The sequence below is a fragment of the Pectinophora gossypiella genome, chromosome 8 (genome assembly GCF_024362695.1).
Source record: "Pectinophora gossypiella chromosome 8, ilPecGoss1.1, whole genome shotgun sequence".
NCBI classification, from domain to species: Eukaryota; Metazoa; Arthropoda; class Insecta; order Lepidoptera; family Gelechiidae; genus Pectinophora; species Pectinophora gossypiella.
The window spans coordinates 16,647,068-16,719,156 of record NC_065411.1 but is presented as its reverse complement, the minus strand read 5'-3'; the positions used below and the strand labels follow the sequence as shown (position 1 = coordinate 16,719,156).

At 38.5% G+C, this 72,089-nt stretch overlaps 1 long non-coding RNA gene across 1 annotated transcript; it reads right to left on the bottom strand.

Annotated features, from left to right (window-relative positions):
* Positions 1–45,529: 45,529 nt before the first annotated feature.
* Positions 45,530–70,741, bottom strand: LOC126369303 (uncharacterized). Its single transcript, XR_007566682.1, has 2 exons — positions 70,684–70,741; positions 45,530–50,154 (listed from the first exon to the last, which is right to left on the bottom strand). It is a non-coding gene; the product is annotated as an uncharacterized LOC126369303 (long non-coding RNA).
* Positions 70,742–72,089: the final 1,348 nt, after the last annotated feature.

The window sequence follows — 72,089 nt, the reverse complement described above, 5'->3', positions numbered from 1 at the left end:
GATGTAACTTTTGACGGCATACTTATTTGATCGGTCAAATGGATACTATAAGTGATAGTTTTTTCTCCTCAGCCATAACACGTTCCGATAAAAGTAGTTGATTATAGTAGGAAAGAACTAAAATTATAATAATAAATAAATTTATTTCCAAAAAAAAATAACTGTTACAATGAAAATAAAAGGCTTTCACACCCCGCCGGCGTGGTCGACGATTTCCCTCATTCCGCGCTTATTGCAATCGGCCCACTAGGGTCGATTAATTCCAAATATACTCCTCACAGACGACGCTCTGAAGTGAGGTTCGCGTCCAAGTAAGCACCCTCAGGCCTATTGTCACAATTTTTTGTGCCGTCAGCGCTATCCATTTGTCCAGCCAAGTAATACTATCTGAGGCAAAACTTCAATAAGTACTTAAAGAAAAAAAACCTTCGACAGTAATGTTTTTAAGTAATAATTAGATTTGATTTGATCAATAGAATAGACAGATAGTAATAGATTCATCAACCTATGTTCGGCTGGTTTTCCCTTCGGATTAGAAAGTCAGACAGACAGTCGGTTTATAAAACAAAACTGGCCCTGTCGAATTTTTAGGTAAGCGAACTCTGTGAAAAACGGGACATAGCTACGGAGATGATGATTAAGTAATATTTGATCAAATGAAAAACGGAATGTTCTGTGGTAGATTATAATGGTTCCAACGTGAATAATAAATAATAAAACTTGCAGATTAATGTTGGTGTGTTTGCGAAGTCGGAATTGATTGCTAGATTGCAATGTAAACTTTAGACATTGTATCAGATTGCATACGTATTATTAAGTTACAGACTGCTTCGCCCACCAATTGCATCACAAATATCTAATTTTTTTTGAATTTAGAATTTTATTATAATGTGACGGACCCAACTAGTTGGCCAGCTAGTTCCGCCCACATGCAACAGATGGCGCCACCATTCAATAATGCAGTCCTGAAACGCGTTATTGAAGTTTACACAGCGCGACGCATATATATAACCAACATGACGCTTGCGGATCGTCGATCCCTAGTCATTCTTTCTAACAGAAACGTCGGTGAGGTGTGGGTAGTTAGTTCATTTTGCGATGGTTGTAACTCTGACTACCCCAATTGGGACATAGTCGTGAGCTTATGTTACATGAAAATAACAATAGATTCTATAGTATATATCCAAACAATCATCTCCTTAAGGCGAAGAAATAAGAATAGGACCATTATATCGCCAACTGTTATGTAGTTATGGGCTGTTCCTCTTGCCAACCTTACACCAAACATCTCTTCTAACGAGCATACCGCAAAACTTTACGTACATTTCTCGCTTTGTTCCCTTACGCAACTTAAAAGCCTCTCACCAAACAGCAATGTAGTACAAATTAAGAAATAGGAAAGTCATGATGAATGTAGTTTGGTTTGCGGTTATAGGCTCGTATTCGAGATAAGGCTCAATGAGTTGTGACAGAATTGCTCGTGTTTATAGAAGGTCAGATATAAACCTTTCGCCGGCCATTGTGGACAACTATCGGGTATGGGTCCTGGCTGAATCAAGATATTACTTGCGATTTTTTTTTTCGAAAAAAATACTAATTAATGACGAAGATGAGTTTGATCCTCGTAAGCCAGTTGAAGAACGCTTGGCTCTCACTTTAAAGTCGCAGGTTCAAATCCCACCAAAGGCTTGAACCAACGATTCTGGAACTTGTTTTTGAATTCATTTTTGGATCATAAATGATTATCACGTACTAAGCGGTGAAGGAAACATCGTGAAGAAACCCACATACCCCAGAAGTACGTTTCGGAGGTATGTAACCTAACCTTCATTGGGCTGGTTTTCCTTGCGGATTGAAAGGTCAGACAGGCAGTCTCTTTTGTAAAAACAAATGCGACTGCCGCTTCTCTGTTTCTGGGCGTGATCCATCTTAGGCCTCGTCCATGCCTTCGGGCAAGTCTGGGGGCAAGAGCAAACCCATCAAAGGTAAAAAATAACCGGACCTGTCAAATCTTCAGTTTAGGCAAGCAGACCCTGTGAAAACGGGATAACGCTAGAAAGATGAACAAACAATTTCATTAGAAAGCGCACGTTAAGCTGTTGATCCCGGTTACTATTTACTGATGTAAGTGAGTAATCGTTACGTGAGCCATGTCAGGGGCCTTTGGCGGCTCAATTACAACCCTGACATCAGGGTTGATGAGGTTGGTATCCTACCTCACAACCCACACGATAAGAAGATTAGAAAGCGCATAAAGAACAAAGGCGTACAGCGAAATATTGTTTCATTGTTCCAATATCACTAGAGCTTTCAAAAAACCAATAGTACTTTTAATACACTGAAGTGACAGTTATTCCAAGCTACCCACAAACAGGCGGTACCAATTTATTTAGGGAAAATAAACAAAAACCTACATTTTTCAGATAAATTGGAAATTGCACGTGTAAGCGAAATGTACGTTATGTTTTAAATCGTAAAGCCGGAATTCAGTTTAATTGAATTCTGTCGATACAGACTGCTCTATTAAGTAATGTGTATATATAGTGTCTCGTAGAACTCACGGATAACTATTTAAGCCTTATTACACGACTAATCCATCGGAAAATCGGGGCCGATGCATCGGGTTTAGGGCAGCATTGGCGAAATATTGGCGAAACCAACCCGTGCGTCTTCATTGCCCGATAGTGTAATGAGGTAGTGATGAGGCCTTTTACCAGCTCAAAGCCCACATAATAAACTACCAAATAAAAGATTGAGACCCTAGAAATAGGATTATAGGTCATATAAGTACTTTTTGAAATTTGTATTATCTATTAATTAACATATCTCTCTGATTATACTGTTTTACACAAGTTCCGGTTTACCTGATCGGAAGATTTGACAACCTTCTTTGACAAAAAGAGAGACTTGGATCTATCTAATCTTCTAAAGTCTTCTGAAGACATTCACTATAACAGTTCTCTTTACTAAAAATATTTCTAGTTTTTCAGTTTACAAAGGAAAACTCCAGGCAGGATTTAATTACAAAGGCAATACTCTCTAAAGACTATTATCTGGTTCTAGAAAAACGAGTGTCTGTGGCAGGCAAACACCAATTTCCTAGAGGAGGGCGAGAGTGCCGCGCTCCTCTCGACTTTCTTGCCACGGTAAAGGCAAGTTCAGTATCACAACTGTTAAAAAAAATCGATCGTCCCAATCACGATTGATATATCATTATGCTAACATTACAACATTGGCTTCTGTACACCAGATCTAATAATAAATAATAAAAAACACTATAAATTAAAAAAAAAAACCGTCCAAAAAGTACTCAATTATTATGACAAAAGGTTAATAATGCTAAATCCTATAAAAACCAAAAAAATAACTTGTCCCACATATGCTTGTAAGCAAACTGAGCGTGTAACAAACGACCTGATGACCTTGAAGACGTGAACCGATTTCCACCAAATATAGCTAAGAACACTCTCGACTGATATACCTTTCAAACAAAAAAAACGCATTAAAATCGGATCATCCGTTTGGTAGCTACGATGCCACAGACAGGCACATACACATTTACACAGACACGTCAAACTTAAAACACCCCGTCATTTTTGCGTCGGGGGTTATAATAATAATTATTATCTAATAATTTATTTATTTACAATACTTATATTAATAAGTAAATAAAAAAAAAATTTGTACCACGCATTGAAGCTATTGTACAATATTATCTAAGTATATTGAAGTATAAACACTAATTGTACTTAACTAATCGTTCTGTTTAACAACATAAAGGATCCTCCCGTGTGACGTTTGGCCAGCCTCAGAAGATCTTTAAAAGTGATCTTCTTCTATCGTGTGGGTTGTTAGGTGGATTACAAACCCCATCAACCCATCAGGGTTACTATTGAGCCGCCAAGGCCCCTGACATGGCTCATGTAACGACTACTAACACATCACATCAGTAATCAGTAACCGGGACCAACGCCCTAACGTGTCTTTCGAAACACGGATCATTTTACTTTCGGACAATCAGGTGATCAGCCTGTAATATCCTAACCAAAATAGGGATCACAAAATCTCGTGGTCATTTTGTATTTAGTGACCACACTGTAAGTCGCTATGCTGTGTCCTCTATACGATCCACTCGGTCAGTTTGTTTAGTAAATAACACCTCTAGGATTTACGGCGACTCCTACTTTATGCTTAGAATAGAGACCACAGAGGAGTAGAAATTTAATTCTATTGAAAAACTAATACATACATAATCTCACGCCTATTTCCAACCGGGGTAAGCAGAGACTATGGAATGCCATTTGTTTCGATCCTGACATACTTCTCTTGCTTAATCCACATTCATAGACGCACGCCATTTCAAAGTAGAACGTACTGTAACTTTTCTAAAGATAAAAAAAACACTACTAAAAACAAAAAATAATACTACTTGTAAAAGGTTTAATAATAAAAAAACTTATTATAATGTATGTGACAACACTGAATGTTGAAAAGAAATATATTTTTTAAATAGTTTATAAAAGTCGACAAAGAGTTAATAAGAAATCTGCATACGGCATCTGTTGTTGATTGTTGTTGTTGATAATTGTTTTTGTTGATTGTTCCAACGCTCATGGGTTTACAGATACCCGCATTGCTGTTGTTGAGGCTAAAGACTCTCCTATCAGATGCGCGGCATATTTGCCACGACGATCGCACACAATACGAGCCTGAATAATTTTCACCTTCCATCTTATGATTTCCATAAACTAATGTTGTTTTCCAATGGCTTGTGATTCTACCCACCTTGATAGACAGACACGAATTATATCAATCTGTTCATGTGGTAATTATAAATTTAATATTTTAATGCACCTTGCAATTCATAAACAGCTGAAACTAATCCCTGTTTGGGAATCACACTGCATTATTAACTAACTGTGCGTTATTATTATTCATTAAGTACTTAGTGATTTGTGTACCCATTAGTGAAATATCCAAATATATTTATTAAAGCTAATATCCAAACGAACATCCACTAACACCTAATTAGTTATTTATTACGTTTTCGACCGACCGACTACTGGGATTTTCGATTTGAAAATAGAATCTACAATCTTGTTTTAATAAATTCTAGTGAAATAAATGAAGTTCAATAAACGGCAAAAAATATATGACGATTAAAACAAACTTTTTGGTACTTAAATAATATGAATATAAACTCTTTCTTTCGCCTTTGAATTTGTTTTCGAATTCGATTTTCGAATGTAAATATTAATATCACATAAAGGATACCCAGAGGATAAAATCGGAGTATTTTTTTTGCCGAGACTTATTGTACATTTTCTGCAGACGGCATTCACTCACTACATATTTGATTGGAATTCAACCAACCTTGAAGTAAGTATTCTTTAGGTTGGGTGTTTAAGGAGAAGGTAGCACTAAAATATCATCCAATAGTTTGTTACCATCTATGAAAAGAATAAAAAGTAACAAACATTCACAAATTAATTTTTTTATGTGTAGAAGAGGACAATAATAAGTGTTGATTTTATATTTTTTGTGACTAACACTTCTGTAAGTCACTTATGTGGCTTAAATGACTAAGAGCCACGGTCTTGTCGGTGTAGCATCTTTTATGCTACTTTTTAGGGAAAAATAGAGCAGTGGTTTCCCTCTTGCCTTCCGCCCCGCAGTACTCTATCTGACGCGAGTGGGATGGCGCCCAAAGTAATCTATTCCACAGTTGTCTAATGTTAATAAGTAGATAGAAATTAAAGGTGCAAGGAACTCAACTTTCGTCACAAATAACGTGTACAAAACGTTCACACCAACACAAAAAGATGCTAACAATATTAACACTTAGGAACAGACCCCATTTGCTCGGAAAAATGTTTCTAAAAAAGTTAGATACGCGAACTCAGCGACACCCAACTGAATACAAAAACACCTTGTTTTGCCTGACGCCCCTGACACAGCAGGCCTCAATTGTTGTAACGAGGTCCACAATTTGTAAAAGAACAGGTGGCCTCCGGCCCTTTCAGACGCCCCTTACTCCCACGACAGGCATATTAATTTCCATATAAAAAATGTGAAGGCGCCCTTTTATATTATTATAGTTTAGTCACTTTCAAGTCGTGAATTTAGTCCCGAGAAATAGCGTAGATACAGGGACGAATTAGGTTTGTGGCCCTTGACCTAGTTCCTAGTAACTTATTTTTATATATATCATCATCATCATCTCATCATAAGCAGCAGATAATCATTACGTTATTGCGTTTTTTATAGAAGCATCATGACTGTAACGAGTTTGGCCTTTACCAGATGGCACGAGATAATGCGAAGAAAGTGTTTTCTTTTCTTTGGTTAGGTTTTTAAATTGGTATGGGATAAAAATGCTCAGGGACTTCGGCCTAGACTCCACCATAATTTAATAATGTAGAATAGTACAAGTAGTAGAATTTTGCTGAACTATGTGAAAATATAACTAAAAAAATTTCGTTACTGACACATTACATCCTCCTGCCCTGATCCCACTCTAGGTCTGGTCAGCACAACATGTATTCCTCATTCATTGTTTTCTGCCAGTCGTCATCTCAGAACTCACACCTTTCACACACATATTCTTTTTTACACAATCCAATCACACATTCATACTCATAATTTACCTCATTATATGCGTTTCATCCCTCCTCATCACATGCCCATACCATGCTAACCTGTTGCTCCTCAATTTCTCAGTGACCGGCGCTACTTTCAGACTTTCCTACATTCATTCCTAATCTTGTCCATTCTGGTCACACCGCATCCATCTTAACATTTGCATCTCTGCCACATGTGATCTTCTTTCATCCGTCTCTTTTGTTGCCCAACATTCGGATCCATGCAGCACGACAGATCTTATGACCATTTAATAAATATTACCTTTAAGCACACAATAAGGAATAATACTAAGTATATAATGGCAACTTTCCGCTCCCCACCAGCGGCTGAGCTAGGTTTATCTCACCCTCCCTCAAACATAGTTAAGTCTTCAATCGTATGGCGTCACACGTCACACACACAGATGCGCGTGTACGAGAACGTCAATGTGTAGTGTCTATGTAAAACGAGGTGTTTTGTATGAAGTGATGTTAGCTTTAGGGACATTCTTTGAGGGGTTAACAACAGCTGAGAACCTCGGCTCAGTGCAGTCGTCAGAGAGGACTATATTTAAACGAATCAATTGACTCCAGTGTACCGATAGCGATAACCGCCGTATGAAGGAACACAGCTTAGAATTGGTGCTCTCTCTCTTGCCCTAAACCACACTCCGGACACTTCATACAAAAAACCTCGTATTACACAGGCACTACACTGTGTGTGTGACGTCTGACGCTTATACGGTTAAAAACTAAAGTAAGACCGAGGGGGAGGAAGGGGGAGGAAGAGGGGTAAGCCTAGCTCAGACGCTGGTGGGGAGCAGAGAGTTGTCTTCCTACACGTAGTATAAACATACATACATAAACAGCCTATATACGTCCCACTGCTGGGCACAGGCCATACGTCCGGACATACGTCCCCTCAATCAACCGGAGGGGGTATGGAGCATACTCCACCACGCAGCTCCAATGCGGGTTGGTGGAGGAGTTTTTACGGCTAATAGCCGGGACCAACGGCTTAACGTGCCGAAGCACGGAATCATCTTATTTTTTCGGACAATCAGGTGGTTCAAACCTGAAAAGTCCTTACCAAACAAAGGATAGTCTCACAAAGTGATTTCGACAATGTCTCCATCGGGAATCGAACCCAAACCTCCAGATCGTGAGCCTAACTCTCTAACCACTAGACCACGGAGGCTGTCATTCCTTATTTTATACCTAAACTCAATGGCCCAAGTTTTGCCGCCCACGGCCCCAGACCCCCTGACTGCGCCTCTGCTTCCAAGACTTTCCTTGTCGTGGCGCGAAGTGTAATATCATTCTTTTGTGTAGCTGCTGGGTGAATATTATGACGGATTTTTATTATAAATTATAGATTAGCGCTCAAGACCGACACGTGTAAGGCAGACCTCCTTCCCTTGACAAGGGTATTGTCACAACACTAATAACATTTCGAATAGGTAACAATAAGTTTATTTTCGTTTCAACATCGCCAATCTTTTTTTCTTCTGAGAAAACTGTGTGTCAAGTCATATATTTATTCCGGCTTTAAAACAGTGAATTTGAGTTTGAGTTTGAATTCATGTTTGGATCTTAGATAATTGTTATCACGTGGTTTCCAGGATTTGTGACTTAATGGGTGTAGTTTACACCTCTGCCTTCACGTTCTGGGATACACAAGGGATGCTATGTGTATGTAAGTATGTATACTCACACCTTTCACACGCATATCCTTCTTTACACAATCCATCCACACTTCCTTGGGTCGTCCCCTATACCTATCATCATCATCATCAATTTAAGAACCACGCTCTTGACGGTGCAGTATTTTCCATGCTACTTTTTTAGGGAAAAATAGGGCAGTGGTTTTCCTCTTGCCTTCCACCCCGCAGTACTCTGTCTGACGCAAGTGGGATGGCGCCCAGAGTAGTCTATTACAAAGCCGTACTAGGACTCCTGTCCTCTGCCTCTGAATAGTACTGACAGTTACTGCTGCCCTCTGTCATGTTCCAAGTTACAGTCCCTGTGACTTGCCCCTTCCGTCCTGCATTGCCGTCCGATGGCTCCCATCTTCGCCTATACCTACTATATCCATCCACATTCATACTCATAACTTTCCTAGTTATATGCCTTTCATCCCTCCTCATCACATGTCCATACCATACTAACCAACCAAGTATGTACATGTAAGTGTGAATTGGAATAAAAATAAACTTGCTTTACAAGTCAGTCGGTTAAGTACATAAGATTACTAAATCTTTTAAGGGGCAATGTATACGTTTTTACAATAAGATTCCCATTGACATTCAGAATTTGCCTTTCAACTGATTTAAGACAGTAGTTAAACAAAAACTTTACAAAAAAGGTTATTATAAAGTTAGTGATTATTTAGAAGATATGAATGCATGGGATTAACTGTCTGAGAACTGATATTAGGCAGCTAAATTACTCAATTGTATATCAATATTTTATGTTTATTTTTATTTTTTTAAAGAACGTCTAGGGCCCTGTGCCGAGGTTTTTCTTGCAGCTTCTTTTCCCCGGCTATACTATATAGGTTGTGAGAAGCTGCAGTAGTTTTAGGCGGATGAGACGTTCGTTATGTAAAAATTGACGATTCAAAGTGTAACTATGTTACCTACTGAATAAAGATATTTTTGAATTTGAATTTAAATTATTTTTTTAAATCACTTTAAACTACATCTACTTAGTATTCCCGAGAGATGCGTTTCAGAGGTATGTGACCTAACCTGTAATGGGTTTTCCCCACGCAGGTTGGAAGGTCAGACAAGCAGTCGCTTCTGTAAAAAGCTGGATCTCTCAAATCTTCCGGTTTGGTAAGCGAATGTTGTGAAAAACGGAATAACGCTACAGAGATGACTTTAAATAAGGTCGACTTCGATCTCATAAGACATCATCCCCCTAGCATTATTTCGTTTTTCACAGGGTCCGGTTTTTTTATAGAAGCGACTGCCTGACTGACCTTCCAACCCGCGAAGTAAAAGCCAGCCCAATACTAGGTCACTAGGTCTCTGAAAATGCATTTCTCGGGAATGTGGATTTCCTTACTATGTTTTCCTTCACCGTTAAGCACGTGATAATCATTTATGATCCAAACATGAATTCAAAAAAAACAAACTCGACATACATTGGTTTAGACCTGTGCTGGATTCGAACCTGCGACCTCAAAGTGAGAGACAAGCGTTCTACCAACTGAGCTACCACGGCGTTTATGTCTCAAAAGACATTAATTCGAAATAAATTGACAAGTATAACAAGGGTCAACTTTAGCAAATTTTGCAACTAACTTACACCCACTCAGGGACAAGTCGTATTAAACTAATATTTTTGTATACATTCACGCCCGTAATCACTTTTGAGGTGGACAGAGCGATTAGTCCTCTAAACACGACTTGCAGGCTAACTTAGTTTTGATAAAAAAATATAATACCTAATTAATAACGGCCCCCATGGTCCAGTGATTGAGCGTTGGGCTCACGATCCGGAGGCGCCGGGTTCGAATCCCGATGGGGACTTATCACAAAAATCACTTTGTGATCCGTAGTCTGGTTAGGACATTACAGGCCGATCACCTGATTGTCCAAAAATAAGATAATTCGTGCTTCGGAAAGCACGTTAAGCCCGGTCCTGACGTGGCTCATGTAACGACTACTTACTTACATCAGGAAGTAGGCCCTGTGCCGAGATTTTTCTTGCAGCTACTTTTCCTCGTCTGTAGAAAAACTGCAGTAAAACTACTTACGGCGGTCGAAACGTTCGTTATATAAATATTGAAGATTCAACTATGTGCATAGTTTCAGTTTCAGTCTGGCGGTGGCGAAATTAGGTAATCGCGGGTAATCGCCAGTTAAATATAAATCAATACCGATACAATTTAGAACTGGTTTGTATTGGACCGTTTTGTGGCCATCAATGCTGTTTTTACGGGTGTTTGTATGTGGATCACGTCTTATTTAGCGAAGGGACGAGTTGTGGGTCCCGGTGGGGTATTAGTTGCGAGGTTTGGAAGTGCTAGAGAACTCGTTTCGGCCTACTTGAGCCTCTATGCTGGACTGGAGCGAATAAAAACGCGGAAAGCGATCAGCTTCTTTTCTCTCTAGTCATGTTGTAAGCCTGTGCCCGTGGTTCACCGGCTTCTTCTCAAACAGGGAGCGTAGGTTCGTAAGTTCACGGTTATATCCCAATTGGGGTAGTCAGAGGTACATCCATCGCAAGATAAACTAAGTACCTGCGCCTCACCGATCTGTTCTCCGTGTTCGCCGTCACAATGGAAACTGCACTTAAGATAACATAAACATAATGATGCAAGTTCGATACCAGAGTTCGAACCGACAGGATCCCAGTGAATCCCCGTTTGTAAATCAATAAACGTATATCGTGTTGGTTGTGAGATGGATTACCAACCTCAGCAACCCTGGTGTCAGGGTTATTATTGACCCGCCAAAGGCCCCTGACATGGCTCATGTAACGATTACTTACTTATATCAACAAGGAGTCACCGGGACCAACGGCTTAACGTGCCTTCCGAAGCATGGATCATCTTACTTTCGGACAATCAGGTGATCAACCTGTCATGTCCTAACCAAACTAGGGATCAAAAAGTGATTTTTGTGATATGTCCCCACCGGGTTTCGAACCCGGGACCTCCGGATCGTGAGCCCAACGCTAAACCACTGGACCACAGAGGCCGTCGATAAATTACTACTTTTATAAATAAAAATAATGGTAATTAACTATAGCAAAATTATACATAGAGTTCGCCACCACACCACACTGAACCGCAACGCTGAAAGTTGGAGTACATAATGCATACATTGTGGTTGATAGAGATTCCACTCAATAGTACGTCTATTAGTTACAATTTTTTTTTTCAATTACTAATTACAATACAAGAAATAAAAATAAAATTGCTTTTCAAAATTCTAGATTAAATAAATTCAATTCATATTTTTTGGGGTTATGTATACGTGTTTACAATAAAATACCAGATAATATTTTAAATTTGTCAGAAAATAAATTTAAAGCTCATGTGAAGCTTACTTTATGTAAAAAAGCTTATTATAAGATTAGTGACTACCTAAATGATAAAAATGTCTGGTATTGAATGTGTTCTTCTAGTTATTAAATAACTTGTAATGTATACCCTCATTAGTTTTTAAAAGATGTGTTGCTGTTGCAGTTTCTTGTCATTTCTTCTCCTCAGCCTTAACACCTTGCGAAATGACGTAAATTAAAAAATGTTACATTGACCTTCAACAAGTTTATCCATGATAATTACGTTGAAAAAAAAATCTGTTTCATTATGAACTGGGAGTGAACAGAAAAAGTGACACCCTGTATTGGCCATAAACATAACATGCAGGGTGTCAATGACATCGTAACGAAAAAAAAAACGTCCACTTGACGATGTCCACTACTAAAAACGATGATTGGTGTTTTTCTTCTCTGAAATGTGATTTTGAGTTTTTGATGCGCCGCAACGTAAATCGAATATTTGTATATGTTACGGCTAATACCCGAAGTGCGGCTACACCTAGTTATAGCCGGTTATAACTAGGTGTTGCCACTTACTCTTGGTTAAACCTAGTACGAGCCGATTGTTTTCGGGTAAAACTAGGTCCAGCCTTCATCATGCCGGCTACAACTAGGTTCAGCCATTCCCTGTCGAAACCGGCTAAAACTAGGTGTAGCCCCATTTCGGATATAAGCCGTAACATATATACTACAAATGTATACATGTCCATCCAAGTAGTTAATGTCATACGCGACAAATCTACGACGTAAACGCAGCATTTGCAGCTCTTACGAAAAATTCTAAATAATTTGCAGCTTGGATAACCCCCCTGGTCCGGTCCGTTTTTTTTTTCTAATATACTAAATTCGACTTTGTAACTTTGAATTCATGTTTGGACCATAGATAATTGATATCACGTGGTTTTCAGGATTTATGTCCGGTTAATGGCATTAGGCTCGCCCCTGTGTGAGTTTAAAAGTATACTATGCACCTCTTGCTTACCCCGTCGGCGATGCAAGCACGATGCTATGTTATGTTTCGATTATGTTTTTTTTTTTAAACTAGTTGTGTGTCAAAAGGAACACATTAAAACATGTAAGTCGTAAACCTTGACCTAAGAAAAATGTCACCGTTTCCTCACGCACCCCATAAAAGGTATCCGAGAGTCAAACAGGGTCCCTCATACTTTATTAACAACAACATTAAAGTTAAGAGCAATATAAGGAACCGTGTAGCTTTCAATATTAAAACCACCGACAAGGCAAGTATCCTTCGGCTAACTTATGAATTAGTAAGCGAGGTTTCTTTGTAAGTACGTTTTTTGTAACGACCTTTTAAATTAGCGGTGTTTTTTTTTTCTTTTTATTTGAATACATACTTCTTTGTTGAATTCGAATTTATGAGTTTGAATTCATTTTTTGATCATAGATAAGTAATATTAATGTTCCAAATTTAAAATTCAATTAACCTCGTAATTCATCGACCAAAAGTTTGGAAGTGCTTCGTTTTTTTTTTCTAAACCACTGAATTCTACTTTGTGAGTTTGAATTCTTTGGACCATAGACCTGGCATTAATAACAAGTCGTATGCTGAAACTATTACAACAACTATTCCAAAATATACAGCTTTTTAAAGCTGCAACAGGCGTTTATCATAGAGCACAAAAAATCACCAAAACGAGCGGTTAATTTCGGTGAAGTGTGGATACTTAGTTCATCTTGCAATAGATATACCTCTGACTACCACAATATATTCGTGAGTTTAGGTTATGTAATATTGATTTTAGCTTAAAACTCTTTGACTTATTTTTTTTTTTTTTTTATTTCAAAGTAAAAAAATTGTACAAAAATTTACTTAAAGCTAAATATGTCGCCAAACTGCAGTGCAGTTTGTTGGCGACGTATGCACTCAATTGTGACATTACGCAATTTAACATAGATGGCGCAGACCACGGAGTCCCACTTACTACAATCCTAGCACACCACATTCACTTCCGCCACTTCCCAGCAAGAATGATTTTAATTTTTTTAGAAGTGCGGTGCTACATAATTTGACATCCTCCCTTAACCAGTCTATTTCATTAAAGATAATAAATTTATCAAACGCAGAGTCCGAGCACGAGCAAAATGTAGCTCCAATCGACGGACTTCATCTGAAGCTTACGCGAGCATTCTCACGGCGCGATGCGAGTTATGTGGAAACAACTGGTGATTTTAGTTTAGGTGGTTAAGGGTAGATGACAACCTACATAATACTTTTTATATTCATTTTTTTTTGTAACACTGACCTGCGTCATAGAATAACCAATAAAACTGCGTATAGAAGGGACACTATACGAGCTTGGAACGAGCTTGATTTTCACTTAGTTAAGATAACTTTTAAGAAATATGCAAGTGAAAGGATTCAATGTTTTCTACTTTATTTCCATAACATAGCATCACACCTATACCCTCGAAGGTAGAGGCTAAAGTGTGTAGTATAATATATTATACACCCGTGGCCAGCTATAGTTAAGTCCCTTCTAATATGCGCACAAATCCTGGGAATCACGTGACATAAATTATCAAGTTCAAATTCAAAAATATCTTTATCCAGTAGCTAACATAGTTGCACTTCCAATCGTCATTTTTCACATAACGAATGTCTCATCCGCCTAAAACTACTGCAGCTTCTCTCAACCTGTATAGCCGGGGAAAAGTAGCAATTCAAACCTCGGCACGGGGCCCAAGAGGTTCTTTTTACAAAATAAATATTAAATATTGTTTTAAAATTTAGTAATTTGGCTGCCTAATATCAGTTTCCAGACAGTTAATCCCATGCATTCATTTCTTCTAAATAATCACTAATCTTATAATAAACTTTTTTACAAAGTTTCTGTTTAATTACTGTCTAATTAGAGATACCGCACAAAACAACCCAAATGCTAAGACTAGAGGGTGATATCCAATCGCGCTGTGCGGAAGGTCCCTATAAAGTCACGTAAAGCAAAAGCAACATTAGAAAAGCCTTTGAAATCGTGACACCTGGACCCTTACCGATCCTGAAACGGCTGAAACGCCTGTAAAGACTGTCAGTTTCAAAAACGCTGGCTTTTTACAAAACCTACGTGAAATTGAACGTTACTGGCGAGTCAAGAGCAGCCCGAATCTAGGAACATGTTTTGGGGATCAGGATTGAGCTCCGCCAGTGATTTATATAGGGGTTGCCAAAACTGCACATCTTCAAAGACAAGTTGCAGGTTGCAGCAGAAGATACATATAATTTTTTTTTTTTTTAGAATAGAAAAATATTTATTTCAAAAAAAGAGATTTACAAAAGTAATCTGTTACAAAAAACTGGTTTTATGAGGTAGTTTCAGAAAATCTACATATAGACAGATAACACAGCGGACCCTGCACTAAGCATAAGCCTGTATCGCAGGGGCCCGAAAAATTTAACATTGTTTGGTTTTGTTCGGACTTATCCAGAAGCAACAGATGAAACATTTTAAACGTACAAAAGAAACTGGTATGTGAAAAAATATAATATGTATATAATATATAGTATTTATAAGTTAGAAGGAGTGTGTGTGTGTGTGTGTGTGTGTGTGTGTGTGTGTGTGTGTGTGTGTGTGTGTGTGTGTGTGTGTGTGTGTGTGTGTGTGTGTGTGTGTGTGTGTATGTGTGTGTGTGTGTGTTTGTGTGTGAGTGTGTGAGTGTGTATTTCTGTGTGATCCCGTAATTATGAATTTGGCATCAATTCCTCCGTTTTGTCATAGTTCTGACTCAGCTATGTCTCAACTTCCTTGGATTGGAGTTATAGTCCGTAAATGGGAAACGACGAAGAGGTTTAAAGACTGCTTGTAATAATGTCAACCTTATTGATTGACATCCTTCATCGAAATTAGCGTCCTGGCACCTCACAATTCACATATACACACACACACACACACACACACATACACACACACACACACAGTTCATTCCTAATTCAAATCAAAATAATAAATTATTAGAAGTTCTCTCGTTTTACAGTTTTTAAATTTGCATTTAAGATGTCTTATCATAAACTAAGAAACATGTTCCCTGGATCCGGCCCTGGTTGCTACTTCTATGCGAGGAAATGTCTGCGAGCGAGTTTTAGAGGCAGAAGAGTAACGAGTTTAACACGTTCATTGATAGTTTCTGCGTACAACGTTATGTGTCTACTGTAACCTGGAAAGTGCTAGATGCTTATTTTTAATTTAAAATGTTCACAGCTCATCGTATTATTTACATTTTTAGACATGGTAGACAGGAAAAAGTATATACATACATACATAAACTCACGCCCGTAATCCCAAATGGGGTGGGCAGAGCCACAAGTAATCAAAGACAACTTGCAGCCACTGTTGATACGAAGTCCTAAGATGGATATGATGAACCTTATGGTGATAAGGGATCAGCCTATCGCCCATAACATTAGTCCATCATGTTTAGAGGACGCAATCTCTCTGTCGGTTAAAAAAAAGAAAAAAAAAACGGGAAAAAAGTAAAAAAGTAAGTAGTGGGTAGTAAGTAGTGTCGGGGAAAAAGTATATATAATATCTAATATCTCCTATTACACCCAACTGTTCCCTGGAAGAGATTGCTAGTTATAATCATAATCATCTATCTATCTATCTACTCAGCCTGTATCCACCTACTGCTGGGTATAGGCCTCCTCTCTTTCACGCCATCCTTTTCGGTCCTGTGCAAGTCTCATCCATTGCTTTCCGGTATGCCTCACAATGTCATCCGACCACTGGGCTAGTGGTTTGCCTCATAATCATAATCATTTATTTATTGTTTTAAGTTTAAGTACGCGGTTATTATCATAATTAAAACACATAATAACGGGTTCTTACCGCGTTTAAATGGGGATATGAGACTCGGTAAGAATCCGTTATTATGTGTTTTAATAATCATTTATTTGTCATTGAGCAGGGTACATTACATTGTTGGTCGTCATTAAAATTAGTTCATGTAAATATTTATAGCTATATATTATAGCTATTGTACATGAAATATTTAAAATGTACACATATTAATCTTTTAAAAAATAAAATTCAAAATATCAAATATAACCAACAGCTTAACGTGTCCTCCGAAGCACGGAATCATACAATACAATACAAAAACTCTTTATTGCACTTGAATCACATTAAAAATACATTAGTATTATTATTATAAGTATTATCATCTTACTTCTTCTTCTCTTGCAATTTAAAATTTCCTGTGTGTCCAATAAAGTATTTGTTATTTTATGCGAAGGATATAAAATTTAAGTTAAACGGTTGTTATGTAATTCTTAAAATAGGTTTCACGTTTCTTAAGTCAGACACCATTGCAGGGTCTTGCAATGCGTCTCCATGGGGGTTAAAATGGCCACATCAAAGCAATTCATCTAAGAAAGCAATATTGCTATTTGACGTTTGTATGCATTGCGCACATACTTTTATATGCGCAAATGTCAAATTGCAATATTGCTTTCTTAGATGAATTGCTTCGATGTGGCCATTTTAACCCCCCATGTCTAACATTAAGTACACTAAATGACACTTTACTCAAAATGGAAAATGGTCATGCATTCCTACATTTTTAACCCCAAGTATCATGCTCGAATAATATTTCTGTGTCACCTAAAAATACTTTCAACCATCTCTTACTGAGATGACAGAATTATTCTGTTTCGTAACTATACAAAAAAATTAGCATAACGAGCTACAAGACAGACTCATCAGAGTTCCATTGCAAACGTTTACATCCCCCCTACCCTCCCCCATCTCCCGCCAATAGGATTTGTAAACGGAGTAAACTCATTAGACCCCGGCTTTGCTTGCAAGCCGAGCGAGAAATAATATCGGAATGAAATAAAGGTTTTTGCACACAAATGTCAGGAACAAACTTGCATTTAGGTTATGACGTAGCATTATATTACAAATCGTAGCTATTTGCTACGGCGTAGCATTTTGCTCTGTTGTAGCGTTCCCTTTTAACCGGAAAAAAATGTCTTATTGGAAAAATAAAACCGTACACTTTACAATTTATACACTTTATAAGTATTATAAAGTAGCAGACTGCTACGGCTCGTAGCCATGTGTTACTTAGCGTGGCCATATGCTACGATGCAGCGGCCCGCGTAGCAAACTTGTGATCTAATTAGTGAAAGCTATCGTGAAAGTAATTTTACTCATATTATGAGTTACTGTAAAACTAGAAAAATTTATTACCTTAAGTTAGTGTTTTTAAGAGAGAATTAACTTTGACAGGTAATTTTTTCATCTACTTATATGTTTTTTTAATGTAATGTCGTTCTTTTTTTATCACACTTTATATCTGTTAAAATTATTCCTGTGCCTAAAGGTTGCCTGGAAGAAATTGCTGCTTCAGGAACAAGGCCACATGTTCCTGTATTGATTTTTGTTTGTTAGTATGTATCCTGTGTACTTAATAAAGTGTAATTATTATTATTATTATACAGAAAGCTCGGTGAGGCGTGGGTTCCGAGTTCATGTTTCTATGGATGTACCTCTGACTACCCCAATTGGGATATAGTCGTGAGCTTATGTTATGTAATTATTATTATTATTTTATTCGCAAACTTTAGCAAAGCTAACTTGTTATACAACACTGAAATACATCCGTAATTCCAAAAAGTCTGAATATTGATTCCAAAGATCAAAACCCGCATGTCTTATATACAGGGTGTTGGTGACATCGTAATGAAAACTTTGGAACATAATTCAGGCTATGATTCTACGTTGATATCAGGTATTTCCCGTCGGAAAATTCACGAATCTTTTTCTGTGTTTTTAATGATTTTCGGTCCCATGTTGTATTTTAATCTTAATATAAACCAAATTTAAAATAAAAAATCGTTACGATGTGACAACCTGTATGTTATTTGTAGGTACCTTTTATTTTCCTTTGTTAGAACAGATGGAACAATACAAAAAGAAGAAATATTTCTTGAGCAATTTCCCAACAAAGACATGTCTGAAGAAACCTTTAGGAATCTAACTAGACCTTCAGTTCTATATCGCTCGGATTTTTGTCTCATTTCTCTTCAACGACACACCGAACCATTTACATCTCTATTGCATCTCCCGCAAAGATGAATTTCCCACAGACAATCTTAAATAGAGGGATTCATTTTTAAATTTACTTTTCAAAGTAAGCAAAACTGCAAAATCATTTCGTCAGGAATCTTCTAAAACACGTCAAATAAAATGCGAGATATTCAAGTGAAAAGCGACCGAATGAAATATTACCGGAGTGCCAGTATTGTATGGACGGTGCCGTTAAGGTACGCACGTACATACAGCTCGAATTTCAGTGGGATTACTGTCCGACAATTTTAACAAATGTATGCAAACTTGGTCGCTTAAAATAGTAGGTGCAAAAGCTTTTAGAATATTCATGATGACAGGACAAGCATTTGACTACGGAATATTCTAGTATCAATACATGTTTTAGCTTAAGTGACAACGTTATAGTACTTGAAAAAAAATTGTTTAAAAGCACCAAAGAGTAGAGCAGTATCACATCCCGGACACCATACAAAGCTCGCTGCTTTACCGCGGGAGAGCGAGCGAGACAGACAGTCCGCGAGCTCCCCCTCACTCCTTAGCGGCTTTCCGCCACTTAGACTAAAGTAAAACCCAGAAGGGTGAGGTCTCTAGTTCGGCGCCTGATACGAATTGGTGCGGAGCGGACATTTACCCTTTTAATCGCAGTATTATTCTTTGTTCATTGGCAGTACTAAAAGAAACCAAAGGGAAAATGAAAGACAAAATAAATCTTTTCATTCTCTCCATTCACATTTTGCATTCCGTTCCACACTCCATAACCCACAAATGGACAAAAAAGCGCACGATAAAATTCAACGTACAGCACTCGAAACAGATTGTAATAACGGTTAACATTTAAACCTGACTGCAGTGAAAAGGTGAGGGAAGTGTAATAAAATAACTCTCAGTCGATCTTACCGGCACGAACCGCACTTGAAGTAATACAAAATTATAGCCGCACCGGTAAACACGGCACGAATTATACAAGTACCAAGTGAAATAAGAAGGTAAGACCGCCGTCAAGAAGCAGCCAGCTACTATTGTAAAAGATTTTTTTCCTTTTAAATAAAATTGTAGCGCTGCTAAAGCAGAATTCTGTTAGAGTTTTCTGCAGTTAAATAAGCTTTTTAATTAAATTTGTCCGCATTCAAGGGTTGACAAACTTGCTAGCTTCAAACACCGAAGTTATATTAATTGCGTTTGTTTGAATTTTACCTTTGCATATATAATAAGTAGTTTGCACCAGACAGTTTTTTTGTTTAATTAAAAGTGGTTTCGCGTTTAGTTGCAATCTTTTCTAATGGTAAGGATATAAAAGCTGAGATGAAACACGCTTGTCCAAGAAATAATAAATTATGAAGAACATAATGTTCGTGGCTCACCCAGGGGTGGGGTCCTTGTGCTGAGTGAAGCCCTTTTATTTCAGGACGTCCACCACCACTTTATAACCATTTCGACGAACATCTTTTGTTTGTTATTTTATTGTTATTAGTGAATATTTTAAATGATCTTATTGTCTTGTTCATTTGTGTGGCGTTTTTTTTTTTAATTAAACAATTTATATTCTTTTCTATTCTAAAATACCTAACTGTCTATTCAGTTCTCCCAGGTAGGTTAATTCGAAACAAAACAATAACAAGAGAGTTATCTCTCGATTAATATGGATGGTTATAAAGTTTATCAATATGTGTAAGTTATTTCAACCCCCTATAATAACAAATCGAATCAATAAAACTTACCTATTTAACATTTTTGAATCTAAGTACGTCAATCCGCAAGGTGTTATGGCTGAGGAGAAGAAATGACAAGAAACTGCAACAGCAACACATCTTTTAAATCAATGTAATAAATATATTACAAGTTATTTAATAACTAGAGAATTTGATATGCCATGTTGTAGTTTTGGTCTCTGCACACATTTAAGTATGTTGTATGTATATCAAATGTAGTTACTAAAATGTGTTTGCAGATACCAAATATATAATATAAACTAATTAAAAATACCCGAAATATGCGAAATAGTAACCTTTTAAAATACTAAGTTATAGTTAAGTAAATTATATATAAACATAATATATATATATGAGTTATGAGACATAAAACATCGTACTTTCGATTCACTTAAAAATAACCTCGCAAAACTGTGTGTATTTATGACATCATAAAATAAAAACTAATAAAAAAATTGGAGTCGTAAAATCAACAAAACAATACTAAATAGTATATAAGTAAGTATTTATATTATAACTAGTACCTATCTCATTCAATAGCCTAATTATTGCCTTACTACGAAAACTTTCAAACTAAATTCGACCTAATTATCTCTGTTCTGTGATAAAAACGAACCGGAATAGAAAGCACACCGCGCAAAACCAAGTTGTACAAAAGAGTAAATTATGAGTCGACAAAGGATATTTCCTCAAAGATATCAGGAGTTTTTGAAGGTAACCATGAGGCGGGGATGGCCGGAGACCATAAAGTAGATAACGTCAGGCATTGGGGAAGTTTGCGATGCCAATGAGCAGGTTGCTGGACTGATAACAAGTTTGCTTAAAGAGGAGACTGGGGTCGAATGTGGATAGAGCTTTAGATTTTATTGGTTGGGTTGCTTTTCTCCATTACTTTATTTATATCCGTGTTAGCTCTGTTTAGAAAACACGTGCTTTTCTTAAATTTATTTTATCAAAAGGTACATTTTTTTTTGTTAAAAATCATCTCGCCGGACTGATTAAGAGTTTGTTGGCGTGCGCTCTTATACTAAACTGAATTCCGGCTCGGGTTATAAACCACTGAATTCGACTTTTAAATTCGTGTTTGGGTCATAGTCATAGGCTTGCCCCCTATTACGTGGGAATTAAAAATAGCTGGCTAGGAGTGGGTGTGTATACTATGCACCTCCGCTAACGTCTTCAGGGTTATGTAACTCAACAGTGAAGTGTAATAAGTGAAGCGATTTCGGTGTTTATATTTGAAATTGGAAGCCGTTAACAGTGCACAATGCAGAATTCACTTCACCCGTTGTTTGCATCTCGGCGACTGCGCTTTAACTGCGAATCAGACAACAAAGGCACTGAATGCAATCTTTCTATTTACTGGTGCTTATTGCAGTATTGTGCCGTGTTTTGTGCACAGACTTCGTGTAAAATGTTTGTAATATTTGCTCATAACATAACAAAGCATCACGCCGTATTACCCGAAGAGGTAATTTAAGAAGATTTTATAAAATGGCTATATGTACGTAGATTTATGGAACACACTTCACACATGATGTTGTTGTCTTTTTTTTGTGTGTGGCGTCCTTTTATAATAAACTTTTTCTATTCTATTCTATTCTATTCTTCAATTTCAGGCAGAATAAGAATGTTGGCGTATAACCCGATAGAATTCAGTTAACAATCAATAGAAAACCGCAATAAAACACAATCATGTCGACACTGCAAGCAACAAACATCGCCTTAACAAGAAGGTACTTATTTCACGGTCCACGCGAATCCACGTAATAAAAACTAGTGAATTACTTGTGAAAGGTCATAAATTTTAGTGTGGCCCCATATTGGTTGGTATGCTCGTAGTTTTACCATAGAATAAAAAATAAAACGGCGTATAGAGCGGTAACTCCCCGCTCCGCACCAATTCGTGTCGGGTAGCTAGGTTTACCTCATCTGCTTTAGATTTTAGTGTAGTCCAAAAATGCCTTAAGCCGCTAAGGAGTGACAGGAGCGCACACCGAAAGTCTGTCTCGCTCGCACTTTTGTACTCATGGTCATCATCTCCCTAGCATTATCCCGTTTTTCACAGGGTCCGCTTACCTACCCTGAAGATTTTTCAAGTCCGGTTTTTACAGAAGCGACTGCTTGTCTGACTTTTCAACCCGCGAATGGAAAACCAGCCCAACACAGGTTAGATCACATATCTGGAATGTGGGTTTCCTCGCGATGTTTTTTTTTTCACCGCTGAGTACGTGATAATCATTTATGATCTAAACATGAATTCGAAAACAAATTCGACAATCATTGGTTTAGCCTGTGCTGGATTCGAACCTGCGACCTCAAAATGAGAGGCAAGCGTTCTACCAACTGGGCAACCACCGCCCATCACAGATTTTATTGTAACCAAAAAATTTACCTTTCTGGCATTTCCAACAATAAGGCAAGCTTGACTCGGATGAAACGAACACGCCCGCTTCACAGAGCGACTTTTCAATTATTATTCGTGTTTGTTATCCTTATTTACTTACTGACGTTACATTGCAAATTTAATTAAATGTTTTTAAAAAAAAATTAAATAAAAAATTAAATGCTTACCGTTTATTAATCTCCTACAAAATTTAACATCCGTGTTTGTAATTCGTAATAAGGTTTTTCAGAGAACGCGTGCCTTCCGCTCGTACTCCAAACCACTGAATTCGACTCTTTCCACCTTACAAATATAAAATAAACCAGGGATGAACGTGGATTTAAGTATTTGTCAGCCAAGCACAATAGAATCCAATTATCATACAATTCGAATGAACTTTGCTTGGCTGTAAAATACTTAACCCCACGTTCATACCTGGTTTATTTTTTATTTGTAAAGTGATAGAGTTTGAATGGACTGTAACTTGGAACCTGACAAAGAGCGGTAACTGTCAGTACTATTCAGAGGCGTAGTTCTAGTACAGCTTAGAAATAGACTACTCTGGGCGCCATCCCACACGCATCAAACAGAACACTGCGGGGTGGAAGGCAAAAGGGAAACCACTGCCATATTTTTCCCTCAAAGAAAGTAGTACGGAGAATTAAACACCGACAAGAGAGCGTAGGTCTTGAATTAGTGAGTGATAAAAAAAACAAAGTTCACCACTGTATACAATAATGCATAATGTGTTAGTATAGCAACTTTTATATATCTAAGATACAACTTATTGACTCGAGCCGGCTTTGCCTAGGTACAATTTTAGAGGACTACCCGACCAAATTAACTACCGTTGGTCCCAGTTACTACTCATTTATGTAAGTATGTAGTCGTTACATTAGCCATGTCAGGGGCCTTTGGCGGCTCAGTAATAACCCTGACACCAGGGTTGACGAAGTTGGTATTCCACCTCACCACCCACACTATAAGAAGAAGAAGACGTCTGTACCGGGATCTATGTCTTTGTGCCAAGCAGTGTGACGTATATAAAGTAAAAAAAAGTAAAAAATATTTATTTACCAAATAAAGTAAAATTAACACGAGTTAATAGCGGGCCCTGCACTAGGGTTTCCCCTGTATCGCATTAGCCCTATGATAAAACATTTTTTTCATAAAGATTAAAAATACGAAGTTCGCTGGAGACTCAGATACATTATAAATTTAAAGAGATCAGGAATTTAACATATAAATATCTTAAACTCTAGTAATCTTTAGAATCTTACAATTATAGAGATCATGTATACAAGGTCTATGAACTTACAAGCTGAAGACTGCCCATGTTTGTGTTTATACAACAAGAAAAACAGAGAAACAATTTCTACAGGAATATTAATAAAAAGCTTTACAAAACAGCCGGTCAGAGTCAGTGAGACAGAAACCGATTCGCGAAACGTAACAAATAACAAAAACAAAATTAAATATTATGTAACATGTAATTTAAAAGCATGACTGGCTTGAACCTAAACCGAGGGTTTCAAATTAGCGCGGAACCCCAGCGGAATGCTAACGAGCTTGAATAGGATCGATTATTTGTCCTGTTGAACCATAATAATAATTTAAGAAAAAAATAAGGACACGCAGCCAATGTTATTCGAATTGCGACGACGACCTCCGTGGTCCAGTGATTTAGCGTTGGTCTCACGATCCGGAGGTCCCGGGTTCGATTCCCGGTGGGGACATATTACAAAAATTACTTTGTGGTCCCTAGTTTGGTTAGGACATTTGTGGCTGATTACCAGATTGTCCGAAAGTAAGATGATCGGTGCTTCGGAAGGCACGTGAAGCCGTTGGTCCCGGCTACTACTTACTGATGTATGTAAGTAGTCGTTACGTGAGCCATGTCAGGGGCCTTTGGCGGCTCAATAGTAACCCTGACACCAGGGTTGATGAGGTTGGTACTCCACCTCACAACCCACACGATAAAAGAAAAAAATCGAATTGCAATAAAGTTTCGCCATAGGATGGGTGACCACAAAAAAAAAGTTTTCATCTCAAGTTCCTCCGTGCTTCGGAAGGCACGTTAAGCCGTAGCCCAGCTGCATTAGCAGTCGTTAATAACCATCAATCCGCACTGGCCCGCGTGATGGTTTAAGGCCCGATCTCCCTATCCATCCATAGGGAAGGCCCGTGCCCCAGCAGTGGGGACGTTAATGGGCTGATGATGATGATGATGATTCTTATTTTAAGTTTTTGTTTTTAATAATATGTGTGTTGTTACAATTGTAGTTGAATGGAATGTACATGTTTATGTATTTTTAATTTATACAAGATTAAACGTATATTTACTTGATAGTGTCTTCCGAACGTCACTGCCCAAACTGGTCGACCTGTTACCAAATATCATGTAATTGGCGTACTGTGTCTACTCGCATTACGCTAATAATTAGTATGAGGGCAATCCAATCACAGTAATGTTCCGGCCGGCCATCACATAGCTCTGACCTATCATTACCAGTCTCATATACAATATCTATTATATTGCATCTTATACTATAATTGTAGTGTTAATCTTCATGCATGGAATTCATACGAAGGTGCATGCATCCGTCAAATACATTCACTCCTCGCCAGCTATGTTTAAGCCCCATATAAGTAATGTGAGGCGACCCTATTGTCTTTCATTACTAGGAACCAGTGCGTGTTGCCAGTAATGACTTACGGCAGTGAGACGTGGCCGCTTACTATGGGTCTCGTGAGGAGGCTCGGTGTCGCTCAGCGGGCAATGGAGAGAGCTATGCTCGGTATTTCCCTGCTCGATCGAATCAGAAATGAGGAGATCCGCAGGAAAACTAAAGTTACCGACATAGCTCGGAGAATTGGCAAGCTGAAGTGGCAGTGAGCAGGACACATAGCGAGGAGAACTGATGACCGCTGGGGCGGAAAGGTTCTCGAATGGCGACCACGTGGCGGACGACGCTCAGTGGGTAGGCCCGCTACAAGGTGGACCGACGATCTGGTGAAGGACGCGGGAAGCCGCTGGATGCTTGCAGCGCAGGACCGATCGTCGTGGAGATCCTTGGGGGAGGCCTATGCCCAGCAGTGGGCGTCGTACGGCTGATAATGATGATGATGATGATGACCAGGAACTACGTGATGTTATAATCCACATGAATTTAAACTCATAAAAGTTGAATTCAATAGTTTAGAGCCCGAGCCGAGATTCGAACCCGTGACACTACGGAACAAGTCACCCGCTCCCCGAACAGGGCTATCACAGATTCTTAAATTAAATACTCATCATCTCCCTAGCCCGTCTCTCACGGACTAAGCGGACCCTCCGCTTACCTAACCTGAAGATCTGACAGGTCCGGTTTTTTACAGAAGCGACTGCCTGTCTGACCTTCCAACCCACGAAGAGAAAACCAGCTACACAGGTTAGGTCACGTACCTCTGAAAATGCATGTCTCGGGAATGTGGGTTTCCTCGCGATGTTTTCCTTCACCGCTGAGTACGTGATAATCATTTATGATCCAAACATGAATTTGATAACAAAATCGACAATCATTGGTTTAGGCCTGTGCTGGATTCGAAGCTGCGACCTCAAAAAGAGAGACAAGCGTTCTACCAACTGGGCTACCACAGTTTCTTATATTAAGTACTACGGCTACTTTATAGTGACTGACACACCCTACCACCGGCGTGCAGCTGGTGTACTAACCACATCAAGTAACCATATAGGACGACATTATTCAATTTGCGAGATCGATGGAGCCTCCACAAGCGATGGCTAACGTGATGGATGGTCTTGCCAATGACAACTCTATATTAACTCACTAGAGGTGTATTCTTCAGAGTCGTAATAATAGTAAACCGCGCCTTCAACTACGAAGATTTTTTTTAATTTACTTAATTGTTTTTTTTTTTTTTTTGTATCAATGACCTGTATCATAGAATAAACAATGAAACTGCGTATAAAAGGGACACACTTTGTACACCCACTTTTCGCCAACTATTTATTTAGTAATCTTTCCCTCAGCGCTACAGCTTCCTATGTGGTAGTAGTTTTACAGCTAGTTACACAATATGTAATTTAATTTTTGACGTTCAAAAATCGCTAACTATGTAAGCCAATTTTGAAGAATAAATTATTTTTGTTGTTTTTTTTTTAATTTATTTCACGACTATATTCTTAATTAGGGTAGTAAAAGGTAACATCCATCGCAAAATGAACTAATTACCTACCTACACACCTCACCGAGCTTTCTGTTATACCAACGTGATAGGGATGAGCCGTATCGCCGTCTATAATAATGGTGGAGTTCCAGTCGAGCTGAGACGTGCATTTAAACATGCGTTAACCCCCAGTAGGAAGTTAAGAAAATATTTTGTTTAGTCAATTCACTCAGCCAACACGCAGGGTCTGCCAGAGGTCCCGCGTCAATATTGAAATAAAACCCCTAACCCAACCGCCACGCATCAATGGAAAACGATTCCTGCGAAGGATATTTCCATTTACGGAAAAAATAAACCCTGTTTTGTTTCTTTTGTTAAATAAAATGGGAGATGGTATCATTTGTTTTTGATTATCACGTAATCAGCGGTGAAGGAAAACATCGTGAGGAAACCCGCATTCCCGAGAAATGAATTTTCGGAGGTATGTGATCTAACCTGGTTTTCCCTTCAGACAGGCACTCGCTTCTGTAAAAACCGGACCTGTTATTAAGTAATTAATGTCTTAGAACCACGTATCAACAGTGACTGCAAGTTGTGTTTGATTAATTGTGGCTCTGCTCACCCCATTAGGGATTACGGGCGCGGGATTATGTATGTATGTATGCCAATTGCCAATGCACAATAAGTTACATAAAAGAAAATCTACATGTATGTATGTTAACATCTATAGATAGTTAGAAACATAGGAAGCAAATTGCTATCAAATTTCCCTGCGATTCAACTCACACGCAACCGGATTTTCACTTACTTTCACCATGAAGCCAACGCCGCATATAAGGAACTGTACGTCAAGCAATAAATATTAGCTCGACGGTAGCGTGGAGGGCGCAATATCCTGCGGCCCTCGGAAAACACGTTAATTTGGAGAACAGGGCTCGCTGGAGTGGCGTGTCAGGGGGTAAACGATCGACGGGTGTGCCACAGACTGGGGTAAATAAACGCCGCGGTTATTTATCCGCTTACTTTTGAGTCAGTTTCAGTGGGCAATGGTCAATCAATGGATAACCGAATTATCCAATATAAAAAAGGTTTATTTGTTTATAATCTTAGGACTTTGAATAATAAAGTAATTACTAGATGTTTTATGATTATTTATGATTTTTCCCAACGTATTGTGAATCACGTGTATTCATAGACATAAGTTACCACGATTCTAAACTAATACGTACATAATATATTATATAAGATTCCCATTGACATTCAGAATTTGCCTTTCAACTGTTTTAAGACAGTAGTTAAACAAAAACTTTACAAAAAAGGTTATTATAAAGTTAGTGATTATTTAGAAGATATGAATGCATGGGATTAACTGTCTGAGAACTGATATTAGGCAGCTAAATTACTCAATTGTATACCAATATTTTATGTTTATTTTTATTTTTTAAAGAACGTCTAGGGCCCTGTGCCGAGGTTTTTCTTGCAGCTTCTTTTCCCCGGCTATACAGGTTGTGAGAAGCTGCAGTAGTTTTAGGCGGATGAGACGTTCGTTATGTAAAATTGACGATTCAAAGTGTAACTATGTTACGTATTAAATAAAGATATTTTTGAATTTGAATATACAGATCACCATTTAGAGAAGTTACAAAGCATACTGTGCCAAAATGCTACTTCGGAGTTATGGACAAACATCGCGAACCAAGTCATCCTAGAACAATCTATTTTAAGTTTTTCTAGAAATATTTATTTGACCTAAACGGGAAATCAAACAGTCTCCGTGGTCTAGTGGTTAGAGCGCTAGGCTCACGATCTGACTGGTCCCGGTTCGATTCCCGATGGGGACATTATCGAAATCACTTTGTGAGACTGTCCTGTATTTGGTAAGGACTTTTCAGGCTTGAATCACCTGATTGTCCGAATAAGTAAGATGATTCCGTGCTTCGGAGGGCACGTTAAGCCGCTGGTCCCGGCTATTAGCCGTAAAAACACCTTCACCAACCCGCAGTGGAGCAGCGTGGTGGAGTATGCTCTATACCCCCTCCGGTTGATTGAGGAGAGGCCTGTGCCCAGCAGTGGGACGTATATAGGCTGTTTATGTTTATGTTTATGTGTATAAAAGGACCATCCCAAATATCAATAAGTCAGTTAAATCTCAGGATTCAAAGAAAAAAATATTCATAAACTACACCCATACATTACAGGCGGTCATCACGTTAGAAACATTTTCTTAGCCGCAGCGTGGCAAATCATCGTGTGTAGTAAATGTAGGTGAACGATCGAAGCCCGTAATGGAATTAGGGGGATGCAAATTGAATAGAAAAAGCGTTTTGACCGGATAACCAGGCAGCCGACGACCTCCTGATCAGCCTCAGAATATCCGACGGAAACCACTTACTTGATGCGATACCTTATTTACGAAAGTACCTATACCTTTCTATACCTATTGAGAAATTCATCAGAAAGATTAGCTACTTACTTGTTAAAGCGTTTGAAGTCTTTGAAGATAATTTGACGGGAAATAAGATCTTTTGGCTTTGTGACTTTGAATTCACGTTTTCTTAATAGATGCTTGATATTATGTGGTTTCCAGGATTTGTGCCCGGTAAGCTCACGACTTTATCCCAATTGGAGAAGTCAGAGATAAATCCATCGCAAGATTAACCAAGTACCTGCGCCTCACCGAGCTTTCTGTTAGACCAACGTGATAGGTGGTGAGCCGTATCGCCGTCTATGACGGTCGAGATAACTGTGTTAGTGAAAACTGCACTTAAGATAAATTAATTGAGTGCAAGCTCGCTCCCTGTTGTATGGGACTTAAGCATACATATTGGCGTGACGCTATGTTATTGTACATTAACAGAACACCACGGTAACGGCCTCCGTGGTCCAGTGGTTGAGCGTTGTGCTCACGATCCGGAGGTCCCGGGTTCGAATCCCGGTGGGCGTCCCCACAAAAATCACCTTGTTATCCGTAGTTTGGATAGGACATTACAGGCTGATCGCCTGATTGTCGAATTGTCCAAAAAGTAAGATGATCCGTGCTTCTGAAGGCACGTTAAGCCGTTGGTCCTGGTTATTTCTTACTGATTTAAGTACGTAGTCGTTACGTGAGTCATGTCAGGGGCCTATGGCGGCTCAATAATAGCCCTGACACCAGCGTTGATGGGGTTGGTAATCCACCTCACAACCACACGATCGAAGAACAGAACATACAAAAAAATAATCTAATCTAGAACTCCAACCTTGTTTCAATACAATAACATGCTACCGATTTAGCCTACAGTCATTCACAGTCACCTCATTCGTTGAACGAGAACTTATGTCCCTTGCGGATCAGTCAGAGGGACTCTACGCTTCGTTTACTCGCTTGGTGCACTTTGTATAAGGCCCAGAGGTCCCCTGCGATGTCAAATGCTATTACTACTGTCATCGGCATGACGTCATAATTTACGTTGCAACCGAGCGACTAACAGTCTCCGTAGTCCAGTGGTTGAGCGTCGGGCTCACAATCTGGAGACCCCGAGTTCGAATCCAAGTGGGGACATATCACAAAAATCATTGTGTGAGCTCTGGTTTGGTTAGGTAATGCATGCCGATACCCGATTGCCCGAAGTAAATTCACCCGTGCTTCGGAAGAACGTACAGCCTACCTGATGATGTATGTGCGTAGTCGTTACATGAGCCGTGTCGTTTTCTTTCTCTTTGGCGGCTCAATAATAACCCTGACGCCAGGGTTGATGACGTTGGTAGTCCATCTCATAACCCAAATGATAAAAGAAGTACGAGTGACTAAAGGAGTAAGCAGAGACAAAAGTAATCAGATGATAATATGCAGCATCTTTTGCAACTCAAAGACATATGTTACTAGGACACCATGGCAGCGTCACCATGCTAAATTTGTTAGTGGCGTAACCGTGAGTGCCCAGCCATGGTTTTCTAGTGAGATGACGTGACCTGAAGTGAGATGGATTTAACAGTATGGCGACAAGTGACAGCATTAAAACGACGCAATTACCCCTCTCTTTAGCGGCTTTCGGACATTTAGTGCACTAAAGTAAGACCCAGAAAGGGGGAGGTAAATCAACACCCAATATAAATTGGTGCTGGGCGGAGAGTTATCGAACTGTATTTTTTCTTTTTATAATGACATCTTTTTTTGTACTGTATAATTGCAATAAATCCCTTTTGAATTTGATCTATACGTAGTATTGTCTTTCCACCATCGGACGACGCGATTTCGATTCGCCAGATTCGCTTCCTCCTTCATAATGCGGACTGCTAAAAAATGGAATTATCTTCTTGCTTCATTATTCCCTGGTACATATAATTTGGGGATTTTCAAAGCAAGAGTGATTTGGATTGTCTCACTCAAATATTTAAGTAAAAAAAAGGTGTGGTTCTAGAAAAACTTAGATACAAATTATTAAGGCAAGTTTACAAGACAAGCTTCTGTAAAATGTAATGTGAGTAAGGTGTACACATCAGTCGGTGTCTGCTTGCATATAGATTGGCTGCTAAATCACGCTGTCCAGCTATTTCAGTGCACCTGAACTCAATACCTCATCAACTATACTGCATGTAAGCTTAGGGATTACCACTTATTACTGTGTTGATTATGACATTATTATAGATTACCTTGTCTATATTGTAGTTCTGTGGTACATCGGCTTGGTACCAACCTCGGTTCCGAAAATGCACCAATAAGACATCAATTTATCTTAAGTGTAGTTTTCACTAACACAGACGGCCTCTGTGGTCCAGTGGTTGAGCGTTGGACTCACGATCCGGAAGCCCCGGGTTCGAATCCCGGTAGAGAAATATCACAAAAAACACTTTGTGATCCCTAGTTTGGTTAGGACATTATAGGCTGATCACCTGATTGTCCGAAAGTAAAATAATAAAAAAATATAATATGGTTGCTTCGGAAAATTCCACTTGATATCAACTCAGAGTCATGGTCTAAATCATCCCCCTCAGTATTCGTTACGACCAGCATTTGTATTATGAACACATAACTGATAACATTCTATACAAAAACGTATACTTTCTTAAAACAATAAAACAGTTTTATGACATAATTAATAACGCTCAATACAAAAACATATTATTTTTCAATACAATAAAACTGTTTTGATATCTAAAATGTACTAGTGAAAGGAAATAGATTGGAACCTTTACAAATCCCTTAATTTTCCCGGTACGGTACCGAGTAGTGTTGTCCATCGATAGCCGTATACCTATGTCGATAGACTATTGATAGTAGGAAATTATTTGTAAGTAACAATTTGGGACAAATCATTTCTTGGGTCATATTTTAGAGCGAGATTTCTCCGTAGTCGGCTTTAAGTATTTTCTTCTGCGATTCTTTTATTATATCTTGGCTGTTGAAATCGATACTTTAAGTAATTTTTAGTTCATAATTATACTGATAGTGGTACATACCATCTAATTTTATTTTAAGTTATACCTGTCATTTTATTATCCGCTGAAAAGGAAAGGGACGCGTAATCGACAGGCATAAAATTTATGGAACACACGTCAATTTTAGGAAAACAACCCTAAATTTTTAAATTTAGCCTATAACACGACCTAATTAATTTGACAGCACACATCAATCGGGTTGTATACCAACGAGATATCTATTAGATTCGCAGGGTTCATTTTAAAATTAACATTTGTCAATCATCCGTCCCTTTCCTTTTCGGCGGACAAGAAAATGACAGGTATAACTTAAAATAATATTAGGAGGTGTCTGCAGGAATCGGGGAATGTAGCAGGTAGGGAAGATTCATAAGACCTGTCGTGCTGTATGGTTCCAAGTGTTGGGCGACAAAGGAGACGGATGAAAGAAGAGTACACGTGTCAGAGATGAGAATGTTAAGATGGATGTGTGGTGTGACCAGAATGGACAAGATTAGGAATGAATATACAAGAGGAAGTCTGAAAGTAGCGCCGGTCACTGAGAAATTGAGGAGCAACAGGTTAGCATGGTGTGGGAATGTAATGAGGAGGGATGAAAGGCATATGACGAGGAAAATTATGAGTATGAATGTGAGTGGATATAGGGTTAGGGGACAGCCCAAGGAAGTGTGGATGGATTGTGTAAAGAAGGATATGTGTGTGAAAGGTGTGTGTACCGAGATGACGACTGACAGAGATAAATGGAAGAGGAATACATGTTATGAGGAGCTCGGTGGCGCAGCGGCAAACGCGCTTGGTCTGCGATTGTTGAAGTAAAGCAACTTTCGCAAAGGCCGGTCATAAGATGGGTGACCACAAAAAAAAAAGTTTTCATCTCGAGCTCCTCCGTGCTTCGGAAGGCACGTTGAGCCGTTAGTCCCGGCTGCATTAGCAGTCGTTTATAACCATCAATCCGCACTGGGCCCGCGTGATGGTTTAAGGCCCGATCTCCCTATTCATCCATCCAGTGGGGACGTTAATGGGCTGATGATGATGACATGTTATGCCGACCACACCTAGAGTGGGATTAGGGTATGAGGATGGTGAGTTATCTTCTTATCGTGTGGGTTATGAGGTGGATTACTAACCTCATCAACTGAGGTGTCAAGGTTATTATTGAGCCGCCAATAGCCCCTGACGTGGCTCATGTAACGACCACATACATCACTGAACCGCCAAAAGCCCCTGACGTGGCTCATGTAACGACTACGTACATCACGTCAGTAAGTAGTAACCGGGACCAACAGCTTAACGTGCCTTCCATCTTACTATCGGACATTCAGGTGATCAGCCTGTAATGTCCTAACCAAACTAGGGATCACAAAGTGATTTTTGATTTGTCCCCACCGGGATTCGAACCCGGGGCCTTCGGATCGTGAGACCAACGTTCAACCACTGGACAGAGGCCGTTAGGTAAATGTATTGATAGTAATCTTCTTCTTTGCGAGTCGATGGCGATCGATAGTAATGAAATGTTGATTAGCGATAGTAGTAATACCAGTCTCTCCACCAACCCGCAGTGGAGCAGCGTGGTGGAGTATGCTCCATACCCCCTCCGGTTGATTCAGGGGAGGCCTGTGCCCAGCAATGGGACGTATATAGGCTGTTTATGTAATACCAGTCGAAGAAAAATCGGTTTCCGAACTATCGAGAGTTCATCATCCCTGTTACTTCGAGGCCAAGCGTGACAGTTGAGTGAAATTAGTTCGGATTTACCGACTAGATATTATTACCAACTATAAATCGGGAACTAATAGTGTATGTCTGTAAGTTTTAGAGTTCGGTTAGATATTTATAGCCTTTGCCCACCTTAGAATAAGTTTATCCTGTAAATGTTTTCTGAATTTGTGTGCAATAAAGTGTTTTTCTTATTATTATTTATTATTAATATAGCATCATGCCCGCATCCCCGAAGGGGTAGGCAGAGATGTATACTTTAAACAGTTTTAAGACAGTAATTAAACAGAAAATTTGTAAAGAAGGTTTTATAGTGATTATTTAGAAAGTTATGTTAGTGGGCTCTGTTTTCCGCAATTAGACTCTAAGATGGCCCATTATGCGATTAGATTAGAAGGTATAAATGCAGGAAATTAACTGTCTGGGAACTGATAGTAGGCAGCCAAAGTACTAAATCCCTGATTGAACGTCTGAAGCCCTGTGCGGAGGTTTTTCGTGCAGCTTCTTTTCCCCGGCTAAAGTAATCGGGTCGTCAGGATCGTATATAACGTCGTTTAAGCGGAAAACGGTCTACAGCCTCCGTGGTCTAGTGGTTAGAGCGTTAGGCTCACGATTTGGACGTCCGGGTTCGATTACCGATGGGGACATTGTCGAAATATCTTTGTGAGACTGTCCTTTGTTTAATAAGGACTTTTCAGGCAGGAGGGCACGTTAAGCCGTTGGTCCCGTTTATTAGCCGTAAAAACACCTCCACCAACCCGCATTAGAGCAGCGTGGTGGAGTATGCTCCATACCCCCTCCGGTTGATTTAGGGGAGGCCTGTGCCCAGCAGTGGGACGTGTATTGGCTGTTTATGTAAGCGGAAAACGGTAAAAAGGGGTTTTTTATGGAGTATCCGGGCTAAGACAAAGTCCTAAGATACTATAGAAACTAGATATTATAACTAAAAAATAGGTAAAATTATCTTTACTCGCTCACAGACTAATCAATCAAAAAATACAATACCCAGACAAAAGCCATTTATTTACACAAGTGGTCCCATTATGATGTAAACAAAGAATAAGGATATGTTTCGTCTAAGCTTTGGTTAGGGAATAAATATATTTTTTACTTTAGGTTCAATATTTTTTAAGATGGTTTAAGTTTCTTAGCAATAAGACCGCCAGATTGTACGGTCACGAGCATTAATATGTATACACTTTGGTACCATGTCACATTAACTTTTTTGACAAATTGAACTGTAAGTCTCACTAAATGTCAAATATATTAGTGCGACAGAGTCCTAAAGTAGGTACATTATATTGCTCATGACTGTACTCTATCTTTCGTCCATGTGTGTAAAACTGGTTTTGTATGTTGTGTGCAATAAAGTATATTTATTTATTATTTATTTATTTAAATTTATTTATTTATTTATTTGGAGAACAAACAGATATAGACTTAAAAGCTAGATACAATTATTTGCGTTGCAATGTTTAGAGTATGAAGCCTACATCCTTTTTTTTTATTTATATTGTATTGTATTGTTTGTTTAATGAATTCAGGGCGCAGGGGTTTATCACGCGAATGATGAACCCCTGACTAGCCCAATTGGGAATATAATCGTGAACTTACGCGTTTATAAAGTCAAAAATCACTTACTACTCACAGACTAAAACAAGTTGTTCTACATAGACCTTTACACGTTGCAAATTAATATCATTACGTCTTGACATTAGCGAGGCTCCAAAATGTCCACCCATATTCTATCCCGTACACAAATTCGTCTACAACTTAATTACAACCGGCCATATTGACAGCAGTTGCTCGAGACTATATTGCTGAACACTAGACTCTCTCGTACAATCTTGTGTCTATATTTAGTATAATGTAATCTTGTCTATTTGTCCTTATAGTAAGTAGGATTCACTCACAAAGTACACATTGTTGTAGCCGTATAGGATTGTATCTATTTTAGGAAGAATAGGTCTATTTTCGTACTGTTATGGCGCCCCAAATTAGTCGTCACGCTGCAAGATAAAATAAGGTACTACCCTAGCATCTATCCCAGAATATGTACGTAGGAGAGTACATTTGGAATAATAGGCACGCATACTTCTTCCACTTGGGTATTTTATCACAGGTCTTTACTCTACGAGTGTCTGACATGGAATGAGTCGAATGCTACCTGCGCTGTCCTTTTATATGAGGTGACAAATAAGTTGCACGTATTCATTCTGATTCAACAAAGTTTAGTATCTTAATATTATAAATTTAACACATCATCATCATCAGCTGTACGACGCCCACTGCTGGGCATAGGCCTCCCCCAAGGATATCTACGACGATCGGTCCTGCGCTGCCCGCATCCAGAAAAAAAATATATAATTATAGAAAAATATAAATTTAACAATAAATAATTAAATTATTAGTTTTACATCTTTTCAGTAAATAAATACTCATTAAAAAACAAACATTTGATAACCAAAAATTTACTTTCGAATAACTAAAAATGGACAATGGTGTGACAAATAAATGTGGTTTTTAGAAACATGTAAAATTATTATTCTATTTTATGATTATTGTAGTTTATTAATTAATTATTTATTAGTTATCATGTATATGTCGTGGCTAGACCTTAGAACTGATAATTACATGATGTGCTCGATCATTTGATGAAATGGTCATATTTCATGAAGACATATGACCACAACATGAAATGATCAATTCTAAGATCTGGCCACGGCATCTATACTCTTCTTCATCTTCTTATAATCTTTTTACCCCTGTTGGGATGTAGGGATCGAATAACAGGTTTTCCACTCCTCGCGATCTTTTGTACCCTCATCGGGAATCGAACCCGGACCTCAAGATCCTGAGCCCAGCGCTCTAATCCCAGGCTGCTGTGACTAAAGCAATGGGAAATTGTTTAACGCAGACCGTGGGTTGTAAGCTTACCCTGTCAAAGGCCGGGATAGACTCGCAGACGCTTGTATTAATCAATTAGCTAAACAGATTACGCCATAAACACAGCTATGTGCATAATATCAACCAGATTGACGGCACATTATATACTAATTCTCTTGTGACTGACAGATACAGAAATGTATATTAAATGTGGTGTTCACTACTTTGGTTTTTTAAAGAATATTCTAATGCAGTGGTTCAATAAGTATTATGTAGTTAGGTACATTACAAAGTATCATTCAGTCTTACTTGGCAATAAAATTAATTATTAATTATTAAAATTAACGATTAATTATTTAATTAATTATTAATTGTTATTATTAATTATGTATAGGTCTAGTAAAGTTTAGAAGTACGAACAACTAGTGATCTAATTAGACCATCATTCTTTTTAATATTCGTAGAAACGAGAAGGACCACAAAAATGTTCACTATTTTAGTTTTTTAAAAAATGTTCTAATGCAGTGGGGCGTTATAAACAAAAAGTCACTTTTATAAGCTCATGTTATTTATTAAAATGATAGAAAATAGTAACAAAACATATCACACGTATTGACGCTGCGGAGGTTGACCGAACAGATGGAGAATGAAGAAAAGAATGAATTTAATATGAATACCCGTGAATGAATACTAAACATATGGGTTTCTAAAATACTTTACTAGGTATATAAATTGCTTTATTAGGGGCGAACCCAGTAATACTAACCAGGCATAAATCCGGGTAACCACGTGACTTCAATAAGGATATAAACTAGAAGCCCAAATACTCTAAAATACCTTGTTCCAAGAATATTTAGTAATACCTGTTCTTGTTCTTCCTGAGTTCAAAAAGGAATGTTGTAGGAAGCCAATTTTTAAAACTAAATTAAAATCGGAATGCCATTGAAACGAAAAGAAGAAAGGTGTTTTTATTAAACTCATTTGATGAACGTATTGAATAGTTAGTAGGTTTGTAGCATATTAAGAATTAAGTTTACAACTAGCGGCCGGACGGTCTCACGTTGATTCCATGGAAAAAAGGGCGATGTCTTTAGTGGGACGCCACATGCGTTAGCACGTAAGTATGCGGCTTCTCATATAAGAGGAACCAAACGTGCTGCTGGCTCAGCAGCCGAGGCAGCGGCCGGTCTCAAGCACGGTAAGTACGCCAGCCTGGAATCTACGTATGACTTTGTGCCGTTTGCCGTCGAAACGGCGGGGATTTGGGGTTCTGAAGCGAAGCGCTTTATCAGAGAGGTGGGTAAGCGGCTAAGGGAGCAGGGTGGCGACTCTCGGTCCGGGCATTACTTAGCGCAGCATATTTCTCTCGCCTTCCAACGGGGCAACGCTGCGAGCGTGATGGGCACATTCGGTCGAGAGGTGATAAAAGGGAGCATCTTTAATTGAGCTTTTTAATTTAGTTTTAGTAGTATATTTTTAATTATTTGTAATTTTAATGCCTAAAGTAAGTTATTTTAAGTTATGTAGAGGTATTATTCTGTGTTTTGACTTACTGTAATAAATATAAGTAATGAGTGCATGACTTCGCTAACAAACTGTTTTCCAGTTTGGCGAATGAATTTAAAATTGTAAACGGTACTTATTTTGTTATTAGATATAAAAAAAAATAGGCGACAGCCCTTTTGAGTTTTTAAATTTTGACAGTTCTCCATGCTGTCCAGCTAAAATTCGTGATAAATTGCTATAAACGTGAAGTAACGTGGAGTGTATCCCGTCTAAATGCGTCAAATATCAGCGTCGTGTTTTACTCCGCGATTTGTGCTGAGCGAGGCCCTTTTATCTCAGGACGTCCACCTTAAATGATCATTTCGACAAACATCCGTCTTGCTATTTTTAATAATAATTTCCAAAAGTCCGGGACTCCATAGTCCCGAGATATGGAAACGACATATAAATAATAATAATAACTTTTATTTCGGACCAAAATCCATATCGTGTAAAACAACCGTTACCGTATCGGTATCGGTGGGTATCGTGTGTGTGTGTGTGTGTATTTTTGTAATTGTTTAGTGGTGATATGATGTTGTTGTCTTTTTTTTTGTGTGGTGCCCTTTTATAATAAACTATTTCTATTCTATTCTAAAGGATGAGTAACGAAAAATAAAAGCAGCCAGTTGGAAAAAGGCAGTAACCACTAGACCACGGAGTCTGTCGGTGTGACTGATTTACAGTCATGAGCAATATAATGTACCCACTTTAGGACTATGTCGCACTAACATATTTGACATTTAGTTTTTTATTTTTGACGTGACTTATTGTAGATTTGCCGCAGATGGCATTAACTACTTGGCCGGACAAATGGGGAGCGCTGAAGGCTCTCACCCAGTACAACGTTTAAGACAACAGGCCTGAGGGTGCCCAGTTGGGCGCGAACCTCGGCTCAGGGCGTCGTCTGAGAGGAGAAATATTTGAAATAATTAATCAACCCTAGTGGGTCGATAGCGATAAGCGCTGAATGAGGGAAATCGTCGACCACGCCGGCGGGGTCGGTATCGGGGACCTGAAGTGTTTGGTGTCGCGAGCTGATTGGCTGCCTCTATGGCTAGAGTAATCGCGTCGTCGGGATCGTATATTACGTCCTTCGGACGCCGATACTTTTCAGTACCGTCCCTAAGCGGAATGTACTCGGAAGCCGCAACTACCAGGGGATTTGGGTGGTGCGGAGCTTGACATTTAGTGAGACTTACAGTTCAATTTGTCAAAAATGTTAATGTGACATGGTACCAAAGTGTATACATATTAATGCTCGTGACCGTACGTAATAAATAAACATGCAGACAATTATAATAATCTTTTTCTTCTTCTTCTATCGTGTGGGTTGTGAGGTGAATTACCAACCTCATCAACCCTGGTGTCAGGATTATTATTGAGCCGCCATCGGCCCCTGACATGGCTCATGTAACGACTACTTACTTACATCTGTAAGTAGTAACCGGGACCAACGGCTTAACGTGCCTTCCGAAGCACGGATCATCTTACTTCTGACAATCAGGTGATCAGCCTGTAACGTCTTAACCAAACTAGGGATCACAGAGTGATTTTTGTGATATGTCCCCACCGGGATTCGAACCCGGGACCTCCGGATCGTGAGCCTAACGCTCAACCGTATTATAATAATATGATTCTGCCAACAGTTTCGGCAGTTTTGTCAGAGGGTCCGAACCAAAGTTTGTCAATGCAAACGTTAGGGATGTGGCTTTCGCGTTATTATTCTAGTTAGACCCAGGAGTGCCCTTGACTTTGCCGTCCTCTAGATGAGCCATAAATCTCAACTGCAAAACCCGTCCGGAACAGATGTCGCCGTGTTTATCGCTGGGTTATATATAATAAATACATTTTAACCTCGCGTAACACGCATACTTTAAAAAAAAAACTTATTTAAAAAAAATTGTCATTCGATTATTTATTTATAAAGGTACATACAACATTAAAGTGTAACCCAATGCGCTGTATGACGAGAAAAACAATATAAAAAACGAATAAAAAAATATATTATATTATATAATATTATTTTATTATATTGATATAGAGGAGCTCAGTGGCGCAGCGGTAAACGAACTCGGTCTGCGATTGTTGAAGTTAAGCAACTTTCGCAAAGCCCGGTCATAGGATAGGTGACCACAAAAAAAATGTTTTCATCTCGAGCTCCTCCGTGCTTGCGGAAGGCACGCTAAGGCGTTGGTCCCGGCTGCATTAGCAGTCTTTAATAACCATCAATCGGCACTGGGCCCGCGTGATGGTTTAAGGCCCGATCTTCCTATCCACGCATAGGGAAGGCCCGTGTCCCAGCAGTGGGGACGTTAATGGGCTGATGATGATGATATTGATATTTGTGTCATACCTATAAAAATAGGATTAAAACTCAACAAGTTAACTTAACCTTTAACATAAAATACGCTCACGCCTATATTCCCAATTGGAGCAGTCAGAGATACATCCATCGCTAGTTGAACCAACGTGATATCTGGTGAGCCGTATCTCATCTAGAGGTACATACTATAATTGTCGAGGCAACAGTGTTAATCTTCTTCTTTGCGAGTCGATGGCGATCGATACTAAATTTTTGCTGACCAATAATTGGCCACGCTTACGGCATTGTCGGTGGCTTCGTAAAGGCCTTTAATAGTGCAGGTGTTAGGGGACAGCACAAAAGGTGAGCCATAGTTTGTGGTGATACTCCACACTCGCAATCATCGCAACCATCAACCAGATATCCCCACCTGCAGAGATTATCCTTGCAGCGTCCAACCTGTGTCCGGAGCGTATTTAAAGACTTCCATGTGGGCCACGCTAGATTGCTTCCAGGCGGGAGACTTTTCGATGGTGCGATAAAAGGGGTGGGAGAACACTTCCGCCGCCAAAGATTTAAGCGGGCTTGGCTAGGTTCGGAATCCAATGGAGCCACCTCTTTAAGGAAGCTGTGACGACTTTTAAGTATTTGAGGCACCGAAATGTCACCATGCATCGGATGGCGGCTGTCCTTTATCATTTTTGTCCGTTCTACAGCGCTAGCAACCTAACGCTACTGTTAATGAAAATTGCACTTTAGTTAACTTAATAACTCATTGTAACAAGTCCGCTCCAGGTTTGAGAAGCAAGCCGTTGTCACAAAGTAGAAAAGTGACTATTTTTAAAACATTTGTTTTATTTTTTCCAGTGGTCCACTTCTATAAAAATAAGTATGAAGTAAAATAAAAGAATTATTAAAAAAGAGATAGCCACAAAATAATTATTTCTGAAGTAAGGTAGAAAATCTATAAAAAGGTACAAAATGGGTCATATCTCATAAACCATAAATAATCGCTGAGCATAAATGGGGATGTTTCTGATAGCCAATGAGCCCCGCTATCCAATTTTTCATTTTGAACGTGAACCTCTAGGCCACCCTGTATAACAATACGGGTATTCAATACTGGTGTACTCGTATTGTTTTTCATTTATTTTTATTTAGATAACCAATAGCTTATAAAACAGATCATTTAACAAAGTATTTAACAAACCAACTTAAGCTACTTAAAGGTTTCCCTAGATAAGTTATGCAGATAGAAATGTACATTGTCATTATAAGCAGACTTGTGCAAACCCGCGCCGCGTTTTGCTTACGTAAAGTACATAATTTTAAAGGAAACAGTTTTTATATAATGATAATTAATAAATTAAATTAATTATAGACTATATTTCTTCTATAGGAACTTAGCAAGAACGTTTTTCTGTTAAGTATTTCTGATTGAGCAAGGTATACACACAGATTGCAGACGTAAATTCAATACACCGAGAACGGCATAAATAGTCACACAAATAGAGTGAATCACAATCACAATAGACGGTCTGAAACTCGCTAACGAAGTTTTCTCGATTGTATGCATAAATATAAGCTCCCTGGCGGTACATTCGGGGCTCGTAACAAACCAAAAGGTGTAGGAAAAGGAACAGTATCCGTACAAAAGCTTTCCTGTTTCTGCATTTTCCAAACTATACTACTTAAGTATTCAATTTTCAAAAGAATCCAGTTCTTCTCTCGTGTGGGTTGTGTGGTGGATTACCAACCTCATCAACCCTGGTATCAGGGTTACTTTTGAGCCGCCAAAAGCCCCTGACATGACTCGTGTATCGACATTGATAGTACTTTACCTCAATGAGCGATTAGGCGCCGAACTGGCAACACGGGGAACTGCGTGGTAAAAACATGCAAAAATAGAAAAAAAGCGAAAAAAAGAAGGATTGAACATCATATTTCTAATAAGTAATGACATTGTGCATGTTATCATAGTATACACATTTTAATTTTCACAGTAAAACCCTCCAAAATTATTATTTTAGTTTAAAATGCACTGAAACAAGTACTCCCAGTCAATCGAATCGCAGTATATATAACCCGACTGCGTTACGAAGCACCACGCGCTGATATACTTAATAAGACGATGAGTACTTTCTTAATTTGATACGATATTATTGAATGTACGAGTAAGTATATAAGCGCCAAGTTTTCGCTGCATTTTTGTATCAAGCGCTAGTGGTAAATCAATGCATCGGTTAGTCAATGTTCTTATACGAAACAAAACCTACTCCACTGCATGTCCACAGTATAACCCGATTGCATCATAAATTCCAGCTGATTGAATCGAGGTCCTCTGATTGAATCAAAACACTGATGGTGTCAGAGTAAATATTGGCGTTCTCCCATCACACGATTCTCTCTGGTAAACTAAGCCGGTTTGTTGGCGATAGCAAATATTTTCTCAGATTCAAGGGATTCGAATGTTCAAAGGATATCAGGTCTCTTGGCTTGGCTTGGCTAGACTTAGCTATGTGCTTGACATATCGCAAACAGTCTACAGACGTCCCACTGCTAGGCTCAAGCCTGTCTTAATCGATAAAGACATGAAGAGAGAGCCACGAAGTATACTTGAGCACACTGTTTTGTAACTACTAACATTAAAGGCGTCCATGATGCAGTGGTTGAGCATTGGGCTCACCATCCGGAGGTCCCAAGATCGAATCCCGGCGAGGACCGGATGAGTCCTGGTTTGATTATTACATTGCAGGCTGATCACCCGAGTGAAAGTAAGATGATCCGTGCTTCGGAAGACATGTCAATCCGTTGGTCCTAGTTACTACTTACTGGTGCAAGTGCGTAGTCGTTACATGAGTCATGTCGGGGCCTTTGGCGGGTCAATAATTACCGGCTATCTAACGCCAGGGTTGATGAGGCTGATAATCCACCTCACAGCCCACACGATGGAAGAAGTAGACTTCTGGTCAGCGGTGACTCTGTAATTCTTTAGACTATCTTGGAAGATAGACTGCGGAGTTCAAAAACTTTTTATGACAGGATCTTCTAAGAACAGAAAAAGAGTATGACAGGATGAAACAGGGTCATAGATAAGAACAGGCTACGTTCCCAAAAGATAATATAGATGGCGCTGTACAGAGTTCCCTTCGTTTAACCTTCTAATTTCATGGATAATAAACATATTATGCGTCTTCTGTCTTTGTTTTTAGGTATAAATCATACACCTAGACACAAAACATTTTCTACCCATTATTATTTTGATGAGGAGCTCGGTGGCGCAGCGGTTAACGCGCTCGGTCAGCGATTGTTGAAGTTAAGCAACTTTCGCAAAGGCCGGTCATAGGATGGGTGACCACAAAAAAAAGTTTTTATCTCGAGCTCCTCCGTGCTTCGGAAGGCACGTCAAGCCGTTGGTCCCGGCTGCGTTAGCAGTCGTTAATAACCATCAATCCGCACTGGGCCCGCGTGATGGTTTAAGTCCCGATCTCCCTATCCATCCATAGGGAAGGCCCGTGCCCCAGCAGTAGGGACGTTAATGGGCTGAAGATGATGATGATTATTCTGATCAAAATAAAGAGAAGCAATATAGGCAGCAACATAATTCTTTACCATATCTGATATCAAGCAACAATTATTTTTATACTTGCCACTACCATTACATTTTTTTTTAATAATTATTTACCCGAGCTATGAGAAAATAAGTAAGTAATTATTACATTAAGTCTGTACAACGCCATCTACATTGTTCTTGGGGAACGTAGTCTTATAAGTCCCTCAATGGTTAGGTAACGATAAATGTACGTAATGAAATACACATTGGTGCTAATTCCTGAAAATACCATCTAATTTTATTTTAAGTTATATCTGTCATTTTCTTATCCACCGAAAAGGAAAGGGACGGGTATCGACAAGCATAAAATTTATGGAACACACGTCAATTTTAAGCACAAATCTAAACCAACCGTCTAAAAATTTTACATCCGTCAATAACCCGACACAGTTAGTAGACAGCACGTCAAACGGATTTCATACCAGCGACGTACCTTTTGATTCGCCCGGGTTATTCATTCATTTACACATTCTTCCTAAAATTAAGAGCTGTGAATCATCCGTCCCTTTCCTTTTCGACGGATATGAAAATGACGGATATAACTTAAAAGTAAATTAGGCGGTGTCTGCAGGAATCGGGGCCATTGTATATTAGAGTCGGTTGTTTGTTTAATATAAAACAAACAAACCAGAATCAAGAGTGAACCTAATTCAATAATCTATCGCCCCGATCCAGCTTCAGACTTTCATGTAAATTCGTTTAATCTTGTCGAGTCCGCGTTGACATTTATTACCTGCCAGATTGCCAAAGTGAACCCTACATACAGGGTGCGTCATTATAAAGTTGCGCACTTTATCCCATCCAAAGTTCCGCACACGTGTAGGGGATTTATTGTTAAAAAGATGGCGGAAAAAGTTTCGTTACCCATATCCTTCCTGGGCCCAGATTTTCCGGCACTATAATTGAAATTGGGTTTGGATTTTTAAGGAGTTTATTACTATATAATATACATAGGGTCCATATATGGAGGAGCTCGGTGGCGCAGCGGTTAACGCGCTCGGTCTGAGATTGTTGAAGTAAAGCAACTTTCGCAAAGGCCGGTCATTTATTTATTTATTTATAAAGTACAACCACATCACATATATTAAAACATTTTACATTTATAAGGTTACGGTATTGTGACTAATATATATGACAATTACGGCGTACATAACTTATACAATTAAGGGTACTTAAGTATTTAAAAATAAAGTAAAATTAAAATCATTGGATGGGTGACCACAAAAAAAAGTTCTTCATCTCGAGCTCCTCCGTGCTTCGGAAGGCACGTTAAGCCGTTAGTCCCGGCTGCATTAGCAGTCGTTAATAACCATCAATCCGCACTGGGCCCGCGTGATGGTTAGGCCCGATCTCCCTACCCATCCATAGGGAAGGCCCGTGCCCCAGCAGTGGGGAAGTTAATGGGCTGATGATGGTGATGGTGATGGATACGTAGAGCGGTGCGAGGTGTGCCGGGGGGGAATCAACCAAGACTGGTTCACCCTGGCCGCAAACTAAACTTCTTAAATTGCGGCCACAACTCATACCGGGTGGCGGGTAAACAACATTTAAAAAAAATATTTAAACAGGTAAATTTCGGTGGCCGTAAATTTATCGAAAATGTTTGTATTTTAAGGGACTGAGGGGTGCCACTTTGAGGCCTCGCACCACCTAAATACGTATATTTCGCTAGGGCCGCCACTAATACACGTAAAATTCTTTATTCAAAATTATTTTCTCTGCGTAATTATCAAAACCTTTTTTTGTTTCAAACAAGACCATTAACCTATCCCCAGAGAACAGAATCATTTAAGATGAAATCCACACGATAGAAAAAGGACATACTTAAATAAAAACATGTCTGTTTTTTTTTTGACGTGACTTATTGTAGATTTGCCGCAGATGGCATTAACTACTTGGCCGGACAAATGGGGAGCGCTGAAGGCTCTCACCCGGTACAACGTTTAAGCCAACAGGCCTGAGGGTGCCCAGTTGGACGCGAACCTCGGTTCAGGGTGTCTGAGAGGAAAAAATATTTTAAAGAATTAATTGACCCTGGCGGGTCGATAGCGATAAGCGCTGATTGAGGGAAATCGTCGACCACGCCGGCGGGGTCGGTATCGGGGTCCTGAAGTGTTTGGTGTCGCGAGCTGATTGGCCGCCTATAGGGCTAGATAAAAACATGTCGAAGGTATATTCGTTCCTTTTGGAGTAATCGTTATTATTTCTGCCAGACTCGTAATTTTGGCTCGTCACTGTAGTTTGGACAGGCCAAACAGTCCCTTCCCTCCTCAATACCTAACAATCGGACTGTACAGTTTGCAAGTTAGCAGGTAAAACACCCGTCACAGGCTGGAGGCGTAGATAAGAACCCTTCATACTTTGTTTGCCGTCCCTTCTCGGTTATCAAACGCAACCGCAGACAGCCCATATCAACCAACCTACAGGACAGATGCCTAATAGTACATAATAATAATAGTTAAAGATTCACGCACTTTGTAATAACAAATTTGTTAAATTAATTTGCTTCCTGCGTGCTTCGGAAGGCACGTTAAGCCGCTGGTCCCGGCTGCATTAGCAGTCGTTAATAACCATCAGTCCGCACTGGGCCCGCGTGATGGTTTAAGGCCCGATCTCCCTATCCATCCATATGGAAGACCCGTGTCCCAGCAGTGGGGACGTTAATGGGCTGATGATGATGATGAAGGGAAAAAAAATCTTATTAATTTTGGTTTCTCGGTCGCTGCTGCGCGGCCACTTATGGGTTGACTATATCCAATAAATTTTACCCCAAATGGGGTGTGGAGGTTTCGCCAAAGCTCGTGTATGATCTCATAGTCAGATATGTTGACAGAACCGTTCCATCCGTTATTAGGAGTCTAGATGTTGTATCGTCGATGGCTCGCAACGAGGCTTATTAAAAGGACTCCAGACTGTTTCAATGGATGACAAGTTTATTGTCTTCGTGAATTTCTAGATTGATGTCTCTTGACCTGATTTAAATTTATTCGATCTTTCATGGTTGAGGGTTGATAGTCAAATCAAATCAAATCAAATACACTTTAATGTGAATAGCATAGTACAAAGTGGCGTACATGATACTTCACCGTCGATTTCGACTACAGAGATAGCAACTGGTAGACTCATTTTTGTCCGGCCAAGTGGGTCATGGCATTTGCGGCCAACCTACAATAAAAAAATGAGGATATCTATATCACAAAAATCGCTTTGCGATCTCTAATTTGGTTACGACTTTGCAGGCTGATCGCCCGATTGTACGAAAATAAGACGATTCGAGCTTCGGAGGGCACGGCTACTACTATTTTCTTAAGTACATATGTAGCTACGCAAAAAAAAATGTTCCACAAAACGCTATAAAGGAACAAACCTACACGTCGAGACAATAATTGAATTTCGGCAAGTTACGAGACAGGGTAATATTATTACCAATTGTTACCAATAACGATAAGGGTTACTACTTAAGTTAGCGGCATCACGTGCTTAGGATTCTAATCTGGATAGAAGAAAATCCGTGTTAGCCCTGTTCGAAGAACGTGTGACTTATATCGCAATGTTACGGGTTCGAATCCCGCGTCTGGCTCTAAACCTTGACTTTATGAGTATGAATTCATGTTGGATCATAGACAATCAAAATAAAAGAATAATACGGCCTGTGGTCCAGCTGTTGAGCGTTGGACTCACGATCCGGAGGCCCCGGGTACGAATCCCAGTGGGGACATATCACAAAAATTACTCTGTGATCCCTAGTTTGGTTAGGACATTACAGGCTGATCACCTGATTTTCCGAAAGTAAGATGATCCGTGCTTCGGAAGGCACGTTAAGCCGTTGGTCCCGGATACTATTTACTGATGTAAGTGAGTAATCGTTACATGAGCCATGTCAGGGGCCTTTGGCAGCTCAATCATAACCCTGACACCAGGGTTGATGAGGTTGGTATTCCACCTCACAATCCACACGATTAAAAGAAGAAGAAAATAAAAGATTTATTAAATACAAATTAAAAATACAATAAACAAATACAAATTCAACTACAATTGTAATCACAGACATAATATTATAAACAATATTAAAATAATAATTTTAAAGTAAAAATATGTCCTCCAGCTCACCACATCGAGACAAAGTCCCCAGAATACTGGCCACGTTGCCCCTCTGCACCGCCACACTGACCCTTTGGGCAAAATAGCTACCAGATCTGGGGTCGGACGTTGCCTCGATGAGGCGCGCTGAAATTATGAGGTCTTTCTGCCTACCACTTCGGGGATCCAGGAGTGATGCTATGTTATGTTTTAGCAGAAAAAATATATTTTATTACATATTGCTTCGATTTCTATTGAAATAGCTTGACGCCGACAATAATCGTGTAAAAAGTTACCAAACAATAACTAAAATTTTGCTATTTTTTTCACTTTTTACAACTTGCAGATAAAATGACTGTCTGGATGTTTATTTATTTATTTATTTATTTAATGTTCGGAGAAACAACAGCTATAATTAATTTAGTAGCAACTTATGGTAAAAAACAGAAAGCCAATTATAGTTCCTCGCAGATAGCAAATTGAAAAAAAAAAACAAACAAAAAGGTTTGCACTAATGCACATTACACTAGGCATAATAACAAAGTCAGCAGTTAACCATTACTGTCTCAAAAACACAAAATGTACAAAAAGGCTACACTTACAATGCACGCGTCATTCAACCTAGATACACTACTATTTATTCTATGCTACAGGTTAAAGAATTGCTTGCTAATCTCACGTCTCGCTGCCTCACAACCAGTGTTGAACAAATCTAATTCAGTTGTAGCGCATAGGTTATTAAAACTATTTGCGGCTCGCCAAATATAAGTATTCTGCCGATAGTTAGTAGTAGCGCGCGGAAGAAAAATCAAATTATTGTGACGCAGACTTCTATAAGGGGGCTTAATATATATTTTTGATAGCAGGCTTGGACAATCAACAACACCAGTAGTTATTTTTAACAAGTAAATCAAGTCTGCTATTTCCCGTCGTTTCTCGAGAGGGAGCAAATGAAATCTCCTGCACATATCCAAATACATACTAGATGAATATCGCTGTTTAAACCGGTAGCAAACATAACGCACAAACTTCTTTTGTATGTTCTCAATTTGATGGATGTATTTTTGGTACATAGGATTCCAGATCTGCGACGCATACTCCAAGTTACTGCGCACAAAGGTACAGTACAGTACCTTAAACGTTTTAATTTTGACGAAGTCTTTTGATGAACGCATCACAAACCCAAGTGCTTTATACGCCTTAGCAGTAATTTTCTCAATGTGGGCGTCAAACATCAGCTTACTGTCGTGAAACACTCCAAGATCTCGTACTAGCTTGTTTCTCTCAAGAATTTCACCCTTAAGAGTGTAGTGGAAATTAATTGGGATATGTTTGCGAGTATATGTTACTATACTACACTTAACAGGATTCAAGTCGAGCAGATGATTTGAACAGTAATCCTCCAAACGAGAAAGATCCGACTGGAGCGCCTCAGCGTCAGCAATCGATGAGATGCGGGCGAATATTTTCATGTCATCAGCAAAACAGAGTAGCTGCGAGGAGTGGAAGCAGTGGTCGATGTCATTCACAAAGATAATAAACAGCAATGGCCCTTGAGGCACGCCGCTGGGTATAACAATCCTGGGTAAAACAATGGGTTATGTTAGTATTATGATGAACCGTGGCAAAAGTAGATTCCAACAACGTGAAAGCGGTTTATTAATATTTATATCTTAGGATTTATAAAATAAGACGATACGTGCTTCAGAGACCACTAAACAGTCGGTCCCGGCCAACATTTACTTCAGTAAGTATGCAGACGTTACATGAGCCATGTCAGGAGTCTTAGGTGACTCAATAGTAGCCCTGATACCAGGAGTGATGAAATCGGTCTCAAAAAAGATATATGAAGTCCGGCTGCAAGTTGTCTTCTGCCCAACCCGATAGGAATTACGACTTTAAATTCTCTCTGTCTGATAGCAAAAGTTCCAAGAACTTCCCATAAACTCTCCTACGTAATAACAGTATAATTTTCAAAAGAATTTGGCAATTTACTTTGAGAAGCTAACCTCAAAATCGCGAGTTTTCAAAGGCGCGCGCAATCGCGGGAATTCCAGCAAATTCGCATAAATACTTCTAGAAGCTTTCAGGAAGACGTCTGGTATTAATTTCTATTTGACTTCTCGCGTATGCGAAATGGAAATTCTTCCATTTGATACAATCTGAGCTAGGAACCGAGCGACCGAAATCCAGATACGGCTCATGTTGGCAACATCAAAAGTCTTATTATATTTTACTGTAATATATTTTGCTATATAGCAATATTATAGGACTTACGCCACGGACTTTGCTGACAAGGCATGTTTTTGTCTTATCTTACTGACTTATGTAAATATTGGTGCTAATTCCTGCAGACGCAATCTAATTTTATTTTAATTTGTACCTGTCATTTTCTTACCCGCTAAAAAAGAAAGGGACGGGTAATCGACAGGCATGAAATTTATGGAACACACGTTAATTTTAAGCAGAAATCCAAAGCAACCGTCTAAAAATTTTACATATGCCTATAACCCGACAGAGTTAAGTAGACAACACGTCAAACAGATTGCATACCAGCGAGATGCCTATTTTATTCGCCTGGGTTATTCATTACTTTCAAAATTAACTTGTTGACAATCATCCGTCCCTTTCCTTTTCGACGGATAACAATATGACAGGTATAACTTAAAATAAAATTAGGAGGTGTCTGCAGGAATCGGGGCCATTTCCTAGTTAATTCAATACAGTCCATTTCTAACAACATCTCGACGGGGTTTTATTTACCGGAGCAACCATCACCTCCAACAATTCTTATTGAAAATGAACGACATTTTCTGAACGTCACCCCGCGTCCCGTAAAACGTAAATTTACGTCTTTCGGCGTCAAAGAGTTTCTGTCTATAAAACGTGACGTTCGCGTTAATGTTTGAACCGTTTTGAACTTTATTGTCGCGCAATAGTCACGAAATTTATTGTTCTTTTTGTAACAAATAAACAATATATACGGCGCGAAAATGTCATCGATATTGAATGTGTATATTTTATAATAATTTAACAACCTGCAAAATAAAAGAACCCCTTTTCTGAAACCTAATAACCTGTTGTGCTTTTCTGTATATATGCTGTCCATATATCTGTATTTTGTGTCCATTGTGCTCAATAAAGTATTTTATCTATCTATCTATCTATCTAATAACAATAACCAAAGGCGCATATTTTTTTTGACGTGACATTGTTTTGCCGCAGATGACATTAACTACTTGGCCGGACAAGAGGCCTAGTGATGACATGTATATGTATATACAGGATATATATTGACAGGTTATTAGGTTTCAGAAAATTATTGCAGATTGAATAAATATATATATAATAGTTCAAACTAACGACTGCTGTAAGCTCATTGATTTTTTAGCCTATTTTTTTTTTAGCCTATTATTATTTTTTAGTCATACATATCTTTTTAGAAATCAATACCCGACAGTATTTTGATTTTGTCAGAAAATAAATTTAAATGAAATGTGAAGCTTACTTTATGTAAAAAAGCTTATTATAAGATTAATGATTACCTAAATGATAAATATATCTGGTATTAAATGTGTTTCTCTAATTATTCATTAACTTGTAATGTATACCCGCATTGATATAAAAGATGTATTGCTGTTGCAGTTTGTTGTCATTTCTTCTCAGCCATAGTACCATGCGAAATGACGTAGATTCAAAAATGTTAAATTGACCTTCAACAAGTTTGTCCATGATAATTACGTTTAAATGATTCTGATTCTGATCATAGGATAGAATTCCTCCCCTCAATCCACCGGAGGAGATATGGAGCATACTTCACCACGCTGCTCCACTGCGGGTCGACGCAATAAGCAAATATATAATTTAAGTAAGGTAGCATGGGTGATTGGGTGTATACAGCACATCCGTCAATGTCTGCCCGTTGCATATAGATTGGCTGCTAAATCACCTTGTAAAGTACATACAGTACGTATACCTAGATACATACCTGCCTGTAATATCTATTGAGATTGACAGAGTATTGTATTATACTCACACATGGGCAAATATATACACTATAGTACCATGTCAATCTCAAGCCCTTTACAAGGGAGTAGTATATTACTTCCTACTTCAATATTAAGATGTTAACCGCCTTATAAAACGAAGACTACAATACAATACAAATACACTTTATTGCACCAAAATAAAGATCAATAATTACACAAAGACTCTTAAGCAAGTACATGGCAAATGGCGGCCTAATCGCTTAAAGTGATTTCTTCCAGAGAACCATCTCTCTCTCTCTCTCTCTATTTAAGAGCTGCGCTCTTGTCGGTGGAGTAACCGCTCTCTTCTTCCCGTCAAAACCTTCACCTCCCGATACGACACGACCTGCACCTTCTCTTTTATTTGTTTCATAAATGTTATCCTATGTTATCCAGAGAACCATAAGAAGACTAAATATAAAGTAGGTTTAAAATAATAATCCGAAACCTATGAGGGACTTTCCATGCTAACTTCCCATAAAAATACATGGCACTATATGTACAGAGTTGCTTTCGTTTAACCTTCTCATTTCATGAATAACAAATATAATGCATCTTTTATCTATGTTTCTGGAATTTATACCCAGCAATAAATACATTTGAATTTGATGACCCTTGTTATTACACCCAAACACACACATCTTCCATCCATTATAATACTGATCATAATAAAGAGAAGCAATACACATAGGAAGTAATTATTCCACATAATCCGGATAATTATAAATAATTCTATACATAATCTGATCCAAATATCAAGCAACATTTATTTTTCTATATAATTATGTACTCGAGAAATGAGAAGATAAGTAATTACATTACAGGCTTATCACCAAGGCACGTTAAGCCATTGGTCTCGGTTATTACTTACTGATGTAAGTACGTAGTCGTTACATGAGTCATGTCAGGGGCCTATGGCGGCTCAGTAATAACCCTGACACCAGGGTTGATGGGGTTGGTAATTATCAAGTTAAATCTGTACAGCGCCATCTATGTTTGTTTGGGGAACGTAGCCTGTATAATCCCTCCTTGACAAATCTTCTTTTTCTTCTATCGTGTGGGTTGTGAGGTGCAGTACCAACCTCTTCAACTCTGGTGTCAGGGTTACTATTGAGCCGCCAAAGGCCCCTGACATGGCTCATGTAACGACTACTTACTTACATCAGTAAGTAGTAACCGGGACCAACGGCTTAACGTGCCTTCCGAAGCACGGATCATCTTACTTTTTGGACAATCAGGTGATCAGCCTGTAATGTCCTAACCAAACTAGGGATCACAAAGTGATTTTTGTGATATGTCCCCACCGGGATTCGAACCCGGGACCTCCGGATCGTGAGTCCAACGCTCAACCACTGGACCACAGAGGCCGTTCGGCCTTGACAAATAATAATAATTCTATGCACAATCTGCGACAGTAGCGACAGTAGGAAATTGTCTATGATTACCTGTTCTATGGCACTGGCCACCCCATCAGGGACTACGGAGCTTGAGTTTACATAAACTCATACATACATATATTATGTATCATATATTAACGACACTCTCAGTCATCATCCCCCTAGCATTATCCTAGTTTTCACAGGGTCCGCTTACTTAACCTGAAGATTTGACAGGTCCGAATTTTTACAGAAGCGACTGCCTGTCTGCGCTTATAATAGTTATGTCTGCTCGCGGCTAAGATATGGAATTGTTGTCTGGGGAAATTCTACGGATTTTCAACGTTTGTTTATAATTCAGAAACGATGTTTAAGAGCTATATTTGGAATTTCACAACGTACTACTTGTAAAACAATATTTAAGCAATATAAGCTCCTTACATTACCCAGTCTGTACATTATGGAGGTGTGTAGTTTTGTCCACAAGAATAAAAGTTTATTTAAAAAAATGACAAATGAATCTACAAGATCATTGAGGTCACAGTATAAATACACCTTGTCACAGCCACCTAAAAGACTTGCCTTATGTTCAAATAATTGTTATCTCATGTGTATTAAAATATATAATAAATTACCCGATAAATTTAAAGATATGAATATTATTGAATTTAAAAAAATAATTTATAATTGGTTAATAGAAAAATGTTATTATGATATCAATGAATTTTTAAATAATTATTAAGGTATGCATTGTAATCTATCTATATTAATTTGTGAATGTTATTTTTCCTGTATTGTAAATAATAATGTTTGTATATGTCTGCAAAGATAGAGTTTGGTGGGACCTAGCCATAAGTATAATTTTAAGACCAAATTATGTACCCAAATTCATACAATAAATTATTTGATTTGATTTGATTTTGTCTGACCTTCCAACCCGGATAACCAGCCCAATACATGTTAGGTGACAACATACCTCCAAAAATGCATTTCTCGAGAATGTGGGTTTCCTCCCGCGATGTTTTCCTTCACCGCTGAGCACGTGATATTCATTTATGATCCAAACATGAATTCGAAAACAAATTCCACAATCATTGGTTTACGCCTGTGTTCGATTCGAACCAGCGACCTCAAAATGAGATGCAAGCATTACCATGGTTCATTAACGATACTCTTACTCCGTGACTTATTTTGCAGTTTAAGTCATCGTGTTACAAGAAAACGACAAATAAATCTATACTTAGGTTTGTAACGATGCTGTTTGTATTTTATAAGTGTAACAGGAGTTTTAGAGAGGCACAAAAGTGCTTTCCGAGGGTAATAAAGGGAAGCTCTCTGTAATGAGCACTCACAATGGCACTTATTGTGATTTTCGGAGTGCTAAAAAGTTTACGGAGCGAAGTTTAAAGACGTACGTCTCGAGAAAACGAGGAAGAGGTGTAATTAGTGTAAACAGGCTTGAACAGGTACAGACAGGTACAAACATGTACGTAATAGTAGTAGTGGTGTGGTTCAAACTGCTTTCAGATGGTTCGACATACATAAAAGTAGTTCTTTTTTAGAACTAGACTGACTTGTACTATTATTAGCTTCAACAAATTAATGCCAGTAGCCCTAAGGTAAATTGATGGATTGCCAAGTTAACAGTTAAGTACATTCGTTTCTTTTTGTAAGGTTAACTGGTAATTGTGTGAAAGTGAAATTAGAAGGTTAAACGAAGAAAAAACTGTACAGCGCCATCTACATTGATTTTGAAGAACGTACCCTGGAAAGTCCCACATTGATGAACATTGAAATTAGCGATTGCCGAAGCTGTAAATACCTATTCAATTGAAATTTGATACACACACCACATGTCACGCAGATCTGTTTGTATACAACTTTCCAAAGACGCCCCAATTCAATTAAAGTGACAATGAACTAATTTTCCCCAGTGCTCCTTATTTCCTTTTGGGTCCCGTTCTCGTTTACATACGGGGCGAGGCGATATATCCGGTTCCATCCTGTTCTGGCCTGTTTTGGCCTGTTGTGGCCTGTTCATACATGTCACATCCCGCACGTGACGGGAAACATATAAGCTGCAGTTCCCCGGGTATTTCTCGCTGTCACCTAATCTCACAACTTTATTAGTTCATACATTCTGAGCTGTATAAAAGGTATTTTATCACCAGTTGGTGATAAAAATACCAACGCAAAGACTCAGGTAAAGACTTAAGCAATAATACGTAGGCATTACTCCCCACGCGTAAAAAATATAAGTACTTACTTCTTATTTCAAAAGATATTTTTCCTATTCAATCATGAATTGAAAAACAACTGAGATAAAAGACAGCTTATTTCTTAAAAAAAAAACAATTTCTTATTTCTTAAAGTAATCTTATTTCTTTTTTTATTAATGTATGATGTAATCAATGCTACTGCTTTTAGGAGATACCTAATTTTAATTTCTTGTTATGAAAAACGTGTAATTTTTTATTCGCCGAAAAGTAATGGGGCGGAAGATTGACGGCTGGTAATTTTAAAATTATTGAGTGAATAAATAAATAACCTGGACGGAAATACTAGATAATCTATGACAAGTATACTTTAGGTGTCTATTGCAATCAGCACCAAAATTTACATAACAAAAGGATAAATAACTAACAAATCAAAGAAATAGTCCAACAGTTTCACCACAACATGTTCCGTTAAAACTAGCGATAATGAAATATTCGGACAAAAACCATCGCGCGAGCCGGATATTCCTGCTGTAACTCAAAAAACACATCCGACCCTGTCCTATCCAGCTTTACTCCACCCTGTTTTATCCTGTCCCATCCTGTTTTATCCTGTTCCAGCCTGTTATACCCTGTTCCTACGCTGTGCACTATCTACATAGCTCAGATAACGTCTAAGTAGATCGTTTTAGTTTCAATTGTTTAGATTTGGGTGCTGGGTGCACTGGGTGCCCAGTTGACCTCCCCAGTGTGATGTATTTAGTTAAGTAAGTAAGTATATAGGTAATTAGAAATATGATGGTTATTTTTATATGTGGGTAGTTCCTCTTCCGATTAAACGTGTGAACGAACGGACGTGTTTTAATGTGCTCCTCAGTTATATTGGCTTGGATACCTAGATAGCTTATTTACATATTTTTTTAGTGGCGACGAGCGAAATACGCGCATGTGTTTATACTGTGTGGTGTAGTGCAAAACATTTAAAATGTCTGTGGGATAAACTGGTACCTTTGACCTTGAGAAGGACAATTGGGAAAACTATGTTGACAATATTTCGTAGCTAACAATATGAAGTCCGAAGTAAAAATGGCTACTTTAATAACAGACCTGGTTGTCTTCAATTTTATACCGGATGAGAGCCTTCAGAGCTCCCCATTGGCCGACCAAGTAGATGTCATTTGCGGCAAATCTTAATCTAAGTAACGTCAATAAAATTTATAAACAAGTTGAGGAAATTATTACTGTTGTAAAGTTAGAAGCAAACTCTTTTAAATTGATACCAAAGGATCTGACGAAAAGATAAGTTTTCTTGATCGATTGAGGAGAAGACAAAAGAAGCTTATGGAACGTCTCACGTCACTTGGGTTTTAAGCTTTAGAAGTCAAATATTTAGGTATTATTTACATCAACCGACCACCCAACCGACTGTTACATTAGTTACAAAGATCCTTTACAGTATTTAGTTACAACCAAAAGCCACTTCTGCTGTGCAAACCCATGCTAATCCACAACCCCTAATACCTAAGCATTCTTAATACCTAATACCGATTAAACCAAACCAAATTAAACCAAATTGATAATATTTTAACATTACAATACTTGATAAAATATTACATTTCTGTATACTAAATTAAATTAAATTACTTACATTAAATGAATCCATAATAATAATTATTATAAATGCAGTAGATACTAGTAAACAATTATAAATTACACTGAGTAAATCCATAATAGAAATATAAAAGCAATATAATAATATCTATTACGTACCCTCGTACGTTTATGTACCTCTCTGTATATGTGGTGTCCGGATTTCCGGAAGTAATAAATGTTTCTTTCATTATTTCTTTCTTTTATTGAATAATCTTCTTCTGTCGTGTGGGTTATTATTGAGTCCCCAAAGGCCCCAAAGACATGGCTCATGTAACGACTACATACTTACATTAGTAAATAAATAGTAACCGGGACCAACGGCTTAACGTGCCTTCCGAAGCACGGATCATTATTTTATTATTTAATAATAATAAATATCTATTTTATACAGCTTGCCTCTGATAATAAATGCATACCGATAAACCAAACTATTCTTAAAACGCACTCACACGGTCCAATAGTCATAAAATGCACCGGGGCGAGATATTTGCAAGGTCTGCTTCATATCAGCATCTACATACATAATATGGTGGCTGGACGATGGTCGGCACTGACCACTGATTTATATACGATGCACTGGAGAGTCCAAACATATTGTTTTTGTTACTTACTGAATGTATGTCTGTACGTCGACGGTAATCCGCAGCAGAAGTTCTTGAAACTATATTAGCGATCTACCAAATCGCTAATCCCGTAACCGTCATAAATAAGTATCTACTTGTTTAGGTACTTATTTCTAAACTATAATACTTATATAAAACAACCATGTGCCTTTTAACCAGGACTCTCTCCAGTGCTTCCTCCGGCCAGCCTTCCAGGAAAGCATCCAAGAAATGCAGAAATGCAGCAAATGGAGGGAGGCCTTTGCCCAGCAGTGGTACACTTTAGGCTAGATAACATAAGTGCCTTTTAACCACAAAATTATATCACTTAGTTATCAGAAGAATTCGCAGTGGTATGTCACTTAATAGCATCAGAATTTTTCAAATTAATTAACAAAAATCAACCGTATCTATTCTGCGATAATAAATGTGTGATACTCCCTGGCCGGACCACTATTTAGTACGCAATTGCGAATGAACTCAATACGCGCTACATAATGTCTACTTTCATCTGCATACCAAGAAAAAAATAGTACGGCAAAGAGTTAAAAGAAAAATGATATTATTTGTGGTGCGGCCAGAGAGCAATGCTCCCCAGCCGGACCACTGTGAATCTCAGAAATTACGTTATGTAGTCAAGCAATGAGGGTATGAAAAAATAGACCTAAAATTCTACTCCTTACGTTTTTACTCTGATCCTCGAATCTTGTCTAGATTAGAGTCAATTAAAAGTTGAATGTGGTCCGGCTGTAGAGGATTCTCTGCAGCCAACAAATTTTATGGTACAAAGCTTACCAGATTTATTTATGCATTGAAATAAAAGTATAACATTTCTACTTTCTACTGACGTCACTTTTTTGGAATAAAACCTAACATTTATTAAATTATGATCAAAAGTAAGGTGTCCGGCCAACGAGTATCTGATTTAAAAACATATTTTTCAGTTTATGAGATGATAAACATGTTTCACGTGTATTATCTGAATCTAAACAAAACATTTTACAATAAAGGTCTTACTACAACCCTTAGAAAGCCTTAGTTTTACTTAAAATAACAATTAATAATGTTAGGATACAAACATGTTCTAAACGCCTGACAAAATATTAATAGCTTTGCATTTTTATTTAGAAGCTTCCGATATCTGTTCGTCTGTCTGTATAACTGTCTGTTACTGGCATCTGCAGACCAAACGGTGAGTGCTAGGAGACTAAACTTACAGAATAAGTGTTATGGTAACCGCTCTCATGGCAAAAGTAAAATTTTCGAATGTATCTATAAAAAATCTATCTAATGTCTATGTAATATAGTGCTGTTGTAAATAACGATATTTTTCCAATAGCGGAATAAATGAAAGAATAAATGGACCCTAGAGGGACGATAGCGGTTAGCGCTGAACGAGGGAAATCGTCGACCACGCCGGCGGGGTCAGTATCGGAGTTCTGAAGTGTTTGGTGTCGCGAGCTGATTGGCCACCTCTATGGCTAGGTTACTCGGGTCTTCGGGAAAGAGAGAAGGTGAGATAGGAGATTCAGACAGTCCAGCGTATTGTGTGGAGGTCGTTGTCAGTCGTCCATTGTGGGCGGAGTATGAGTTATGGTCTTATCGGCCGCCAGTTTAAATACCGACTCTAGGTGCGATTTACGACCTACCCTCCGAACTTTTATAGTATTCTAATCCGGTGAACTGCTTAAAGTTTCATTATTTTGCCTTCACGCTTCGGCACGCCCAGATTCTGATACAGAGCAGGATAAAAGTTTTAGAACTTTATTTCTTAAGTTATACCAGACTTATTTTATTTATTTATTTATTATTATTAAGCCTTAAGTAACATTAGTAATAATAAATGCAATGTCCTGCAAAATTGCATAAGCAATTTGACCGCAGGATCAGAGTCTCACTCACATGGTTAAATTACAAAAATTAAGAAATAAGTACGTGCTAAATTTAATCTAATAAATATTTTTTTAACTTCTTTTTAAATATTTTTGGCTCATTTTTAATGTTCTCAGGCAAACTGTTGATGAGATAAGGTATGCGCTTACTTAGGGTCCTATCCCCATAACATTTATACACTCTCGGAACAACCAGTTTGCCTGAGGCCATTGATCTAGTATTATACTTATTATCTATTTTATTTACTGTTACAGATGCATTTGGTTTACTGTTATGTTCTAATAATAAATAGTTATGTTTCAAACTGACAGGTAGAATTTTGCAAATTTTGAATAGCATTCTATAGTTAAACTTATCGATGTTATATTAATTAATGTATTATTACTTCATGTGCAAAATACTAATGAAGTTAGCCGCATAATGTGCTGATTCCAGTACACACCATCTAAGTTTATTTTAAGTTACTTATACCAGTCATTTTCTTATCCGCCGAAAAGAAAAGAGACGGGTAAAAGAAAGGCATAACATTAATAGAACACACGTCAATTTTATGCAAAATAAAAACTCTCCCAAAATTTTATATTAGCCAATAATCCGACAGAATTAAATTGACATCACACGATAAACGGGTTGCATATCAGCGAGATTCATATTTTAATCGCCCGGGTTATTCATTCATTCACTCATTCAGCTTAAAATTAACAGTTGTCAATCATCCGTCTCTTTCTATTTCGAATAGGATAGGCAAGAATCGGGGCCATTACTACGAGTATTGTAAGAAGTAAGAAATAAATAAAATCTTCACATTGAATCTTGATGCAGTGATTCTACACTGAAAACAAACTATTCTTTATATTTTTGGCTCTTACACGGTCCCTATTGACACCCATAGAATAAATGCCGCGAAGAAAAATGTCTCCAATAACCCACTGACGTTGATACCGGCCGAAGAGAAATATACAGGGTGTTTATAGTACCGTAGCGAAAATTTTGGACCGTGATTCTTAGTTGATATCGACGGAAAACGCCGGAAAAGTATGAAACTAAAAAAAATTAAAAGACACTAAAACTGTCATGAATTTTCCGACAGGAAACTCCACTGGATATCAATATCAAGTGGAATTTTCCATCGCCAAAGTATAGAGAAATTAATTAAAATAAAAAATTATTGTGAATTATGCGGCGGAAAATTGTGCGTGATATTAACTCAGAACGATGAGCTGAATCATCCCCCTGAGTGTTCGGTACGGTGTCACTAACAACATTTATACTTTTTCTTCGACAAAAGGTCGTGCATTCCATCTATTCTTTATCCTAACTACAAATAAGGCTATCAGGAAACCGAGTACGTAATCAAACTGGAGATATGTTGAGGAAAGGTCGAAGATATAAAATAACGTTTGCTGAGTTATGTGAACGTTGATATATGGACGCCACGCTCGACCACACCGCTCCAGCTTATATCCTGAAGCTACTGTGCCGTGAAGAGCCAGTATCTTGGCTTCCGGCCGAGTACCAGCGGAAAACTCTACTGAACTGAGAGTAAAGAAAAAGCTGAATACGCTCAAAGATGCTGATTTCTTTAATACTACCCCGACCTCGTTCGCGTGAACAGTATATAAAGCGATGGTTGGTGGTAGGGCATTATCATCAGCCCATAACGTCCCCACTGCTGGGGCACGGGCCTTCCCTATGAATGGATAGGAAGATCAGGCTTTAAACCACTGTATGGGACATACCTAATAATCTACCATTTATGGTCAGTCACATCTCTAGCGCGAGCAAGCCAACGCGTCTCAATGTTTGGATCTTGTAATTTAATTAATATCCTAAGTAATTCAGTTCATTCAATTGTTTTTGTGGGGTTTTATTAAAATTACCAGCGCTCCCTACAACCACCACGCCGGCCCAGTGCGGATTGATGGTTATTAACGACTGATAATGCAGCCGAGATGGACGTACACTGACCTAATTGGAGAACTCCTTAGTAAAGGTTCAGTACGATCTACTCGAAACCGGCGTGCGTGTACGAAATTCTTTCAAATATAATACTCTTAGACGTCTCACCGTAACCCGACAGCCGCGCCCGTCTGGGCATTCTCAGGTCTGTTGTCTTAAATTTGGAATCGGGTGAGAGCCCTCAGCGCTGCCCATTAAGCCAGCTATGTAGTAAGCAAAGATACTGGCTCTTCACGGCACAGTAGCTTCAGGATATAAGCTGGAGCGGTGTGGTCGAGCGTGGCGTCCATATATCAACGTTCACATAACTCAGCAAATGTTATTTTATATCTTCGACCTTTCCTCAACATATCTCCAGTTTGATTACGTACTCGGTTCCCTGATAACCTTATTTGTAGTTAGGATAAAGAATAGATGGAATGCACGACCTTCTGTCGAAGAAAAAGTATAAATGTTGTTAGTGACACCGTACCGAACACTCAGGGGGATGATTCAGCTCATCGTTCTGAGTTAATATCACGCACAATTTTCCGCCGCATAATTCACAATGCCATAATGCGGGCAACCTACAATATGCCAGGTCAAGAAAAACCGCAAACCACACGGTGCGCGGTGACGTATGCAAGTCGACGTAGAAGTTATTGATGATCGATTAATTCTTATATTAATTTTAATTTATTTCGTAATAATTATGTTATTACATGTCATATGGAAAATATAATAATGATACAATAATGGTACTTAAGTACCGGGTGAGATAAGTCACGTCAAAAAAAAGGTACTTAAGTATTAAGTGGTAAATTTTAAAGTTAAAAACTCTTCAAAGGTATAGAAAGTGTGACATGAAGATGATGATCATCATGATATGTGTGTGTGTGTGTGTATGTGTGGTCTTTCAAGTACGCTACACGCTATTCGGTGGCAGTTGGCTCGTCCCAAATCCGGTAACTAGAAATATATTACCTACTTCGTTTATTTTATCCCCCATGGAGGATAGCCAGCGTGATACCGACTCTACGCACTTATGAGACGGTTTATGAAGGATACCTAACTATTATTAGATATAAAAGAATCGATCGACATAATCTCGGCATCACTATGCTAATAAACGTCACAACACTAGCTGACGTACTTTGACAGTTCTATTTGTTACCGCGCTTTACCACTATTGTAAAATGTCTTTATTGTTTAATCACTTATTGAACTGAACTGGGGGATTAAAAAAAATAAAGAAATATTGCTATTGAAAGATAAAAGAACACAATTTGATATTTGTTTGCACTGCGCACTTACTTTTATTTGCGCAAATGTCAAAGTGCAATATTGCTTTCTTAGATGAATTGATTCGATGTGGCCATTTTAACCCCTCTGATCCCAGTATCCCTGTATTATGACCTGGTATTGTGTTTTAAATCAGGTGTGAAATTAGGTGTGAAAGTTAATAATAATAATAACAATGAATTTGATCACACCCGACATACGCAATCATCTTAATTTTCCCATTTTCCCTCATATGAACTAAGTACCCACACGTCACCGAACTTTGTGTTAGACCAACGTGATAGGAGCTGTATCGCCGTCTATAATGGCCGAGTCAACTGTGTTAGTGAATATGATAGCAGAAAGGTTAGACAACCCCATTGCCCAGCACTGGATTGCCATTGTTACTGGTCGATTTAGATTTAAGTAAGATATTTCTTTTCTACTAACAATAGTCTGTAAGATTCTCATTAATACATCATCATCATCAGCCCATTAACGTCCCCACTGCTGGGGCACGGGCCTTCCCTATGGATGGATAGGGAGATCGGGCCTTAGACCACCACGCGGGCCCAGTGCGGATTGGTGGTTATTAACGACTGCTAATGCAGCCGGGACCAACGGCTTAACGTGTCTTCCGAAGCACGGAGGAGCTCGAGATGAAAAATTTTTTTGTGGTCACCCATCCTATGACCGGCCTTTGCGAAAGTTGCTTAACTTCAACAATCGCAGACCGAGCGCGTTTACCGCTGCGCCACCGAGCTCCTCATTAATACATTGAGTCCGAAATAAAATGATTTGAATATTAAATTCGAACTTGAAACCACTCGCGCACGCGCCAAATACGAAAATAACTCGTAATACAATTATATCGTTTTTGTCACTTGACCCCGAACACTTATAAATATATTATCAGATATTATTGTCATCTCTTGAAACAATGTAATCCGAGAGACGCGTGTACAGAATCATCAAACATTAACCAGGATCAAACATCAGATCAGGCACCTGAAAGGCCACGCTCATAATAACTCCTACATAAAGGTTATATTGCTTATACTCCTACATATCTCCTACGCCAGCACTATACAAGCAGTGATGTAACTTAGATGACTCCCACCCGGCACGGCGGCGACGCGAATTTTGTAACATTACACCGTGCTGCGAGTCAGTATTCGTGTGTTAAGCGTCATCGGATTACATATAAGTCCATGTGACCTTGCCAACCGTTTCCCAACATCGATACTGACCTCGCCGGCGCAGTCGACAACATCCCTCATTCTGCGCTTCTCGCTATCGACCTCCTAAAGTTGATTAAGTCTTTCAAATATATTCCTCTCAGACTTCGCCCTGAGCCGAGCGCCGCGCCCAACTGGGCATTCTCAGGTTTCTTGTCTTAAATTTTGTACCGCGTGGGAGCCGTCAGCGCTCCCCATTAGGTCAGCTAAGTCACTACTTAGCTGAACAAAGCCATATGCACCAAATCTGCAATTAATCAAATAAAACTGAAAACCACACGTCGGTGCGCGGTGACGTATGGAAACCGTTGTGGAGAGCGTTGGTAATTATAATAAAACCCCACACAAATAATTGAATGAACTGTATTACTTAGGATATTATATTAATATTACAAAATCCAAACATTGAGACGGTTTGGTTTGCTCGCGCTAGAGATGTGACTGGAAAATGGTAGACTATTGGTATGTCCCATACAACCGTTGCTATAGTTCAAGTTGACTAACTACATATATTATATATCGCGGTGTAACTAAGATAAACGTATGACAATATTTAAGAGCCCGCACGTGTTGCTGAGGTGAATAGTATTACATCTCTATTAAGTTCGTAATGAATCAGTTACTCATGATATTAAATACGTTAGATTATGCAGGATCTTAGTGACACCGTAACGAAAACTTTGAGGGATGATTCAGAACACGATTCTGTATTGACATCAAGTGGAATTTTCCATCGCAAAAGTACGGACCTGAAAATAATTTTAAGAAAACACTAAAACTTTCACGACTGGTAATTCTATTTGATATCAACTCGGAATTATGGTCTAAATCATTCTCTAAAGTTTTCGTTACGGTGTCACTAAACCCATATGTACCGTATGGCTACCTGTACGTACTTGTACGGGGTGTAAGTATCATAGTAAAGAATACTGAGGGGTCTGATTCAGACCATGATTCCGAGTTGATATCGAATAGAATTCTGTTTTAATATTAAGTGGATTTTTTTATCGCTTAAATATAGAATTTAAAATAGGTAATTAAAAAAAATACAAAATAATCAATTATTTTACGACATAAAATTCCACTTGATATTAAAGAATCATAATTTTAATCATTCCCCTCAGTATTCGGTACGGTGTCAGTAGCACTCTGTATTGTATGTTTATATACAAAACGTACTCATTACTCATATCAATCAACGGGTAATAGTACAGTACCATTTAGCATTTGCAGCACAATTTAATTAATAAAGTATGTTTTGGGAATCCGTACTATTGTTGTATAATAAGTAAGGACGAACTCTGCATCGCAGCAACCGCAACAACAACTTCACGTGCGTGCAACCGTAACAACAACTTCACGTGCGTGCAACCGCAACAACAACTTCACGTGCGTGCAACCGTAACAACAACTTCACGTGCGTGCAACCGTAACAATAACTTCACATGCGTGCAACCGTAACAACAACTTCACGTGCGTGCAATCGCAATAACAACTTCAGGTGCGTGCAACCGTAACAACAACTTCACGTGCCTACAACCGCAACAACAACTTCACATGCGTGCAACCGTAACAACAACTTCACGTGCGTGCAACCGTAACAACAACTTCACGTGGCTACAACCGCAACAACAACTTCACATGCGTGCAACCGTAACAACAACTTCACGTGCGTGCAATCGCAACAACAACTTCACGTGCGTGCAACCGTAACAACAACTTCACGTGGCTACAACCGCAACAACAACTTCACATGCGTGCAACCGTAACAACAACTTCACGTGCGTGCAATCGCAATAACAACTTCACGTGCGTGCAACCGTAACAACAACTTCACGTGCGTGCAATCGCAATAACAACTTCACGTGCGTGCAACCGTAACAACAACTTCACGTGCGTGCAATCGCAATAACAACTTCACGTGCGTGCAACCGTAACAACAACTTCACGCGGTCGGCTACAGTCGTGTGAAGTCACGATTCCATACCCCGCGCGACGAGCCCCGACCGCGTGAAGTTATATCACGACTATACGAAGTTGAATTTAGATAACTCTGCGTGTAGTTGAATAGGTACGAATATAACGACCACGAGAGACGGCGTCCGTAATGATAAATTTAGTTTATTTAATTATTGCTCTTTCACTCCTTAATGTTTAGGATCGTAGTTAGTAGAATTCCGTGGTTTCTGCGCACCCCGACGGGAGATATGTGTGATCTTGTGTACGTTTGAATAGATCACCAAGTAATATTCTTTAATTTTGTAATAACTTCTAGGGCCCTGTCCCAAGGCTTTTTTTGCAGCATAATTTCCTCGGCTTTACAGATTGTGAGAAACTGCATGAGTTTTAAGCAGATCAGATGTTTGTTATGAATTGGAAATTCAAAGTGTAACTATGTTAACTATTGAATAAAGATATTTTTACATATGATAGGTACATATTATTAATACAGAAACAAAAACAAAATTACAGTGAAGCACAGTGAACCTTATTACTCGAACAATAATTATAAACTACCAACATTTAAACAATTTTGTCGAGCGTTCATTGTATCAACCTCAATAAAATTATTTACAAAATTAAAGCGTTCAAACTGCAAGCGTCATAACTGAAATCTTCATCAGCTTCGCAGTAAAACAGTTGTGGCCAATAAAAAACGAGCATTAGACACAATGTAACATAATGTAAAGTGCTCTCAACTGCAGATAGGGAAGAATTAAAATTTAATTTGCAGTGGAAGTCACTAGTGCAGCAGTGTTATACAGAGCTGTAATAAGGAACACCACGAGTTCCGAAACTACTGGGACAAGTCTCTTTAGAACAAATCGGCCGTTATGAATTAAAATGTAATAAAAATAAGTTCATATTGGTGCTAATTAGCCGCAGCGGTTAACGCGCTCGGTCTGCGATTGTTGAAGTAAAGCAACTTTCGCAAAGGCCGGTCATAGGTGACCACAAAAAAAAGTTTTCATCTCGAGCTCCTCCGTGCTTCGGAAGACACGTTAAGCCGTTGGTCCCGGCTGCATTAGCAGTCGTTAATAACCATCAATCCGCACTGGGCCCGCGTAATGGTTTAAGACCCGATCTCCCTATCCATCCATAGGGAAGGCCCGTGTCCCAGCAGTGGGGACGTTAATGGGCTGATGATGATGATGATGGTGCTAATTATAAAGTTAGTGATTATTTAGAAGATATGAATACATGGGATTAATTATCTGAGAACTGATATTAGGCAGCTAAATTACTCAATTGTATAACAATATTTTATGTTTATTTATTTAAAAAAAAAACTTCTAGGGCCCTGTGCCGAGGTTTTTCTTGCAGCTTCTTTTCCCCGGCTATACAGGTTGTGAAAAGCTGCAGTAGTTTTAGGCGGATGAGACGTTCGTTATGTAAAAATTTACGATTCAAAGTGTAACTATGTTACCTACTGAATAGAGATATTTTTGAATTTGAATTCCTGTAAACACCATCTAATTTTATTTTAAGTTATATCTGTAATTTTTTTATCCGCCGAAAAGAAAAGGGACGGGTAATCGACAAGCATAAAATGTATAGAACACACGTCAATTTTAAGTACAAAACTAAAACAACCCTATAATTTTTATCACATGCTCAGCGATGAAGGAAAATATCGTGAGGAAACCCACATATCTGAGAAATGCGTTTCGAAGGTATATGACCTAACCTGTATCGGTCTGGCTTTCCCTTCGCGAGTTGGAACAGACAGGCAGTCGCTTCTGTAAAAAAACCGGACCTGTCGAATTTTCAGGTTAGGTAAGGGGACCCTGTGAAAACGGGATAACATAACATAACAAATACTTTATTGCACAAACAGGAAAAAACAAAATACAAAACAAAAGAGAAATAGAATTAGTACAATAGGCGGCCTTATTGCTAAGTAGCAATCTCTTCCAGGCAACCTTTAAGTATAGGAGATATTGAATATTATGTAATATAGCGGGATAGTGCAGCATGGGAATACTTGTACATATAAAAATAAATACACTTTCGACTACATAAACTACATAATAATAATACACATAATTATAATTGTTATAATAAATAAATATCACTACTTAATAATGGGATAATGTTAGGAAGATGGTGATGATGTGATGAGTGTACTCGTACATTAGACGAGATTAGACTAGAAGAATTAACTCTTATCACTTCTGGACGGAAGTCCAAGTTGCTCTTTGCTTCTGGCGAGACTTTTGACGTGCTGTGATTTATAGGAATTATAGATATTGCTTTAAACACACACGTTTTATCTTTCTTATCTCTAAGGATAATGAGACAGAAAACAAATATTACGTTCCTTTTATGAACTTAAAAGAGATAATGTAATATTAAAAAAAAGACAAACGAATACCAACCGAGTGTGAGTCGAGCTTACATACCGCCGGTAAATAACAAAAATGAATTTTATTTCCTTTTTCATTCAGTTTAGATTTCTTAGCGCGAGTACATCTCACACTTAGCTAATTTTTATTATTCATCGATGTTCTCAGATTTTGCACTAAAGATACTATTTAAGGAGTTTGTCCTATATATAATATATTACTATAAGTAAATAATACATTATCAACATTAACCCATAATACTTAGATACGGTAATTATCTATCCAGAAAACCCAAGTAGCCATGGCGACAGTGGCTATAACTGATATTGCACAGCGTTGATCCGGATCATTCCGGTTATTACTGGACCGATATTACTGGTTTAAACCCGGTTTAAATTAACGCCCGAACGTTATTGCGGTACTAGTTTAATGACGCGTAAATGTGTTAATGATCACTAACGAAGAGTCTTAGTATAGATAAAATCATTATTACACACACATACATAAGATCACGACTATTTCCATAGGGGGTAGGCAGAGACCGCGGTATACGACCACAAATAGTCACTATTATGTAACGTAAACATCCTATATCCTGTCTATATATGTCTCACTGCTGGGCTCAAGCCTCCCCTCAATCAAGCGAATGGAGTATAGAACATTCTCCACCACACAGCTGCAAGGCAATGGCCAAACAAGGAATCTCCACTGGGATTCAAACCCGAAACCTCCGGATCATGAGCCCTACACTCAACCACTGGACCACGGAGGCCGTATGGATGTATGCAAAACACTAAAAAATATCATATTTCCAATTTATTACTGAAACTAAACACTGCATAAAAAGTGTACAGAATAGTTGATAACAAACCATAAATTTTTGCCACGAACGATTATACGCACAGTGACGTCAAATCGTTGCTTTTTTTACGTTCTTATACTAACCTAACAGAATTTTAAACAAAAATCTAATACAGTGTCTCGTAAACCGGAGTAGGTTTTTTCTGTACAGACTACCTTTAGAGGTCACAAGAAGGTCAAATAAATACACGATTATTGCTAAAATTGCACTTTCGAACCCGATGTCCGTTCTCAGGCCTGATGGATTGGGCAAAGTAGTATGGCTTTTAATTAAGATTAAAACACATAATAACGGGTTCTTACATCGTTTAAAGCAGGGATATGAGACTCCCGATATTTCGACATTGTTGCTAGTGCCATGATCACGGGATGACGCGGTTTAAACGCGGTAAGAACCCGTTATTATGTGTTTTAATTATGATAATGAACGCGTAAACCTCAAACAATGTTTAAATTAAGATGTTCTAAAACATCGAATTACTGAGCTAAAATTTCTACTGATTGACCTAAAAGAGTGGTTCAAATCTCAGGATCCGAAACATTCGTATAACTCTACTATCACGTGAGCTAAATTTCCCACCGGTATTAAGATCATAACGAGCTTATTATTAAGAATAAAACCACCAAAGTTATCCACATCAAATAAAATACACGTCTTGTAAAAGTCTTAAAACGAACCTTTATACCGCCCCTCTTCTAATAAAAGCCTTCGGAACCGCCAAGGGTCGCTTCGCCGCGCGCCGGGGCAATAAGTGTCATACTGAACTCAATAATGCAATCAATTGTGTGTCGACACTACACGCAGCCTTGTTGGTATATGGCGCGGTTCCATTGCCTGTAAAGGTTCATTTTTATGGATTTTTTTCAAGAACATGTATGAAACGGGTAGCGGAAGCTGTGATAGCCCAGTTGGTAGAACCTGTGGTAGAACGCTTGCCTCTCCCTTTGATGTTACAGGTTCCAATCCAGCACATGCCTAAACCAATGATTATCTAAATTGTTTTCGAATTCATCTTAGAATCATAAATGATTATCACATGCTCAGCTGTGAAGGAAAACATCGTGAAGAAACCCACACTCCCGAGAAATGTATTTTCGGAGGTAAAAAGTTTGTTTTCTATTAAGGAGGAGCAAAGTCAAAATCAAAGATCAAAACCCCCAGATATAATATAAAACGAATTCTCATTATCCTTGTTTAATATTAACGAGAATCTCTTCAAGGAACTCAAGCGCTCAGTATCCCGTGCACTGGTCTTAATGAAGACATCATTAGCGCACCAATTTATTAAAAATTCTCGAATATTACTTCAGTTTTCACATAAAATATACTTATGGAAGAACTGATACTGATACCACCAACCCGGAACTAAGCAGTGTAGTGGAGTACGAACCATACCCCAGCCGGTTGACAATAGGCTATTTAGTTTATGTTCCAAAGAAAAAATCAAGCAATTTTATTGGCGTTTGATAGACAAGAATGGAGAATGCTACACCGACAAGAGCGTGGCTCTTAAACTAATGATGACTTTATGTTTATCGACACCTCGCAGTTACGACTCAAAGCTTTGTCAATTAAATAAATAAACCGAACTGCAAGCGAAACTATTATTCTCGTGTGACGGACTGATAACCAATATTATAACTTAAGTGATTATTTAGAAGATATGAATGCATGGGATTAACCGTCTGAGAACTGATATTAGGCAGCTAAATTACTCAATTGTATAAAAATATTTTATTATGTTTATTTTTTTAAAGAATGTCTGGGGCCCTGTGCCGAGGTTTTTCTTGCAGCTTTTTTCCCCGGCTATACAGGTTGAAGCTGCAGTAGTTTTAGGCGGATGAGACGTTCGTTATGACGATTCAAAGTGTAACTATGTTACCTACTGGACAAAGATATTTTTGAATTTGAATTTGAATAATATCAGGATTGGATTCACTGGTGCCTACGCACACCGCTATAGGGACGCGATCGTAATCAAACTTATAAACTATTAGCGACAAAAAAAAATCAGTTCCCATATCGTATGTGACAATGGATACTGATATTTTTTGCAACAATGATCCTTGATGAGATGAGGTGT